The 72,089-nt window shown below is 37.8% G+C and overlaps 2 protein-coding genes across 2 annotated transcripts; both read right to left on the reverse strand.

Moving 5' to 3' along the window:
* Window positions 1–13,596: 13,596 nt before the first annotated feature.
* Window positions 13,597–17,481, reverse strand: LOC149258582 (transportin-1-like). Its single transcript, XM_089424344.1, has 8 exons — window positions 17,200–17,481; window positions 15,377–15,466; window positions 15,130–15,207; window positions 14,852–14,983; window positions 14,481–14,570; window positions 14,234–14,311; window positions 14,007–14,087; window positions 13,597–13,653 (listed from the first exon to the last, which is right to left on the reverse strand). Exons 1-8 carry the CDS (start codon window positions 17,413–17,415, stop codon window positions 13,597–13,599), a joined length of 822 nt encoding a protein of 273 aa, XP_089280470.1. The 5' UTR covers window positions 17,416–17,481.
* A 677-nt stretch (window positions 17,482–18,158) lies between these two features.
* On the reverse strand, window positions 18,159–19,901 carry LOC149258583 (endoglucanase 17-like). The gene is made up of 7 exons (XM_089424463.1): window positions 19,713–19,901; window positions 19,510–19,599; window positions 19,305–19,397; window positions 19,054–19,215; window positions 18,852–18,966; window positions 18,576–18,739; window positions 18,159–18,485 (listed from the first exon to the last, which is right to left on the reverse strand). The coding sequence occupies exons 1-7, from the start codon at window positions 19,899–19,901 to the stop codon at window positions 18,159–18,161; spliced, it is 1,140 nt and encodes a 379-aa protein (XP_089280589.1).
* Window positions 19,902–72,089: the final 52,188 nt, after the last annotated feature.

Below are 72,089 nucleotides of genomic sequence, written 5' to 3' on the forward strand. Positions count from 1 at the left end.
TGAGCTCACTATTTTTATGACAGTTTTATGTAATCTTGATATTTTTTGATAATGAAGATGGAATCCTTTTTGAGCTAGCACTGAGTTACCTCAGAGGGCTGAAGCTCTTGGGTTAGGGCCCAATCCAGGAATCCAAGCTCCTCTTCACTTGTATTTGTATGCTTTGCTTCAGTTGTAGATTAGTATTTCTTTTATGGTTAAGAATAGGTTTCTTTTGATGATTTAATAGTTTGCTTCCATTTGTGCTTGTTGTAGTAGGTTAAATATTCCAAAGGCTAGCAATAGTGCCTTGGCCTCTCTTCCTCCCTATGGTATCATGATTTGAGGCAAAGACTCCCTTGCTGCCCCAAAAACACAGGTTTTCCTCATTCATAGGGCGTCTAGTGTTTGCAGCTCTCTAGTGGGTTGATAGTCCAGTTTTGCTTTGCTTTCGATCTTCTTCATCAAGTTCATTTCCTGATTTACAATAGTCCTTTTTCATGCTTTCCTTTCTTACAACATTTCCTAGCATTTCCTTCCATGCATCATAGTTTAGGCGATTTTAATGTAAAACTCTGTTTTTCCTAGAATGCACTCCTTTCAATAGTTGCTTGATTTCCTTGGTTTCTATGTAGCAGATCTATTCTAGCAGTAGGCTAGCTTTCCAGCAATCACACCCTCCATCTGATTCATGCCCTATAGGTCTCCCAAACCTCACCTCAATTTTGCCCTAGTTTCCTTCATTTTTCATAGAACTTCTTCCTCTTTCCTTGAGAAAACCCAATCATCTTTCTCTCTCCTGGCAATTCATGGTAGACCTTAGGAGCCCTAACACCTCATTCCAACCTTCATCCACCTTTTCCACCCACTCTCACACCCTCAAAATACCAAAAATTCCTCTCGGCCTCCTCCTGTAGGCCTCCTGTAGATACCATGTTTTCCTCCTGTAGTTTTCCTGTGTCCTCCTATAGTTTTTCCTGTAGGATTTCTTTTGAAGGCTAAGTGTGGGAAAAGCCTCCAAAAGGCCACCTAAGACCTTCTATGACCCATCCACACCATCCTACATCATCCCAAGCTCTAAAACCGCCCTCTAATGCCATTTGTTCGCCACACACAATAAATCAGATGTATGTTAAATTCACATAAAAAGACATAAAAATCCAAAAATATGTTTTCTTCTTATTTACTTCTAGAAATGGTATGGTTAGATGTTGTTTACTTCCTTGAGTAGGTAATGTCATTTCTTTCATGGCTTTTATAGTTTTTTTGACAAAAGTAGAATTAGCTTGTTAATTAGGGTTTACGAGGTTTTGCTTTACATTCCAGTCTTTCTCCTTTCTATGATTAGAATAGCATCTGTAGAGTAATATTCCCTTTCTTTCATCATACATAGATCTTCTTCCAAAATCTATAGAAGCTGGCTTGATCTCCTAGTGATCTTTCGCCAGCTGACCAAAGTGACAACCTGCAGTGAGAACTAATACTTGTACATACAACACCGATGCTTCCAAGTTTGTTACTAACTACCGGGTTGATAAAAGTAAAGTTGGTAGCCCAGGAGTTGCAACATTCTTGCTGCAATATTGGTGCTCACCACAACTATTGTATCTTACCATTCATTTATTTTTAGTCATGTGTGATTATTCTCTCTCACCACTTAGTAATTATTCCCAACCACTACTCTATGTTATTCATCCCTATGGATCAACATTTTCTCTTGCTCCACTACATGATTTCCAAGTATGTGACACACATGTATCAATAGAATGCAAATTTTTAGGCATTTTTTCATCCACCATGGTTGATACTATCTCAATTGGTAAAGGTGGTGGAGTATCTATTGAAGAACAAGTCGGTGTCATGCCTAAAATTTGGTAAAGATTAGTGGGATCTAGTATATACAATTTCCAAGGATGATTTCTCAGTATTTCAAGTAATGTTTCACTCTTGATCATTGTAATGTCCTAAGTAGCATTTCCACTCTTGATCATTGTAATGTCCTTCTTCAGAACCATTTCTCTCCCATCACGATTATCAAAATCAAGTGTTTGTGGAGATGCCTACATGCAAGGTCTTTATGAAATTCTTATATGACAAGTTTTTAAAGAATAAATTGCATGTGAAGTGTTTGATGAAATGCACTACATCCAACAGTGTCTTGTGGCTACATTCATGCAATAGGATTTGATCATTTAGAAATACTTCAAATCATTGTAAGTCTCTTACAGGGCAAGCCTTAATACTATGGGAAAACAACTTCAAGCATTTGTATATATTGAGTGAAAAGTATAGGTCATCCATGGATTCTTGTGAAGATATAAATATTGTTTGAAGGTAAGAAAATTCAATATGATTATTTGTTGTCTAAATATAACATTGGCAAAAATTCAAATCTCCCTTTAGTTTTTTATTTTCATAAAAGACCTTAGAAACCTATTCATTTCAAGGAAGCAATTAGAAACAAATTCATTTTTTTTAAACCCTCCTCTATATAGTGTCTATATCATAGATGAATCTAAAGAAAACCAAAAGATAAGAGTGTATATCCAATATGTTACAAAATGAGTTTCATTTTTATAAATCCCTTTTGATAATTTACATATTCAATTGTTTGCAAGCTTATACATCAAAAATATGTCAATAGATTTATTTGACTTGGACTAAACATTATGAGGTCTAGATTTATGTTGCCCTAGTTTTGGATTTAGCTTAATACAAATCCCCCAAAATTCAATGGATTTTATTTTTTCCTTTAGAAATTTTTAATCATACCAAAGTAGTAGAATATAATTTTATATGGGTTCTCTCCTTTGTCTCCATCACCACTTGCTCTTCAAATTTCATGCTAATGAATTTGGTTCTAGAAATTTTGTAACCCATAGTTCCATATATACAAGAAGATCATCCATGTTGTGTTCTAATAGCCCAAATTTAGTTCCAATAAATCTATCCATTTCTAATTTATACCTACTCACCATTTCCTTGCAACAAGGTTTCCTTCTACAAAAGCTCCCACTTAAACTAATATTAGGTCAGAAATCATTGTCCCTAACATCTTCGATATTAGGTGGTTATTATTTGAGACTAAATGAAATTATTGAGTAAAGGTGTTGAATACACTTCCAAGAATGTGCAAAAATTAAATATAAATAGTTGTAGTAATCAACAACATGAAACCATACAACCATTAGAAAACAATTTCTTGGGAAAACCCTTCTAGGAGAAATCCCCCCCTCTAAAGTGCATGCAAAGGTGATGCAATGTAAGATTCATCAACTAAATGGTTACAATAAATTACCAAGCCTTTGTATCTCAATAAGACTATTCAACACTAGCATAAGGATTCTATGAATTTTTCAGAAGCATGACAAGAAACTGAAAGTCACACTGTATTTTACTCCAACCCTAGTGCATAATAAATAGGCATGACAAAACCATAAAATATTTGTGGTTTTCCAATTCTATAATATGGAAACCATTAAAAATTAATTATCCAACCATCATAGCATACCATGCATTTATGGCTAGTGATATTTCTTTATTCTCCACTACTTCTTAGTAGTTATTACCAACTACTACGATACATTTATTCCCTACTATAGCTCAACAATTTTTCCTTACTCCATTACATGATTTCCAAGTTAGTGACACACATTTCCCAATATAATGCAAATTTTGAGGCCTTGTTTTATCTACCATGGCTGATCCTATTGTAATTTGAAACATTGGTGGAGTATCTGCTGAAGAACAAGTCAGTTTCATACCTATAACTTGGTCAAGACTAGTATAATATGGTAAATACAATTTCCAAGGATGATTCCTCATTATTTCAAGTATTCTTGTCACTCTTAATCATTATAATTCCCTACTTGAGCACCATTTCTCTCCCATCACAAGGATGGAAATCAAGTGTTTTTGGAGATGCCTACATGCAAATTGTCTTATGAAATTTATAGACAACAAGTTTTTAAAGAATAGCTTGCATGTAAATTATTTGATGAATTTAACTACATCCAAAACTCTCTTGTGATTACCTTAATTCAGGAGGATTTGATAATTTAGCAAGATAAAAAATCATATTAATTCTCTTATAGAGTAAACCTTGATCATATAGATAAGATGATTCAAGTATGTGCTAAATATCAAGTGCAAAGTATAGCTCATCCATGGATCCATGTGAAGAAAAAAATATTGTTTAAAGGTAAACAAATTAATTACCAATATTTGTTGTCTAAATATAGCATTGGAAAATAGAAACAAATTTTCTAATTCATTTCCTTTATACCCTCATCTATCTAGTGTGTATATTATAGACTTGTTCTATAATAGACCTCTTCTGATAAAATAGGTCCCACAACTAGAAGTGTCATCATCCCCTTGTATGCATGATTACCATATCATATGGTAACTAGACTCATGACCTTGAACCACCAAATTTGAAAATACCCAATGTTGTGACAAGCTAACCTCCTTTTCTCCCTTACACAATTACTCAAACCCCTTTCCTGTATCCTCCACCTAGTTTTGTTTCACACCAATTCATGGAAACCCTCACCTTAACAAAATTTCTAATTCATTTCCTCTAAACCCTTATCTATCTAGTGTCTAAATAGGTCCCAAATATAGAAGAAGCATCATCCTCATGTATGCATGATAACCAGATCATATGGTAACCAATCTTAGGACCTTCAACCACCAAATTCGGAAACACCCAATGTTGTGACAAGTGAACCTCAATTTCTCACTTATGCGATTACTCATACCCCTTTCCTCTATCCTCCACTTGGTTCTATTTCACACCAAGTCATCAACACCCTCACCATACCAAATATGTCTCGTGTGATTCCCTTTTGGTATTTTTCACCTTAATCCATGCTAGAAATATCACAGATCACATCTACATGATTGGTTACCACAAACCCCCTTCAAGAAACCTTATCATTTGTAGTATCACTTGCATCAACACCAGACAGTGCCACCAAGAAGAGTAAGCGTAAATTCAAGAAAAATGACATTTTCTAGGTCTAATTTCCATGATACATGCTTCTTATATGAAGATGTTTTCATTTTGGGTATTTGATTTTATGTTGCAGGTTAGCGACAATTTTCAATTTTAACTGAGTCCTCTGGTGCACTAATCGAAAGTTAAGGTATCATTATTCACTAGCATTATAGATTTCTAGGGTAACTTTGCATATATAGACATAATTTCTCTAAAATTAACCATAAGGTCTGTCTAGTCAATTTAACGTCTTAAATTGCTCTACATAAATTATCAATCCGGGTATCGTAAACTGATGAAGTGTGGTGCACCATATGTGCTTAGTTAACCTTTCTCTTACTTCGTTGTTTTATAGTTTATGTTGTTTTTGGGGTTTTGTTCTTGTTGGTTTTCTAAAGTGTTTAATGCAAATGGAAATCCTATTCTAAAGTCTTAAGAATACTTTTAAAGGACAAGTATGGATAAAGATTTCAAGACAAGGCCTATGTCCCTAATGGTAATTTCCAAAACTTAGCACTTCAAAAGAACTTAAAACATGTTATTGATGGAGTTAGTATTTAAACAAAAGTGTAAATATACAACTAGTTCAATCAAAATAAAATGCAATAACCAAATAATGAGCTAATGACTATGAGACCCAGTATCCTTGCTGCTTCAGCAAAAGGAGAAGATGATTATATCACGTCATTAGTTCATTAAAAGGCTATGTGCATCACTAATCTACAATCAACTTGAAAGCAATTTATGTACAGCTAATATACATGAGAAAAATGTAAAACAACAGTAATCAAAACAACTTGTTATGTATAGCTAATATACATGAGAAAAATGTAAAACAACAGTAATCAAAAAGCTTTGTTATGTACAGCTAATATACATGGTGAAATAAAATGCAAAATTAAATGACAACTATACAAGGCAGGGGCCCTCTACCACCTATGAAATCAAAGCAAAATTAAACACAGTTGCATGAATTAAAATTGCATGAATGAAAAATCTAATCTACCTTACATTCTACAAAGCAATATTTACAAAATGAAATCTACTCTACCTTACATTCTACAAAGCAATATTTACAAAATGAAATCTACTCTACCTTACATCCTAATATGCTCCATGAGAACTACTTCACATCTCCTTCCATGTTGAGAACATCAAAGCTTTATTCAATTTCTTCAAAAGTACAAAGTACAACAAAGTTCTCCAAGGCTTTCAAAAGCCATCAAGGAAGAACTACAAACTTAAGAACTAGGGACTAAAAAGACTAAAAAGACTAACAAATGAAGGAGAGAGATCTCCTATTTATACAAAAAGATGAGATCCATCTCATTAATGAGAGTCCATGAATCTCTCCCTCTACCTCTAGAGTCCTAATCAAAATAGGAACTGATAAGACACATGTCTTCTTAGAGTTACAATACAATTAGGAGATGTGACACATATCCTCATGATCCCATGATTCTTTCCAACCAAATTCGAATTTGGCCTTAGAGTGCCGCATAAGGGTCTTCTAGAAGTCTCCTTTCAACCTACACATGTCAACAACCTCAACCCATTTGTTAGGTATAAGCATATGCACATTATTTTCTAATTTTTAACCACAAATTCACTTAAAAGACTTAGAATTAATAAAGATTGGAAAAACATAAATGTGGCCCAATGATAATGAAAGTGGGATGAATGTGGTGACATAGTAGAGAAATGGAGGTGATATAATGGACATAATAGTGAAAGTGTAATGGAAATGAATGACATTTTCAAGGCTCAACATACCCCCCAACTGAAGCTATTGCATGTCCTCATGCAATATATATTACATTAACTCTTTTGATCCTTGAGCTTTGGCTTAACTTTGCATGATATCATTTGATAACTTCATATTTCTGCAAAGTGTTTTACTTGAATTGCAACATGGTTGGTTCTTGTGTTACAACCATTTTTTTTTTCTTTGTTGTTGCCTTCTACTTTGATCTTTGAACTTTGCATAATGATATTTTGATTATTGTTGCAAAGTATATCTTTATTGGATTGCATGATGGTTGGTTCTTGTGTGACAACCATGATTTTGTTTGTATCCAATTTATCCTTTAAGCACTTTTTCAAAAGCCATTGTATGCTCATAATAGCAATGTAATAATTAATATATGTTGGAAGTATGTGGGCTCTTGAATATGATATGGACATGGCAATATATGAATATGAATGTATTCCCCCCCCCCCCCCCCCAACTGATGGTATTGGCAATTTTTATGAAATGAGAAAGAGAAATGTTTTTCCAACAATTATCATTCTAGCTTTTTATGGTCAAAAGTTAGAAAAATGACGTACCTTCAGTTACCCTTTGGAATGGATGAGTTGTATGTGTGGTGGCTGAAAACTTATGATCATTTTCTTCTTCAAGTGGCTGATCAAGAGGAGTCATGGATAGAGAGATAAGATGACTTTTTATTGCTTCTACTAAAACTTGTTGAATCTGCTCCAAAATGCTGAAAATAATAGTCTTCATGTCTTCAAAACTCATTGGCACAATTCCTACTATGTGAAAAGATGTTCTGATGTCGAACATAGTAGGAAATTGTTGGCTTAGTGGCCATTAATGGATGCCACTAGTCAACATGAGAACTCTCACCATTGATGACAATGAGAGTCAAGATGCCCAAACACATCTTGCTAGGTACGAATGAATTTGCTGAAGTCGAGTCACCTAGAAGATCTGACGAACAAGGGACATTAATATATTCCCATTGTTTGTCAGCATGAGGATTTCCATTAAGGCATGCAAGCCTCAAGGTGTTTTTACAAAGAACTTAGACTCAAAGGACTATGGACTCAATAATTTGCATTGAAGCAGGGCTTATTTGCGGAATGAAAATGACAAGGAATGGAAGATGAAAATGGAAAATGGCAATGGAGAACAGAAATGGCAATGGCAATAAGCATGTGAATGAGCCTCTTGCTTTTAGTTGTGGGTTATGAATGGACAAAAAGAGATGGAAAGTGTATGTGAATGAAAATGGAAAATATGGAGGAAAATGAGATGAGGTATGGATATGATGGAGACAATAGTATCTGAAAGTTTTTCAAGTGTTTGGATCTGATTTTGCATCAACATATTTCCTCTTTGTTGCTGATCATCCTCTTATGAAACAAATTGGTCTCTTGGAGAGACACCATTCTCTTGTAGTCATTTGTCCTTCCTCCTGAAACCTGCAAAAAAAACTAATACTTCTTCTGCAATGGAATGTAAGATTATCAAAGGAGAGAGGTGATCAATCTCTCTAGTTATGATATTTACACACAAAACTAAGAATTTGTATTAATGAAACAAGTTCTCAAAGGAAAAATCAAAAGAATTTATACCTGCTTTGGAATTGGTGCCCAAGTTGAATGTTGCTTCTTTTCAGCAATTTATTTCATTGTTTGCCATTTCAAACTCTAACGATGGATTTCTCATTGTGTAGATCTTGTTGAGATCTTTCCAATGATACTTAAATCATCAAAATCTGATTTTGTATAAGAAAGATACGCTGATTTGAACAATGAGGTTTTTCTGGCTGCGGAATCAGAGAACAACTGCGGAATTGGACTTTAGCTGCGGAATGTGCATGGTGCTGTAGCTAAAAATCTTGGATACAAAGTTAGCCATTCATCTTTCATTATCAGTCCAAAATTAATCAATACCTTCAGAAAAGTGAGAAAATAACTTATTCATTTCATTGATTCAAAATTATTATTTTTTCTTGACATGCAGTGACTCAGTGTGGCGACTTAGTGATAACACACAATTTGACTTCCCTTTGACCGGGGTCTTTTTCATCAAATTTGATCAAATGAATAGGACACCATCCATGTACCAACATTCCCCCAGCTACCCATGTGACTTGTTTTGCTTGATGACACCTGCAACCTAGAGTTTAACAAAACAGCTGCGGAAAGTTGGGCTAGCTGCGGAAAGTGGCTAAAACAGTCAACCATCAGACACATATCCCTGACTGCGCCTTTTATCTAGCCAAAGAAAGTCCAAGTCTAAGTGTGTTCAACTGATTTAGTTCTCCCAATGAGCCCCATCATTTTTTCTTTTTTCCTTTTTTAATTAATTAATTTATTTATTTATTTTTATTTTTTTTGTTGTTTGCCTGAAAAATAAAAACTTTGAAATATGAAGCAAAACAGTTTTAAAGATGGAAATAGATCAGAGTACCAACTCTTGTGCTGCTCATATTTTTTTTATTAGTATTTGTCACCAACAATTCCTATGCATGCTGTAACAGAAACACCCAAATCAATCTCAAAATAATTGGGAAGTTTAACATGCATGTGCATATTACAGGCGCGATCCAAAATTTTTAGCAGCAACGGGTGCACTCAGGGGAATGCCTCTTACAGCTCATTCTTCCAAATAAGCAAATGGTTTGAAAAGTCCACCATAGGATTCAGACCACTTCTTAAGACTAGAGTATATATGCCCTGCATTCAGAACGACTAGAATATTAATGAGAACAAGAGATGTAGCTATACCTGAACCCATTAATCCTCCACCAAATATAACAAAGTTATTTAAAAGGTAATAAATGGTTTGATTTTCCAATTCTTCCCTTTACTTTGGCCGTATATCTCATCACAATAAACACCACTGCCGTAGAATTTTTTTTGGACACGTCTTTGCTGTGAGTCGTGAAACTGAGCACAGTGACGCATTGCATGGGACTATCAGTCATTAAAGACGTGTAATTAATCTTGAATACCAGCACATAATTGATTCCTAACTAGCATTTGCACCAGATGTTGCAAAGAAAACGCCGTAAGGCATAAAGTGCGGAAATCCATTATCCATGTAGTGTGTGCATTATTCAACAAGGTGGATCTCTCTAAATTTGTTGCAAACATTTATGTTGTTGCATTGCTAATTTATTTAGAATCTACTACTACCTCCTCTTCTTGGAATATTAAATTTCTTATCACCCCATGATGACAATCCCTCTAATTATTGGCATCACAATTTTTGCACTTTAGTGGCTTTACCTTCAACCTAAAGAAACATGAATTTAAGTCACTCAATTAAAAAGAAATTGCTAAATTGCTATTTATCAGATTTTGAGTAAAAACAATTAATAACTCATATTTACAACACTTTAAATATTTACAACCTATTAAGTCTTGTATTTATAACTCATATTTATAACCCTTTAAAATGAAACTAACTATCTATATTTTTATTAATAATAAAAAGAATCTTCTTTATAAATCTAACACTCACATGCTACTCCTATATATTTATCTTATATTTAATATTGAGTGTCCATCAATTGAATGACAAGATGAAAGCTCAACTTAATTGCACATTTTTGAACTGCTTTGTGGGAATTTATGTCCCATTAATTTAATGGCAAATTGAAGTTTCAAATACAGCACACATTTTATACCAGATTCAAAGAGTTCATGAACAAACTTTCAAGGTTTGAATGGATCTAGGTCATTTGTATCTTCTCTCATATTCTGGGTCGTTTGTATTTTCTCTGATGTTGACTATACTAGCAATTGTCCCAAAAGGTACAAACCTTAATGTCCTTTTAATGATCAAGCCTTATGTGAAAACAATCATATTGATGCACTAGTGTACATTGATTTGTTACATTTGTCTTGGTCTATAATAGAGGTGTAACAAATATGCATTGCAAGGTATGTTGAGAATTTGGTTATCTAGTAAGCTTAGAGTCATTCTTGAGTCATTATCTTTACCATCTCAGGAAGAAGAAGAAGAAGAAGAAAAACATATTGAATTGAAAAAGAGCCCTAAAAAGTATTAGGATCCATGGGTCATTTTTTTGCATCATGTAGCAAGATAACATGGCTAATTGATTATGCCACATGAAGAATTAGCCTTTGCCAATATTTAGGCTTATAACTAGGTGATTTTTTCTACTAATATTCTTATACCAATTTACCATGATAATTCTATTCTAAATTAAAACATTGTTTGCAGCCTATCGCGGGAGCTGAGCGTTTGCTCCCTGAAAATATACCTTCAAGGTTCCTTAGGTGGATAGCGGAGCTACTATACTTGAAATTGGCAGTATCCAGTAGTTTTTCTAGCCCAAAATCTGCTATGTATGGCTCCATGTCAAAGCCCAGAAGGATGTTGCTTGGCTTAATATTTGCATGAACAAACTTCCTTTCATGTAAATAAGCCAGGCCTCTGGCTACTCCCTTTGCAATTTCAATCCTGGCCAACCATGGCAGATAAAAGGGAGAGTTTGATGACCATCCTGCAAGATTAGAGAGATATAGCGTTAGTCAAAGGATCTGAAAAGGATAGGCCACTAAGAACCTTAGAAGCTGAACAAGATGATTAAGATTAGCATGCAACACGAGGAGAATAACAATTCAAACCCTACATGATAATGGACTCCCTTTTGCAATGATTACAAAGAACTGGATTTGGTTATCCAGAACGCTGAAATTGAAAAGGAATCAACACTCTTTGATAAGCAATACTCTTTGATAAGCAAGGAAAGCATTATACTCGACCTCAGGGAACTCAGTGGGCAAAATTATCAATAACTAGTTATAACAAAATACAGAGAACCCAGTGAACAAAATGACAAATATCCAATTTAAATGAACCACAGGGAACATGATGATAAAAAAGATAAATATCCATCTTAAAGATAAAAGAGAAATGAAATAAACTGCAACATATCCTTGAAACAAAACAAAAGGGTTGATATATATTCTAAAGAAGAGAAAACAGGGATAGACTCTGCAAAATCCAATAATACGGTATAATGGACCTGTTCAATATATAACAGCAGAAACATTCCATAGAAACTTATATAAATGCTGCAGCCAATTGTTCTCTAGCTAAGTAAGAAGATGTTATGTAGAATAAGATACAAATACAAGCACAGGGTCACTTGTCTTATTTCATGGTCTTCCTAAGAAGGCTTATGAAGGAAGTTGTGTAGCACTCTCATGGTTTTGATAGATTATCATTTGTTGCTGAGATGAACATGTATATATAAATATTCTAACCTAAAAAAGGAGCAGTTTCTTCTTTGTATATGCAAACTATAGCTGAACCAATAAATCTAATTTTCAATATTGATTTGCATCAATTTCTTTTGGTCCAACCAGCAATTAAAATCCATCCCCTGCCACTGCAACAATAATACACCATATATCACCTTCCCACTAAAACTGAGAATGAGCTGCAAGTAAACTGTGAGAACGCGGATGCCTCATAAGCATGGAGTTAAGTTTGATCCCTGAGTTTCGCTACAATCCTCAACTGTAGAATACTGAAATTTTTAAGAAGACTCTAGAGATTTCATAAGCAGCTGAGTTGACAACAGAGTTTGTCTGACTCCCAATCATAGAGGTGTCTATGTCAGTTATGGCAATGTCTAAGTAGAGTTGTTGAATACGGAATGTGGGTGTAAGTCCTCATCTCTGTCCAACTTATGTCAAAGCAAGGATGATACATAGGAAGAAAGAATTGGTTAATTGGTTGTGGATGATGGCATTTTTTCTAGAAAATGTAATGCCTCCTTCATTGATGGTCTCTTTTGAGGGGAAGCAGAAGCACAATTCAATGCAATCCCCACAGACACTGAGATTTCTTCCCTTCCTTCAACCTCTGGTTGAAGAGTAGGATCTATGATGTGCAAAAGGCGATGCTTGTCATTAACAAAGTTTTGACCGCATGCTGTAAAATCCTTATCTGAAGGTGGCTTCCCAGTAAGAATGTCCAGAAAAATAACCCCAAAGGAATAAACATCCCACTTTTGGTTGGGTTTGAGATTTTTCAATGCCTCTGGGGCCTGGTAAGGAGATACAAAGTTCTTGGATGTGCCTGGACTGCTCAGCAAATCAGGTGTTGTTTGCAGGCTATGGCAAGAGCCAGTGGAGCGTTTTCTCCCTGAAAATATACCTTCAAGGTTCCTTAGGTGGATAGCAGAGCTACTATACTTGACATTGGCAATGTCCAGTAGCTTTTCTAGCCCAAAATATGCTATGTATGGCTCCATGTCAAAGCCTAGAAGGATGTTGCTTGGATTAATATTTGCATGAACAAACTTCCTTTCATGTAAATAAGACATGCCTCTGGCTACTCCCTTTGAAATTTTAATCCTAGCCAACCATGGCAGATAAAAGGGAGAGTTTGATGACCTTCCTACAAGATTGGAGAGATATAGTGTTAGTCAAAGGATCTGAAAAGGATAGGCCACTAAGAACCTTAGAAGCTGAACGAGATGATCAAGATTAGCATGCAACAAGAGGATAATAACAATTCAAACCCTACATGATAATGGACTCCCTTTTGCAATGATTACAGAGAACTAGATTTGGTTATCCAGAATGTTGAAATTGAAAAGGAATCAATACTCTTTGATAAGCAATACTCTTTGATAAGCAAGGAAAGCAATATACTCGACCTCAGGGAACTCAGTGGGCAAAATTATCAATAAGTAGTTAATATCGATTTGCATCAATTTCTTTTGGTCCAACCAGCAATAAAAATCCATCCCCTGCCATTGCAACAATAATACACCATATATCACCTTCCCAAGTTGCGCCTCAATGTCAGCTAAGAGTTTTTCCTAGCTTCTAAGAAGCTACTCACTTGAAATAGAACTCTGGTATTTCACTTTCTGACTGGAATAGCAGAGCTCCTGAATTGAGGATGCAACTAATAGCAGTTACAATTCTTGAAGATAAACAATCCGCAGAAATTCATCTTCAACAGCCAAGGCAATTTGCAAAGCTCAACATTTTGTCATTTATTGGGATAGTTGATGCAGCAAAAATAGCACATGGAATAACCACACAAACACCTGTCTAACCATAGTGTCTCACCATTCTCGTGTTCTCTTCTACAACCAATGTTTTCACTAGTTGATGATTGAACATGCACAAGATATTAATCCAACAATATAGATCTTTGTAATTTCTGCATGCACTAGGATGAAAGGACCAACGTTATACAAAGAGCAAAGATAATGGCAGATAAATAACGATAACTGACCAGTTTCCTCACTTCAGGAGCAGGATCCTGAGAAAGAGTAAATAGGCCCTGAAGATATTGATCCATTGATATTAACAAGGCCTGCATGCACAAAAATATAAACCTTAGAAACAATTAACTTTCTTATTGAATCTAATACATTGCATTTGTTTAACAGCATAAAGATATGTAGACAGTTAGACCCTAACTGTTATTTCACATTGCATTGTGGTTACAGAGAAACTTACTGTCGGCATAAACACAATAGATTGATTTACGGAGCTAAGTGCTAGTTTCCTGAGAGAAACATGAGGTGACTGGAAGAACTGCAAAGCAATTAAAAGGTTGTAAATACATTGGAGCTTAGTTGGAAGTTGAAACCAACATAAAGCATTCTCCTTTGATTATGAGTTATGCTAGTTTCCCATCAAATCCTGACAAAACAACTATGTAATGCTATCAACAATCTAGAACAAATTCTCCAATGGTATTTACCTGAAATAATCTGGGCAAGAATATATTGATAGCTCGCTCTGGTAAACCTGGCACATCAGCATCTAGTTCCTCTGGTACATCTTCACATATCTACGTGGGCAGCACATTGCTATGTTCATAAATAGGCTCCCTGTTGTACAAAACCTACTACAAAGTTGTAAAAATGAATCAACACTTAGAAAGCTCATCCCCATGCATTGCTGTGGTCAAATGATTTCATATCCAATTCATTCTCTTGAAAGTAGAGATATATTGCAGCTGCCATGCACATTATGGATCTCATAAACTCCCGCAAAATATTCCCATTTCAAAACCACATCCCCCCACCCCGCGATTTCCCCATCCACCTGCATGCACTAGGATGAAAGGACCAATGTTATACAAAGAGCAAAGATAATGGCAGATAAATAACGATAACTGACCAGTTTCCTCACTTCAGGAGCAGGATCCTGAGAAAGAGTAAATAGGCCCTGAAGATATTGATCCATTGATATTAACAAGGCCTGCATGCACAAAAATATAAACCTTAGAAACAATTAACTTTCTTATTGAATCTAATACATTGCATTTGTTTAACAGCATAAAGATATGTAGACAGTTAGACCCTGACTGTAATTTCACATTGCATTGTGGTTACAGAGAAACTTACTGTCGGCATAAACACAATAAATTGATTTACGGAGCTAAGTGCTAGTTTCCTGAGAGAAACATGAGGTGACTGGAAGAACTGCAAAGCAATTAAAAGGTTGTAAATACATTGGAGCTTAGTTGGAAGTTGAAACCAACATAAAGCATTATCCTTTGATAATGAGTTATGCTAGTTTCCCATCAAATCCTGACAAAACAACTATGTAATGCTATCAACAATTTAGAACAAATTCTCCAATGGTATTTACCTGAAATAATCTGGGCAAGAATATATTGATAGCTCGCTCTGGTAAACCTGGCACATCAGCATCTAGTTCCTCTGGTATATCTTCACATATCTACGTGGGCAGCACATTATTATGTTCATAAATAGGCTCCCTGTTGTACAAAACCTACTACAAAGTTGTAAAAATGAATCAACACTTAGAAAGCTCATCCCATGCATTGTTGTGGTCAAATGATTTCATATCCAATTCATTCTCTTGAAAGCAGAGATATATTGTAGCTGCCATGCACATTATGGATCTCATAAACTCCCGCAAAATATTCCCATTTCAAAACCACATTCCCCCCACCCCGCGATTTCCCCGTCCACCTCAAGCACAATCCCAATGCATTCACCATTCCTGCTGGGATAATTTCTTTCTACCCTCGCTATACATTCCCCGACCCATATTGCAAGATTGCCCTTAATTAAAGAACACCTTTTGAAAGATCACTTGGATATGCCAAGTGTGCTTGATAAAAACCTTAGAGAGAATGTATTAAAGTACATGTATCGAGACTGTTTTTGACCCACATGCTCCCCTTCAAACAAGAGGAACTTTCAAATCCATGAATATTAAATCCTTAAAGGAACGAATTATATTGCATGCAAAACATCTACTTATGAATTACATATCCCTTGCATGAGCAGAACCATTCATACAGCTTTAAAAAGCATTTACCAAAAATAGAGAAATCTTTGGCAGACAATAAAACCATTTGCCTTGTTCAAAAGTTTTTAAAATCAACAGCCAAAAACATTAAAACAATGTTTAAATCCCATAGCATCTCTTATATATTGTTTGCTGCGTCTCTTATATATTGTTTTCTGCAACCTTTTCTACTTCTGTATTGGAAATGATAGACAAATGCCCATTACTTCCACAAGAAACTTACTTTATATGACTTTTAAAACAAGGCAATCTGAGAGAAAGGCAGACAAGTCTTAATATGTTTAAAATGGCAACCTTGAAAAAAGACAGCCCAGGATCTACTTTAAAAAAAACCTAAAATCAATTCAAATGCTTACATAACAATGTACTCTTCTTTAAAATTCGCATATTCATGATCTGTTTTTGTATGAGAAATTGTGCAACCACAAACAACACAACTAGATCATTCTTGTCACCACCTGCACATGGCAATGATCCAAATCTCACAACCTTCATGCAACTTAAACAGTTACATCTTCCATGTTAACAGGATAAAAATGTCACGACCATTCAGAAATTTCCCTCACTTCTGAAGGGTGCTATAAATGACATGATATACATGAAAGATTTTATATTATTGCTACAACATCATTAATAAAATAAAATTTCATATTCTCTCCATTATCAACTGTTCATTTCTAAGTGTGCACTCCAAAATCTAACAAACATTGGAATTGGAATTGGTTACAGTAGAAGCTGTGACCAAAAGGTTGAATATAGGTTAATGAGTTTTTTCTTTTATTTTTGGAGGGGGTAAGGGGGTGTTTCCTAAATCCTTTGGGATTCTCAGAAATGCAAGTGTCAGCAAACGAAATCTGGGACATTATTACTCATCAAACAAGAAAATTCCATAACTACTCCACTCTCATGGCTTGATTAGAATTTAGATCTATTATTAAAAATGATAATTTCCAAAAAGATCCAAAAGAACAAATCCAGTTTTAAATGCAGCTCTCTGAAACATAGGCAAAAGAATTTTAAACATACAACTTTGAATTCTTATGAAATACATAAAATCTGTTGAGATAAACAAAAAATATACTCTGGGAATATATTACAACAGACGGAGAGCCAAAAGTGAGACCTTGAGTTACCTTTGATAGTGCATCAAGAGCACCTTCCATATGATTAAAGTCATTGCTGTCAAAGCATTGAACCAATGCCTGCATTAATTTTGGCCAACCCCGCACCTGTACTTGCTGAACAATAACACTGACAACAGTTCCTACCGTTGAACGGAGGTGTCTATCTGGTGCCCCCAGACAAGGTAGCAACTCTGATTTGATATATTGTTGATAAGAAGCAATCATCAGATGAAAACTTGTCCTCAGATTATTTTTCAAAAGCAGTCCTGCTGCCTATCGTACTTCAACAGATTTTCCCTGTCCATGTGACATATCACACATGTCAAGCTATTAGTAGATGCATCTAAAATAAGGCCAAGTAAAATCAGGCAATCAAGTTCTAATTAAAATCCCATAGATGCCTCACATCTCACCAAACAAAATGCAGATCAATTATTATTGATAATTATAAAACAAGGGAAGGCACCATATAATCAAAAAGCAGCAGTGACATCGCAGATATGAAAAAGAATTCTAATCCAAATCTATAAATCCCTTGCAACTTGCAATACAGCTTTTTGCTACAATATCTTGAAATAGAATAACCCAAACCATGTCCTCATTTTATAAAGGGATTTGAAAGACAGTTTTCTGCTACAAATTCTTACCCAATAATAAAAAGAACTATATGCTGCTTGATCAGATGGCATGTGTGAAAAAGTATTGTAATACTCTTTTTTCACATTTTATAAAGGAGACACAACGAGGCAAACCAGAATGTATGGATTCATTCAACCTGTTTCTAGAAACATTCGTGATTTATTTCTTGAGAATCCATAATGAAAAGTTAAATGCCACCCTCTGAGAAAATTTAAAGAAAATGAAAAGTTAAATGCCGCCCTCTGAGAAAATTTAAAGAAATGAAAAGTTAAATGCCACCCTCTGAGAAAATGTAAAGAAACGTGTCAGGATTTAGAATCTCTGGGAAATCATGATGGATGTGCGCTGAAAAATGCAAGCGCGCCAACGAGAGGAGCGTTGATGTACATCTTGGGCTCCGATTGCCAAAATTTTGTTCGATCGTCTGGAAACTGGTCGTGTTCATCTGGTCCTCCAATAACTGCTCCCATCAGAAGATTAGGATTGGAACCATTTCTATGGACGTAACGAAACCCACTTTTGCATGCAATGAATTCCGGGTGATCGACAATAGAAGGCAGAGATGAGGCTCTATGATGAATCCGTCGGGGGAAGCGGGAGCCATATCCCACCATGTATGATAAATTCAGAGGATTATCCCCTAATATATAATCAATCTGCAACTCCATAATGGCGATACACCAATGTCAAATGCATTCTTGACTTCTACCAAGAACCAGTTATAGTGAAGTAGGTGGTGCACCTACCTGTCGTTTTGCAAAGGCGCGAATCCTTGCCGGAGTTGCCTCCACGCCCCCACACCACAACACTCGAGACGCGTCGCTCAGGTACTTGGCATACGTTAATGCCAAAAACGATACTGACGTCGCAATCTTCATATTGCTTGCATTACTTTTGTATATGAGCCCACCTGTAACACAACATCTCTCCAATTAGCTTATTCATCTTCCCGTAGCAGCACGATGTACACAACAAACATACAAAATCCCAGGAAAAAAAGAAAGAGAGTCTATTAGGGGAACCTGGTGTGTATTGAACATGTGGTCGATAAGGTGTTTGAGGAAAGAGGGCACAAATGAATTTGTCAGCGTATCCCTTGTATGGTTTTAAGAACCATCCATTCCCGGACAAATACTCCTGTGTATAAAAAGATACATGAGTATAGATGGCTTTGAAATTCAATACAGTTGATATGAGCACTGTGAAGCTGCATGGAGTGATTACCTTGGTGAGCAGTACATGAATGCCAGCATGCTTATTGTTCCATCCAAATTCATGTAACTCCTCATTGTCTCCCAGTGTTTTGCCATTGCTATCAATGTACTGCAGATACGAATTGTTGGCCGATGCTTTGTGCAACCATGCAGCAGCCCACAACAATTCATCCTGAAATCCCCATTAGTATTAACTGGAAGTTAGGTTGGGTATTTTGATGGGACTTTTCCGGGTGAGAATAAATGAAACAGAAAACTTACTTGGTATCCATCAAAGCCGCAGTTAAATGAGCAAACTCCAGACTTAAGGCTGTCACAATAAGATCCCCTGTATCTGTCTGCAAAGTCGAAGAGCTATGGAGGACAAATACGCGTACGAATGGAATGAATAAGTAGCGGTCTACTTAAATTCAATATTAATGGCATTACCAATCTCACCGCCCATTAAATGACCGAACTCCAGCACGCTCCAGGCTAACAGCGTAGTACTAAAAGCCATTGGAAACGTAAATTTTACGTTGTCGCCTGCATTGTAATATCCTCCAACCAAATCAACCTGTATTCAGTTCAGTGATTAGGTCATTGAAATCATATGAAAAGGTGAACCGTGCAACCAGTTATCTGATCTGCGGATTTAAAGCAGGAATATTATGAGCAAAAATTGCATACATTCTGATCAGATCCATCTTTAAGGGCATTCAACAATCGAAAGCATTTTACATGGAGTGCTGATGATCGCTTGGCCTCTCTTTGCTGAACAGAGAATGAATGCCTTCCTTCTAGTGAAGGAGATGAAGGTGGGCATTGAAGCGTAGAAGATGAAGGTGGGCATTGAAGCGTAGAAGGGCGCAGATGCATTGGTGAAGAGAGAGGAAGTGGAAAGAGCGACGAGGGAATTAATGGAAGGAGAGGGGGAATGGAAATGAAGAAGGGGATGGAAAAATTGAGGGGAAGGCCCATCATTGAGTGACAACTGTCTTAAGGATGGAAAACATTCCAATAATCTGAACCGCCTACAACATTTTTTACCGACGATCTAATGGCTGGAGTTTATTCCATCGTCTAACAATCGATCTAAGGGCCCATAACGAGACACCGCGGCATGGAGGGGAGTTCCTTCCAGAGGAAACGCTTTACGGCGTAATTAGATTTCTCTTCTTCAGGCACACGGAATTACATTACAGCCTGTTCATTTAATTGAAATTCCAATTTTTTTTTCACGCGGCAATCAAAAATGCGCTCCAAAGAACCGTGAATTTCTCCCAAACTGCCACGAATCTCTTCAAACGGTTTCTGGGTTATCTAATTAACCCACCTGGAAAAAAACCCATGTTTTAGTTTTTTAAAATTCGTCTCCATTTGGGAAAATCGGACGTTTGAAGTTTGACGTTTTTTCTGTGTTTACGTTTTTCCTGAGTTAACTGTTCTCACTGTTCTGCCTTTTATGAATTTGCATTCGACCTGTGAAATTTTGGAACTAACGGTTGGATGCATTCTCATACATGTTGGGCAACACATAAGGCCACATTGAATTCTTTGGAAGACATGGGAGAGACAAATGAAGTCCCTGAACAGCGTGGACAAGCGGAGACAAATGAAGTCCCTGAACAGCATGGAGAGGGTGAAGGCATGGACTGTGAAGACTCTCGGGAGGTAACAGGTACAGGAGCGGGGGAAAATACTCATGTTGAAGAAGGCATTGTGAAGGTACGAGATGAGAATGAGAGGCTGAAGAAGATGGTGGTTGATCTGTTCAATAAAACTGAAATGCAGAATCAGTTGATTAATACCCTGAGCCTGAGAATTGCACGGCAGAGGCACTTAATACCCCTTTGAAGCATGACACTTATTCAGTGATCGAGTTTTTGTTGTATCTACAGATGACAGAGTTTTTTGTTCTTCCTCTGATTTTGTTTAATGTTAAGTAATAGCTCAAACAAAAAAACAACAGCCCCTTTTACAGCAATTTGTGAGCCCCGCAAACCCAAAATAATGGTGATTTCAATAGGGTGTTCCAGTGGCTAATTTTTCATCATCATGGCCCAATTCGTTCCCTCTAACAAAAAGCTTAATGTGCTTCTGTTTTTCTTTTGTCATGGGAGTGGACATGAGCAGGGTTCAGTGTATTTTTTCAGTGTGAATTATTCAATTCTACAACCTAGCCCTTGTGTGCTGCTCGTAGCTTTAGATTTTTTTCTAAAAAGTCCTTGCTTCAATCTAATTTTTTTCATATATACAGTGTAATTTTTTATTTTTTATTTTTTTTATGTTGCAGGTTTGTTTCAGGCCAAAGCTTGATCAAGGAGGCAGATTTTTTTATTGAAGCCACAATGAAAACTAGGAATGGAGATAGCCATAGATTGCTTTTCTCTTTTTTTCTTCTCTGAAATTGTAAAATTTTATAAAAAGGATTAATGATTTTCAATTTCAGGCGGCAAGTACTTCAAGAAAAACATGCTAAAAACAAGACTTTGACTGAGGTCTTAGGCTGATTTTTCATAGATCTGAGCTAGGTGACTAGGATAGGATCCATGTTGGGATAATTCTGGAGATGCCCATGTGGTCGGTTTTTTCATTGGATGCTTGTAACCTGTTAAACCTTGAAACAGCTGCGGAATTCTCAGCTAGATACGGAATCAGGGCAGTTTCCGCAGCTAAGTTGCAAAACCTTATTAAAACAGGATACAGTGTTTTGAAGACCACTACAAACCATAACCAAACAATTTTGGACAATTTGAACCTATCAAAGCAGTTGAGTTTCATTTTTTTTTTTTTTTCATTTTTTTTTTATTTTATTTATTGAATCAATTGAAATGTTTAAGTTTATTTTGTCTCCTTTTTTTTTTTTTTTTTTTTTTTTACATAACAATCATTTTTCTGATCCTCCAGATCACACAAAGTGCAGGAGGAGAGCATACTCAATAATTGTTAATTTTTTTTTTTAGATGTAAGAAATAAGGTCTCCTAATTACACTTCCCCGGCAACGGCGCCAAAATGTCTAGTCAATTTAACGTCTTAAATTGCTCTACATAAATTATCAATCCAGGTATCGTAAACTGATGAAGTGTGGTGCACCATATGTGCTTAGTTAACCTTTCTCTTACTTCGTTGTTTTATAGTTTATGTTGTTTTTGGGGTTTTGTTCTTGTTGGTTTTCTAAAGTGTTTAATGCAAATGGAAATCCTATTCTAAGGTCCTAAGAATACTTTTAAAGGACAAGTATGGATAAAGATTTCAAGACAAGGCCTATGTCCCTAATGGTAATTTCCAAAACTTAGCACTTCAAAAGAACTTAAAACATGTTATTGATGGAGTTAGTATTTAAACAAAAGTGTAAATATACAACTAGTTCAATCAAAATAAAATGCAATAACCAAATAATGAGCTAATGACTATGAGACCCAGTATCCTTGCTGCTTCAGCAAAAGGACAAGATGATTCTATCACGTCATTAGTTCATTAAAAGGCTATGTGCATCACTAATCTACAATCAACTTGAAAGCAATTTATGTACAGCTAATATACATGAGAAAAATGTAAAACAACAGTAATAAAAAAGCTTTGTTATGTACAGCTAATATACATGGTGAAATAAAATGCAAAATTAAATGACAACTATACAAGGCAGGGGCCCTCTACCACCTATGAAATCAAAGCAAAATTAAACACACTTGCATGAATTAAAATTGCATGAATGAAAAATTTAATCTACCTTACATTCTACAAAGCAATATTTACAAAATGAAATCTAATCTTCCTTACATTCTACAAAGCAATATTTACAAAATGAAATCTACTCTACCTTACATCCTAATATGCTCCATGACATCTACTTCACATCTCCTTCCATGTTGAAAACATCAAAGCTTTATTCAATTTCTTCAAAAGTAAAAAGTACAACAAAGTTCTCCAAGGCTTTCAAAAGCCATCAAGGAAGAACTACAAACTTAAGAACTAGGGACTAAAAAGACTAAAAAGACTAACAAATGAAGGAGAGAGATCTCCTATTTATACAAAAAGATGAGAGCCATCTCATTAATGAGAGTCCATGAATCTCTCCCTCTACCTCTAGAGTCCTAATCAAAATAGGAACTGATAAGACACATGTCTTCTTAGAGTTACAATACAATTAGGAGATGTGACACATATCCTCATGATCCCATGATTCTTTCCAACCAAATTCGAATTTGGCCTTAGAGTGCCACATAAGGGTCTTCTAGAAGTCTCCTTTCAACCTACACATGTCAACAAACTCAACCCATTTGTTAGGTATAAGCATATGCACATTATTTTCTAATTTTTAACCACAAATTCACTTAAAAGACTTAGAATTAATAAAGATTGGAAAAACATAAATGTGGCCCAATGATAATGAAAGTGGGATGAATGTGGTGACATAGTAGTGAAATGGAGGTGATATAATGGACATAATAGTGAAAGTGTAATGGAAATGAATGACATTTTCAAGGCTCAACAAGGTCCACCATGTCAGTGATGTTTATTGTCGCCTTCCACTCACACTCAATAAGCGCACATTGGTCAATAGAGATTCCACCCACATGGATTACCCCTTTTTGTAGTTCCCCTTGACACGTGGTATCCATGACCATTTGTTCATGCCTAGGAGCCATTTCATTTGCATGATTTGAAGACAAACCTCATTTCTCTTCTTCAATTTCCTACTTATCACCTCCTCCCGAACCACCATTACTTTTCGGATCATGATTAATTCACCACCTCATTCATCATTTGACCTACCATCCTTCCACATTTCATTAGATCATCTATGTTATTGTTTTCATTTCATTCACCTCTCACTTAGGCCTACCAATGGGTCCCATTCCTTTACAGATACCCACATCCATCATTAAGTATGCTATCATACTCTTGGGGCACCTTTTTTCATGGTTGTACATCCAAAACCACTTTTAAATTGTTTTGGAAAGTGTACAAATACTTTTTGGAAAAGGATTCTTGCCCATATTTTTTGTGTCAATTATATGAGGGTAGTCCCTAGTTTCCCTTTGTTGGAGCTTTCTTTTAATCACCTCATACCCACATCAATGATCACCATTTGTTCACTCATCCATCATGACAGTAAGAACATACATATACTTCCCCGTAGTTTCCTCTTAATCCCATGGTCCTATCCCTACAATTTTATTTTTTTACTATTGCCACTTGCATTCTAGTTCCTACCTTAGGTATTTTTCTGCATCCTTCATAGATTTTCAACCTTCATTATCATTCCTTTGATACATCATGTTACGACACCTACCTCAGCCTCATATGGATATCTCAGAATCATATTTTTGGATGGTTGGGGATTCCTTCTAGTCTAAAATGAAACTCATCTTTCAAAATCAAAGTAGTAACTTGGTTGCTCCCCACCTTTTTTGGGACAGTATTGGGTGGAACTATGGGAATCCCCATTACCAATTGATATCACTGATTCCCCTGATGTTCGACACCTACACAAGTTTTCATGTTAGGGGTGTATCATACTTTATGATTGTTTTAGTTCTCTCATTTAGTCAAATACCCATGCAATCAGATCACACCTCCTTCAACAATGCATTGTATCTGAGGCATGGGAACTCAGTTCAGTCTATTTTTCATAGAAACCCCTGAGGTAAAATGAAATTATCCTCTTTAGCTAACAACACATCAACCACTTCAACACTGATTTCATAGGATTTTCGTTTGTGTTTGTAATATTCCAGTCACAGTCATCATAACAAGCATGGGACATCCCCGCCTCATATAGATACATTTTTTTCAATATTTTGTCATAGCATGGTTTTATTTCAGTTCCTAGTTAAGGCCATTTCCCTAAATAATCTCCACAACAAATTTATCTATCTGAAGAAATCAATAAGACTCGTTGTCAAAATAATAGAAAATGATATATTTTAGCCATACATTTTCTCTAACCTAACACATAAGGGGGCAATTGTTATGATCTGAAATCACTCGTGAATGATCTCAGTTAATTAATAAAGGTATGACAGACTTATATGCTGGGGTGTGCCTATGTTATCTTATGCAATGGATTGATAAGATTGCGAAATACACAGACACTGAAGCAGTAAGAGAAACACAATAAGTGTTAAGTTATGGTATGTTCTATGCTTATAATAGTTTACTTCTTTTTCTTATTATATTCCACAGATTAGCAATCACATGTACATAAAGTAAAGTACAGATAGAACATTAAACGATCGACAGAAAACAAGCCAAGACAAGAGACACAAGATGTGGTGGCTAGCGAGGGACAAACCCCACAATGTGTGGGGAAACCCTTTGATCAAATCGTCTTTTATCTTCAATAGTTCAGCAGAGAGAAATAGTACAATAAATCTGATTTATATCAGTAGTAGCAAACCCTAGATCAGCAGCATCAGCATTAGTGGCTTCATCATCAAAACTAGGGTAGACGATCTCTCACAAACCGACCATCAGATCGGCTTAATTCCACCACCAAAAGTTGCGGCTTCCAGAGGAGGTTCAGATGAACCTACAATGCAGTTCAGATGAGGAGATATTTTGGTCCACGTAGGTCAAAATTTACTTCTGCAATTGCAGCTTCAGTTTCATCAGCTTCCTTCAAACTAGGGTAGTCGATATCTTGCAAACTGTCCATCAGATTGACTTGATTCCACCACCAAAAGTTGCAGATTTCAGAGGAGGCTCAGATGAACCTACAATGTAGTTCAGATGAGGAGATCTTCTAGTCCACGTAGGTCAAACTTTACTTCTGCAGTTGTAGCTCCAATTTTAGCAGCTTCCAACTTCACATGTGTGAGGGAGAGACCCTGCAGTAGAGAAGAGACTCTTTTCTGCGTAGAGAGAGAGAGAGAGAGAGAGAGAGAGAGATGTGATGAGATAAGTGAGTGAAAATAAGGAGAAGTCCTCTTGTATTTATACACAACTGATGATTTTGAATAGATGCGACTGTTGGGCTTTTGAGCCTACATGAGTTGTAGGTTTGCTTGATAATAATTCCATAATCAAAATAAATTCATATCTCCATGAATACTTATCGGAATCGGATGATCTTTATATCAATCCTAAACCTCTCAATGAGAGTAATCTAATAAAAATACTATCAGCCATGAATAAGATGACCCACATGAAGTTTGGCCTTAGTTGCCAATTTAACACTCCCTCTCAACTAGGGAGAACTTCATCTGCAATTTGTCTGTCGGTCGCTACTATTCATCCATAAAATGCACTACCCTGTACGACATGACCTTTTCCTTGCTCTACTCTATTCTTCCTATTCTGCTTTGTCTTGTTCTGCCCTGTGATGATCTGTATTGTTCTGCTCTGTTCTTCTCTGCTCTTGCATTGTTCTGTTCTACTCTGCTTTTGTCCTAATTTTGAAGAAGAAGAAATGATTGAGGATGTATCATACTGACTCAAAGTCAATCTTAGAGTATGTAACACTGGTCCTAGACTAGTCTCAACCAACCCAAAGTTCGCGTCATAGTGAGTACAACTCCACTTGTCCCAGACCAGTATCATCCTCCACTGACTCAAAGTCAGTCTCAGAGAGTGTACCACTGGTCCCAGACTAGTCTCAACCGACCCGAAGTCAGCTTCATAGTAGGTACCACTCCTACCACTGGTCCCAGACTAGTCTCAACTAACCTGAAGTCAGCGTCATGGTATGTACCACTCTCACTAGTCCCAAACTAGTACTGCACTGACACGAAGTTAGTCTCAGAGTATGTACCACTAGTCCTAGACCAGTCTCAACCGACTCGAAGTCAGCGTCATAGTATGGTACAACTCCTACCACTGGTCCTAGAGTAGTATCATTGATCCCAGATCAATGGAGGTCATCCTAGCATAGGGAGTATGGTAGATATAATGATGCATCCATCGGTACTACTATGGTCCCTAACTTCATTTCCCTGCTCATTGATCAGATGAGAGGTACTTCCCATGAGTCCTAGACTACATGGGTAGGATGCCTCGATAGGAGAATTTAATCAATCCCATCCTCACAGGAGAACACATCAATCCTGCTACAATCACCATGGAGAACACATCAATCCAGGCCTCACAGGAGAACACATCAATCCTGCTACAATCACCATGGGGAACACATCAATCCAGGCCTCACAGGAGAACACATTAGTCCTGCTACAATCGCCATGGAGAACACATCAATCCAGGCCTCACAAGAGAACACATCAATCCTGCTACAATCGCCATGGAGAACACATCAATCCAGGCCTCACAGGAGAACACATCAATCCTGCTACAATCGCCATGGAGAACACGTCAATCCAGGCCTCATAGGAGAACACATCAATCCTGCTACAATCGCCATGGAGAACACATCAATCCAGGCCTCACGGGAGAATTAATCATCCTGCTACACAGGAGAGCGAACAATACTATTCCACAAGAGAGTGAATCATCTTGTCCCATAGAAGAGCAAATCATCTTGTTCCAGTGTGCACCACCAGGGGAGGGTGAGTCACCCTGTGGTCGTATGTTGCTCCAGTAAGAACCACAAGCCCTCAGATCTCCCAGAGCTCAATGTATGCAACATGCAGGACCCTTGTACAAGGGTTTCTTGACGACTCCAAGTCATTTGGGAAAATCATAGATTAGATATTTCCTCGGGGCTTTGACAAGGTGTATTGACCTGTACATCATCTTAATGCAATGGAACCTCTGTGCTCATCAACTTACCATATCCCATATGATGTCTATCTGCTAGAGTAATTAATGAATACAGGATTCCTCAATAATCAAATCCCACCTCTGGTTGTTACATAGAATCACAGTGGTATGTGTTCAAACAACTCACTGAAGAGCTTGCCCAAACAGCTAGCTTCATACGAGATCATACTTGTAGATATGTATCCGGTCTCGGCGGTTCTTATGGAAACCGACTTTTTCTTCCTGCTCATCCATTATATCGAAGTAGAATCCAAAGAGAAGCAACATTAAAACATGCTCCAGTGATCCTCCACACTACCTGCCTAATTAGCATTCGAATAATCGTGTAGTTTCATATTTCTGGTAGTGTATCTGAATCCATGAGAGATTGTGTCCTGAAGACATCTCAGAAGATTCTTGGCACCAATCTAGTGAGGCTCAATCAAATATGATCTCACAATGCTAACTGCAAAACATATGTTCGAACGGAGGTTCACCATGAACATCAACACGAATGAGTTTTTGAAACTCAGAGGCATTTTCCAAATTTGGTTTGACATCACTACCATAAAACTTCTGAAAGTTAAGATCCTCGAGGTAGTCACAGGCTTGCAGTCCACCATACCAAATCTGTTTAGAATCTTCACCACATATTTTCCTTGAGATATGAAAATTTCCCTTGGCTTTTGCCACACTTCAAGTCCTTAGTTCTTCATTTCAAATTCAGAAGCCAACTCCCTCTTACATTTGTGAGTGAGAGGGTCTGCACTTGTTAGAAAGAGGTCATCCACATGCAGTACCAGTATGAGAGGCTTGTCATCTTCAACCTTAAAGTAAAGGTTAGGATCGGCTTCACTCCTAGTGAATCCCAGCTTCATCAAGTAGCTATCGATCCTCTCATACCATGCTTGGGGCACTTGCTTCAGCCCATAGAGAGCCTTATTCAACTTGCATACATTAGATTTTTGATCATAAATCTCAAATCTTTCGGGTTGCTCCACGTAGATCTCTTCTTTGATCGAACCATACAAGAACGTGGTCTTGACATCCATCTAATGTAGGTTCCATCCTTGTGAAGCTGCAAGGGCTATGATTGAGCGGATGGTCGTATATGTGGCAACAGGTGCAAATATCACATCATAGTCTATACCTTCCTTTTGGTAGAAACCACGAGTAACAAAACGAGCCTTATAATTTTCTATACTTCCATCTGCTGCATGATTTATCTTATAAAGCCATTATGAAGTAACAATTTTCTTGTCCTGGGGTCTGATAACTACTTCCCAGACATCATTCTCCATAATGGTCATAGCATCCTTCCATACTTGATGCTTGATGGCATATTAGAATGATGAAGGCTCATTTGGTATGATTGTGCTCATACTGGTCAGGCATCCCTAATACCTATTGGGTTTCTTACTTTCACGGAAGGTTCCTCGAGGTGCAGCATGTCTTTTAGCATCATCAAGTATCCCCCTAAGCCATGAAGGCCTCTTCCTAGAAGAGGAAGGCTCAGGTGGATAAATAGGATCCATCGGTTCTTCCACATCAGGCATTGTTACATCATCTACCCATAGAGACAGCTTCCACAATCGTACGGTGCCACACCATTCTGCTCTATAGTATGTGGTGTAGTAGTCTCCCTCTTAAAGCCAACGTTAGGTATGCCTGAGTGAACCAACTGTAATATATTGGAGGTCTTGCTTAGGCTTGAGGGGAATGGTCCCCTTTTGAGCTTTCCTTCGACACATCCTGGTCATACACCTTCTTTTTCTACTCAGAATTTAGGCATCCCTGTTACCATATGTTGGGTCCCTATAATACTAGTGATTACACCATTACTATTGTAGTTATACCCCTTATTTATATTGTTGTGCCCCTATTACCCCCATATTGTTATTTCTGTGCCCCATAGAATCCCTCTATTGTTATTTTTGTGGCTTTATATTATTATTGTTAGGTCGGCTGGATTATATTGTGACTCCCTAGACTCCTATATATAGAAAGGAGGTTTTGTCATTTGTATCATCCAAGAATTGTTCATTTATGTAATGTAAAGGAGGTTGCCCCCTCGAAGAGGCTGAATTCTAAGGCATTGATCTATCTTTTCTATCTTTTCTTGAGCTGGGTCCATAACATTTGGTATCAGAGCTTTGGATTCTAGGGTTTCGCTGCTCCAAACAGGTCATTGTGGCATTTTCGCTATAACCTTTTTTCTGTGATGTTTCAGAAGTCGCAAAAAAAAACCATTTGAGAAGAAATCGCGCTGAACCTTGGGTCCGAATTTCAGAGCTTTTTGCGTGATATTTCCGGAGATATGATCTGAGGAAGTTGGTCTTTTTGCAGACTCCTGAATTACATTCAAAACAGGTGACCTGGGGAAAATCGTCATAACTTTCTCTCTGGGGATCGGATTGAAATTTCGTAAGAAGGTACAGAAAGAGGACAGACTTTAGTTTCTTGTGTGTGTGTTTCATATTCAAAGGTTGAAAAAGTGACTCGTGGCACATCGTACAAGTTCGCTCTAATGAACCAGTCTAAAAACAGGTCACTGTGGGAGATTTCACATAACTCTTCCTTGGAGAATCCAATTTGGCTCAGACTTGTGGCATTGGAAAGAGGACGTAGAAGGCTACTACAGGTTACAATTTCAGAATTGGATGATTCGAAATTACAGAGATACATCAGATTCAATATCAGGCTTCTATAAAGTGAAAAAAGAAAATGCAAACACCTAGTAAGGAACCTGAAAGCTCTAGCATGACCCATGAAGAAGAGGAAGAAATGCTACATGATATATCAAAATTACAAGAACAAGTGCAACAAATGTCACGGTCACAAAAGCTAACAGAAGCTAAGATAAGTGGCGTGGAATCTACGATAAATGGCGTGGAATCTAAGATAAATGGCGTGGAATCTAAGATAAAGGGCATGGAAGCTAAGATGGATGATTCGAAGACAGATTCGAAGAGAGACATGGCAGATTTGAAGATAGATATGAAGACAGACATGGAAGAATTGAAGAAGTTGCTACAAGAAAGGGCCACTAATGGTGAAAAGGTAGTAAAGGAAACTCATGATGAGAACAAAAGAAATGTTAATCATGATTCCATAGACGCTAATGTTGGATCGAAGAATCACCATATTCCAAAAATCGATATGAGGAAGTTTGATGGCAAGGATCCCGCCACATGGATATTACAGATGGAGCAATTCTTCGATCTCAATAATGTGCAAAACGCACAAAAGGTACGTATGGCAACTGTATATTTGGAACCAAATCAGTTTGTATGGTATCAATGGCTTTGCTCTCGTAAACAATTTATCACTTGGGAAATTTTTACGGAAGAATTGATAGCACATTATGAAGATACAAAAAGCAACACTTTTTTTAGCCAATTGATAAGTCTCAAACAAAAGGGTTCAGTAATGGAGCACATTGAGGAGTTCCAAAAATTGAACATAAGGGTAAAAGATATTCCAGAGGAGCATAGGATTGATGTGTTCATAGGGTCTTTAAAGGATGATATCCAACATGATGTTCGTCTTTGGGAACCCGATTCATTAGAGAAAGCATTCAGGTTAGCAAGAAAAATGGAAAGCAAAATTATGGCAACCAGGAAGCATACCACTCACAACTATAAAGACGGAAGTGCTGTTGCCCCTAGTCTTCCACAACCTATAAGGTTGACACCACAACAATTGGAAGAAAAAAGAGCAAAAGGGCTTTGTTACAGTTGTGATAGCAAATACACTAAAGGTCATAAGTGTGCTGAGAAGAAATTATTCTACATAGATTGTGAAGAGGAAGAAGAAAAGGAGCAAGAAAGGTCAAAAGAAGAAGATATACTTCAGGAACAAAGCCTAGATGAAGAACAAATAAATCCGACCATATCTTGTAATGCATTGCGGGAATTACCACTCCTCAAACCATCAAGATAAAAGGACAAATCAAGAAGAAAAAGGTAATAGTGTTGATTGATTCAGGAAGCACCCACAATTTTATTCATTGTAGGGTAGCAAAAGAATTGAATTGCTTCCTATATCCAGCACCAGAGTGTCAAGTGATGATTGCAAATGGGGGAACAATAAATTGCTCTGGAAAGTGCCATAATATCAAGCTATCCATGGGAGAATATGTATTGACTAGCCCAATGCTTTCCATTCCAATGGGAGGTGTGGATGTTGTACTAGGAGTCCAATGGCTACAATCCTTGGGGAACTGGAAAGATAATCAGCTCTCATGGTATGACAAAGCTTCTAAAAAAGGAGCAAAGAGGTGTAATTGCACAATTATGCTCGCTAGATGTTTCCGCATTGGAATCATCTATTTCTCCAGATCTCCAAAAAGTCTTGGACAATCATTCCAAGGTATTTGAGACTCCCAAGGGTCTCCCACCTATGCGTGATCATGATCATGCTATTCATCTGATTCCAGGAAGTGTTCCTCCAAACATCAGGCCGTACAGATATCCCTATGTCCAAAAAAGTGAAATTGAACGTATGGTTGCAGAAATGCTAGAGACTGGTATAATTCAACTGAGTCAAAGTTCTTTCTCAGCTCCAGTAGTATTGGTGCACAAGAAGGATGGATCATGGCGCATGTGTCCAGATTATAGGGAGCTCAACAAGCTCACTATTAAAGATAAGTTCCCCATTCCTGTTATTGATGAATTACTCGATGAATTGCATGGATCAATTTACTTCACCAAGTTGGATCTTCGTTCGGGATATCATCAAATCAGAATGAAGGTTGAAGACATTTCGAAAACGGCATTTAGAACTCATGAGGGTCATTATGAATTTTTGGTCATTCCTTTTGGCCTTACCAATGCACCTTCAACATTTCAAGGTTTGATGAATTCAATTTTCAAACCATTCCTTAGAAAATTTGTGTTAGTATTTTTTGATGATATACTAATCTACAACAAGTCTTGGAAGGATCATGTTGAACATGTTGACAGGGTGCTACAACTATTGGAGGAGAAACAATTATATGCAAAAAGATCCAAATGTTTCTTTGGAGTCCAGGAGGTGGAATATTTGGGTCATATTGTATCTCATGAGAGTGTTAAGGTAGACCCTAGCAAAATTAAAGCCATTAAGGAATGGAAAATCCCCACATCCATAAAGCATCTGCGAGGATTTCTTGGGTTGACAGGGTATTATCTCAAGTTTGTTAAGAATTATGGGAGAATAGCAGCACCTCTAACAACATTATTGAAGAAAGATTCATTTTCATGGACTCCGGAAGCAACAAAGGCCTTTGAACACCTTAAAGAGGCAATGTGCCAAGCACCGGTCTTAGCTACACCGGACTTCACAAAAACCTTTATTGTGGAATGTGATGCTTCAGGAAATGGAATTGGTGTTGTTCTAATGCAATATGAAAGACCCATTTCTTTTGAAAGTCGTCCAATCAAGGGAAAGTTTTTAAGCAAAGCTATTTGTGAGAAGGAAATGTTGGCAATACTCCATGCACTTAAGAAATGGCGACCCTACCTAATGGGAAGACACTTCAAGGTAAAAATGGATCATGATAGCCTTAAATACTTTTTAGAACAAAGATTATCCTCTGAAGAGAAACAAAAGTGGGTCACAAAGATGTTGGGTTATGACTTTGAAATCATCTACAAAAAAGGGAAGCAAAATGTGGTGGCAGATGCACTCTCAAGAAAGGATGAGGATGTGGAAGCATTGTTGTGTGCCATTTCTATTATCCAACCAGATTGGATAAACGAAGCAAGGGAGGAATGGAAGAATGACGAAGAAGTGTGGGCACTTATTCGAAAGCTACAACAAGATTCCAGTACTTCTGATACATTTAGCTGGCAAAATGATTCGTTATGGTACAAAGATCGCTTATACCTCTGTAAGAATTCCTAGCTAAAACAAAAGATTCTTATGGAATTACACACTTCTCCCTTAGGAGGGCACTCAGGATTTTTAAAAACTTACCACAGGGTTAAGAAGGAATTTTTTTGGGATGGCCTTAAATCAGATATTCAAAAGTTTGTGGCGGAATGTTTGGTTTGCCAGCAAAATAAAGTTGAAACAATTAAGACACCAGGTCTATTACAACCTTTATCCATTCCAAGCCAACGTTGGGAGGAGGTTTCAATGGATTTTATCACAGGTTTACCCAAGTCTGAGGGAAAGAGTGTCATCATGGTGGTAGTTGACAGACTTACCAAGTATGCACACTTTTGTGCATTATCACATCCACTTAAAGCCAGTATAGTTTCTACTGCATTTATGGAAACAGTTCAAAAGCTACATGGAAACCCAAAGATTATTGTAAGTGATAGAGATCCCATTTTCACTGGAAATTTTTGGACAGAATTATTTTCTTGTCTTGGTACTCAGTTAGCTCATAGTTCATCTTATCATCCTCAATCTGATGGGCAAACTGAGATAGTAAACAAATGTTTGGAAGGATATCTTCGTTGCTTTGTATCTGATAAACAGACACAATGGGTCAAATGGTTGCCTCTGGCTGAATGGTGGTATAACACTTCCTTCCATACAGCAACAAAAATGACCCCATTTATGGAACTTTGTGGGTATCAACCACCATCCATCACATCATATTTAAGAGAAAATTCTAAGGTTCAGGCAGTGGAACATCACATCGAACATCAACAACAAGTCCTCCAACTCTTAAAGGATAACCTCGTGTTGGCACAAAATAGAATGAAACAACAGGCAGATCAACATCGCAGTGAAAGAAGTTTTGATGTAGGTGATTGGGTATTCCTACAGCTACAACCATATAAGAAAATGTCCCTAAAGCAAGCTAAGAAGGATAATAAATTATCACCAAAGTATTATGGTCCGTACAAGGTGTTGCAAAAGATTGGTACTATGGCATACAAATTGGAGCTTCCTGCAGCTTCTCGATTGCACCCAGTTTTCCATGTTTCATGTTTAAAGAAGGTTATAGGTGACAAGATTCCAATTCAAACAATATTGCTAGAACTTGACGAGGAAGGAAAAATTATATTGGAACCGGAAGCAGTCACAGAAACAAGAACTCGACAGCTACGAAATCAATCAATTTCAGAGTATCTTATCAAGTGGAAGAACTTATCCGCCGAAGATTCCACATGGGAGGATGAGAATTTTATGCAGAAGTATCCAAAACTACTCAAGCGTTGAGGACAACACTTTTTTGAAGGAGAGGGGCATGTTGGGTCCCTATAATACTAGTGATTACCCCATTACTATTGTAGTTATACCCCTTATTTATATTGTTGTACCCCTATTACCCCCATATTGTTATTTTTGTGCCCCATAGAATCCCTCTATTGTTATTTTTGTGGCTTTATATTATTATTGTTAGGTCGGCTAGATTATATTGTGACTCCCTAGACTCCTATACATAGAAAGGAGGTTTTTTCATTTGTATCATCCAAGAATTGTTCATTTATGTAATGTAAAGGAGGTTGCCCCCTCGAAGAGGCTGAATTCTAAGGTGTTGATCTATCTTTTCTATCTTTTCTTGAGCTGGGTCCATAACACCATATGTCTTACATTGGGTACATATTTGTAATGAAGGTGGGAAAACCTCCAATGCCAAAGTTCAGACTGAAGAGATGTGTCATAAGACATGACACTTCCCTGACATTCATCGACCTGATATAATGAATCAACATGAAACCCAAGATTAAAGGCATCTTTAACATTACTTTTTGATACACGTACCTTGCCATCGCTGAAGGTTACCTTGTAGCCTTTGTCTTCCATTGCCGAGATGGACACCAAGTTCTTTCGGAGGTTAGGCGCACTTAATACATCCTGGAATTTCTAGCCTTCTTGAAATGGTTGTCCTCTTCCTTGATTCCCAGCTCTCCTGTTACCTTTGCTATTGAATTTGTCAATATTTTGATCATTGTCCTGATGGGAGTCCTTTCTACTAGGGCACTCCCTTGCATAGTGACCTGCTTTATTGCAGATGTAACATCATCCTTTTCTTCCACCCTTAGGTCCAACCTTTCCTTTTGATTTAGTCCCAGAATTATTTCTTTTCTTAGCATGAGAAGAAAAAGCAGTAGGAGGACCTTTAGGCATGGGAATTTCTTGCTCTTCTACCCTTGTTTCTTCTTGGATGCATCTAGCTGTTAATTCCTCGAAACCAGGAATTACATTATTGTTCAGAAGAGTAGTCCTAAACATGTACCATTCGGATGGTAATCCTCCAAGAGTCGTGATTGCCATTTCACTATGAGTAATAGTCTCCCCAATAGATAGGAGATCGTTCCTGATCTCGATGAGTCTTAAGAAGTATGCTTGCATACTCTCATCTTTATCCTTCTTAATTTCCTTCAGCTTATTTCTAAGAAACAAAACTTGATTTTCATCATTAACTTTAAATAAACTCACCAATCTATTGTAGATTTCCTTGGAGGTGTCTAGTTCAGAGATGTAGGCCACCAAGTGCTTGTCGATAAAGTCCCCAATGATCTTATTTGTTTTGACTTCTCTGTTTTTTCATTTGTTCTTGGCAGCAGCAGATGCATTTGATGGAGGCTCAACAATATTACCTCTCACATGATCCAACACTCCTTGATCTTCTAGGGTTAGATCGATAGACATCTTCCATCCATGATAGTCAGCTTTCTCACGGAGCTTGTCTTTAGCAGGAAAGAGTGTTGAGGACCCCATAGTTCTTTTAGGATAGACTTGCCAATCTTCTCTTCAGTGATTGCTCTTGCTCTTGCTTGGGCTTTGTCTTCATCTCAGCTCTGATTCCATGTTAAGTTATGGTATGTTCTATGCTTATAATAGTTTACTTCTTTTTCTTATTATATTCCACAGATTAGCAATCACATGTACATAAAGTAAAGTGAAAATAGAACATTAAACGATTGACAGAAGACAAGCCAAGACAAGAGACACAAGATGTGGCGGCTAGCCAGGGACAAACCCCACAATGTGTGGGGAAACCCTTTGAAAAAATCGTCTTTTATCTTCAATAATTCAACAAAGATAAATCTTACAATAAATTTGATCTATATCAGCAGTAGCAAACCCTAGATCAATAGCATCAACATTAGCGACTTCATCATCAAAACTAGGGCAGACGATATCTCACAAACCGACCGTCAGGTTGGCTTGATTCCACCACCAAAAGTTGCAACTCCTAGAGGAGGTTTAGATGAACCTACAACATAGTTCAGATGAGGAGATATTTTGGTCCACGTAGGTCAAACTTTACTTCTGTAGTTGCAGCTTTAGTTTTAGTAGCTTCCTTCAAATTAGGGCAGTCGATATCTTGCAAACCGTCCGTCAGATTGACTTGATTCCACCACCAAAAGTTGCGCCTTTTAGAGGAGGCTCAGATGAACCTACAATGTAGTTCAGATGAGGAGATCTTCTAGTCCACATAGGTCAAACTTTACTTCTATAGTTGCAGCTTCCGGCTTCACATGTTTGAGGGAGAGACCCTTTTCTACACATTAGAGAAGAGACTCTTTTTTGCACAGTAGAGAGAGAGAGAGAGAGAGAGAGAGAGAGAGAGAGAGAGAGAGATGAGATGAGTGAGTGAAAATAAGGAGAAGTCCTCTTGTATTTATACACAGTTGATGATGTTTGAATAGATGTGACTATTGGGCTTCTGAGCCTACATGAGTTGTAGGTTGGCTTGATAATAATTCCATAATCAAAATAAATTCATATCTCCATGAATACTTATCAGAATCGGATGATCTTTATATGAATCCTACACCTCTCAACGAGAGGAATCTAATAAAAATATTATCGGCCATGAATAAGATGACCCACATGAAGTTTGGCCATAGTTTCCAATTTAACAACAAGAAAACACATAAACACAACAAGTTTAATGAGGAGTTCACCCAATCCTCCTGGGCTATGTCTCGTGGTCCAGCCTTTAGTGGCGGCCTTTCTATTGTGTCTTAAAAAGAATTTTTTTTTACAACAGTGATCTAAATTTGAGTCTCACTCAATAGATGATGATCAGTAGGACTGTACTTGGATTTCCCAAGTCTCTAGAGTACACAGACTCCCCTTACTGAATCTCGACCTCAGCTGGTCACAGTGGTATGAGTTCAATATGAGACTCAATACCCAACAGGTTTACTCAGAGGAGTTTTCTTGAACCTCTCAAGCCTTCTCTAGAGTTCACAGACTCTCTGACTCTCTCTGTCTCTGTCTGGCTCGATACTACCTTTGCTTTGCAGGTCAGCTCAGCTTTTCTATTCTCTGCAATTCACTTCTCTTTGGCCTCTCGGCTATCTGCTTCCTCTCCACCTGTCTTACTCTCTGTCAGTTCGTGGCTTAAAGCCAATCCACTTCCTTGTTGTTATTTCCACTTCCTGGCTGTCTGGATCTCCTACCTCTATCTGTTGGAATTCCCATGCTCTGCGTCATCATCACTGTGTAACACTTCACAGAGAGGTGGCCACCTGTTTCCTCACGAACTGAGTGTCAGTTCTCTTTGAACGATTGTTATTTCCGTTGCTCCAAGGTTGCCCACGAAACTGATTCCTCTGCCAACTCATCGGTCATGCCATATTTCAAATCTTATCTACCTCAGCCTATTTTCCCATTGAATCTAGTCCTCCATCAGATTGTTTCTCCTCCGTTGATCTGGAGCCTCTAGATCCTACAGTCTCCATCCATATCGGGCAGGTAAGTAGCATGCCTTTTACCCATCTAATGTGAGCGGTTTTCTCTCTCATCTACTAGATGCATGTCACCCGTTGTATGGCATCAGGCAGGACTCGGTCGAACATGCTTACCACTTGAAGCCCTTCCGATATCCTGCTGGTTTTAGTGCGGGGCCCGCCTTTGATGAAATTGGTGATTTACATACAGTTTTATGCTTTCCTTGGGACTGAGCGCTTGGGGGCTTTCCTTCACTGAGGGAGACACCTTGCGATACGTGATTAGTGCTAATCGTGTATCAGAAACTACTTATGTTTTGGGATTTGACCTCCCATTTGTCAATTTGCACTAGTGCGTGGTTACCATGGGCCAACAATCTGCATGCTTTGACCAAGGATCCTCGTTGCTCCGTGTTGATCATAAGTTGCCATTGTTTAGAGGTTATTCTAATAAAGTCGACATTCATAAGGCTTTGAAACTTTGACATGAGTTTTATAGAGTTCAGAAAACTTTTAAGTGTGTTTAAGGATCCGATTCAGATCATGTTATTATGAAAAAATGGTACACTAATTTGTACATAGAAAAAGATACTCAGAGTCAGTAAGAAACATGTACAAATGACACATTTGGAGCTAGAAACATTATGAAAAGAAAAAATAAAAACTTTTTCCTAAAATTGATTTAAAAAATCAACCCTCTTGGGTACTCCAAAGACATTTAATTGCACATTTGCAACTTTTTCTTTGATAGCCATGAGGTTCACAGGAAGCCTAGTTAGCACCTAGGGAGGTGCACTTACTTTGAAAATGCATGAAATCTTGACATGATGGGATTACCATTGGAGCCTTAAGCTCCAAGAAGCCTTAATAGAAGGAGGATGGTAGATCTCATCTCATTTATGATCCAAACAACCTCACTGATGAGCCAAAGGAGAAAGAGTGTGTTCAAAAATTCTATAAATGAAAGATCATGGACATCCAAAAAGAAGAAGTTGTGCATTGTTAAGCTTCCAAATTTTCATTAAATAAATCAAGCATACAAAGGCTAGGAGAATTCCACCATTTGAGATAGTTTTCCTTGTTTCTTTGATAAAGAATGAGCTTGCAAAAGGTATTGAGAAGGGTAAATCCTTGTTGAGATATTGAGCACCACTTCTCAATCAACTCTCTTCAAGTGTCTTTGAAATTCATTTGTAACTCTTCCACTACCAAAAAAAAATAACAAGGATCCTTTTCCTACTCCTTTGTTGATTTGTTTCACTTCATTATCTTGTTTCTAGCTATTTTCATTTATTTTTAATTTAGTTTTTGTTTATGCATTGTTCCACTTAATTAAATGTTTTTTATTCCACATTTAATCACTAACATAATTCATTATTTTGATATTTAATTGTAGGAAGAAACTGGCTAGAAGGAAGGTGGATTTGGGATTCATATGCTAACAAACACAACCCCTATAACGTTGATGTCACATAGATTGGGAAGCGTTGGAAGTTGCATCTAGAGCTCAACCTGAAGAACAAAAAGAAATATAATAAGAAGAAGAATATCATGGTTATTGATTCAAGAAACCAAGTTGAAAGTGGTTTGGACGAAAATGTCATTTATACGTCAGTGCAGAAGGAGGTGAATCTAAGTAAAATTCAACCAGAGGAAGAGAAAGAAACGGTTAGGTTCTTCCATATAAAGATAAAGAAGAGGTTGTGTTCTTCCATATAAAGATATAGGTTAATAAGACTAATATTGGTGCCTTGTTTGACTAAGGATTGCTAGAAAAACTCATTGCAACAAATCTGGTCAACAAATTTGAATTGGAATTTCATGATCATCCAAGCTCATATCCACTGGGTTGGGTAAATTAGAATGCAAAGGTAAAGGTAACCAAATAGTGAAAATTTTGATTTGTTATCGATGTTGATTTTATTGATGAAGTAGAACTATATGTGGTTTTCCTTGATGTATGTGGGGTACTATTTGGAAGTCCCTATATGTACATGCAAGATGCAATCTTCAAGTGGAGAGGCAACCAATACTACCTCGTCAAGGATGGAAAATCATTTTCCATCAATGTGCACAAAGGTAAGTTGAAAATTTTGCTGGTAAGTGCCAACCAATCCAAGTAAATGATTAGATATAGCAAGAACTATGTTTTATTATTTTTAGGAGAAAATTAGTCTATAAAGGAGTCGGTGAGAGAAAAAGAATCACTGGAGAGGTGTACTAAGAAACAAAAACAAAATTGGAAGAGTTTCTACCAACATACATTGATGTGTTTTGGGAGTTGAAAGGGCTACCATGAAAGAGGGAAGTGTAGCATGAGATCCATCTATTGGTAGACTCCCCATTTCCAAACATTGGGCTATAGAGGAAGTCCATTATAGAAGCGAGTGAGGTGAAGAAACAATTACAACAACTGCTATAATAGGGTGGCATCTGACCATATACATCATCTCATGGGTCACCCATCATCCTTGGGCCAAGGAAGTGTGGGATTTGGTGGATGTGTATTTATTAGAGGGTGCTAAACAAAATCACGCTGAAGAATAAGTACCCCCTAGCCAAAATAGATGATATTTTAGATCAATTTATACAACAGAAATACTTCACCAAGTTGGACTTAAAGTCTAGATATCACCAAGTTTGAGTAAAGAAGAAGATGTCTAGAAAACCACCTTCAAAACCAAGCAAGGTTTTTATGAGTGGTTATCCATGCCATTCAACCTATGTAATAGACCAACTACAGTTATGAGGTTAATGAATCATATATTGTGCCCTTCTATATATTCATTTGTTATTGTCTATTTGGATGATATAATAGTATCCAATGCTACCTAGGAGTAGCACATCTCACATTTGACATAGGTGTTGGAAACATTAATGAAGCACTAGCTACTATAAAATCTCAATTGTGAGCTTGCACAATAGTATTTGGTGTATCAGGGGTATGTGATAGGTGAAGGAGAGATGAAAACGGATCCTACCAAGATCAAGGCCATCATGAAATGGTCATTTCTTACTAATGTTTTTGAGGTCAGGTGTTTTACTGGGGAAACATAACTCCTGAGGAAAATTAATAGCCTTAATTTCAATAGTAGTAGCACCACTCCACACCATAACAACAAGTGGAAAAATTTTCTAGTGGGGAAAGGGTTAGCGGACGGCCTTGTAGTAGCTAAAGAAGAAAATTATTCAAGCACCAACTCTCACATTACTAAAATTGTAGCAACCCTTTAAAGTGGAGACAGATGTGAGTGAGTACATTATGGGAGTAGGCTTGATACAGGGAGGAAGGCCTGCATGCTACAATTTGAAAGTATTTCATTGGGAAGTTCTTAAATATCTTACCTATGATAAGGCACTCTATTCCTTGGTGCAAGTTGTGAAGGAGTGGAAGCACTATATAATAGGGAAGCAAACAATAATCCACACATATCAAGATACACTATAGTACTTGCAAGCCTAGAGTAAGTTACAAAAATCCAAGCATGGCAAGTGGATGGGGTTTCTAAAACAATTTAATTTAGTGATCAATTGTAAAAACGGAAGAAAAACCAATCTAGCTAAGAATCTTTCAAGGCTGCCCACATAAAAAATCATAGTTGTGGGAACTATAATGCACATGGATCCATTCACCATGATGCATATAGAGAGGTGTATTCAGATGATGGTGACTTCAAGGAGATGTTTCAAAATATGGAGAGCTAGAGTCATGTTTAGCATGGTGACAAAATTATTGAATACCAACTCTAGATGATTTACTCTACAATATAGATCAAATATGTGTTACTGAAGGTGACAGATTGTAGCTGATTAGAGAGGATCATAGCTCTAATGTTGTAGGACAATTTGGTGTAGGGAATATATTGGCCAACTTGAAAAGGTATGTGTAGTTGCCTAATATGCAAGAATAGGTAACTAAGTTTACAAGATGGTTCATGCTTTGCTGTAATATCAAGACTAGTAATAGGAAACATGGTCTATATCATCCCCTGCTTGTACCCCCTTGTTCTTGGGAAAGTAGTTCCATAGGCTTTGTGAGAGGTTTACCAAAAACCAAGAAGGGACATGACTACCTATTTGTAGTAGTTGAAATGTTCAATAAGAAGTTTGTTTTAATGCCTTGTAAAAAGACCGTAAGTGGGAAAGAAGTCACAAACTTGTTCTTTTGATAGGTTTGGGTGCACTTTGGGATATCAAGCAACATCATTTCAAATAGGAACACAAGGTTTATGAGTGAATTCTTTACTACCTTGTGGGAGATGATGGACACAAATTTGCAGAGGTCTACAACATTCCATCCTTAGTTAAATGGGTATATAGAAGTAGTCAATGAGACTTTGATGCAAATTTTGAGGGGTTACAGTTAGAAGCATCTGAAGATGTGTTATGGAAATCTTATATATATGCAACAATTATAACAAAGTAGAACAAACTTATACTAGTAAGTCAAAATTTGAAGCTTGTTTTGTGTATTATCCATCTTCACCTCTCCATATTGCATATGGGAAGAAAGGAAGAGTGAAGGAGGACCTTATAGGGGATGCCTCGAGGGATGAACAAATTGTCGAGAAGATAATAAATATGTATATAAATGTACAAGAGACACTCCATAAGTCATTCGAAAAATATAATTCCAAGCATGATCAACATAGAACAAAGAATTCATTCAAGGTGGGAGATAGAGTATGCTTATATTTGAACAAGCAGAGGCTATAAGGTCCTAGTAAGAAATTGAAGGCTCTACAATATGGTTGATCGAGATGGATCTTGATTTATTCTACTCATATTGGATATGTAATGTTTTGAGACCAAGATGGTCATGGATAGAAGAAGATCCTCCAAATACTCCCCATTTTACAAGTCCTAAATGCATTTGAACCTGGGATCATTGCGTAGATATCGTCATTCTGAATCTAACACAACTTGACTAAAATCTGACTTCGTACAAAGAAGTTATGAAAAGTCAAAGTTAGGTCAAGTTGTGAAACAATTCAAAGTCAACTGGTCAAAGTCAACAGTCTCAAAAGCTCATGAGACTAGTGCCAAGTCGAAGAGCTCGTTGCACCCAAATCAAAATGATTTTTTTTGTATATAAAAACCAAATCCTAGGAGGTCCGCGGGTTTGACCCCAAGACCTACTCACGGGCTATAAAAGGAATTTTCCATTACACCAGAGCATAGGAGTTGAATAGAGAGGAGCTCAAATTTGTGTTATTGGTAGTTGTAGTATGCCTTTTGAGGCATAACTTGGACAATATTATGACTTTTTTAGATCTGTAAGTTGCATTGGGAAGTTGAGATTGAGGTCTATCCTCTGACAGTAGCCATTGATGCCTACGAGCACGTTCCAGAATGGTGAAGTTGATGTAAGAGACTTTTTGATTTCTAGATATTGCTTTTTGATCTCGAGTTGAGTACAAGGACTATTGTTGCTTAGTCCTCCTTGTATTAGCGCAATCACCTCTTTGTAAAATTGAGTCAGTTCAAGGGTGAGAGTTCTCTATAGGAGGACGTTTCCTAAAGGGAAACATTTCCACTCCATCATTAACTTGACTCTACAAGATAAATATTATTGATGTACTCACTTTGCAGCGAGATCAATAAAGCGACCTAGCCTTTGAGCAAGGCCCAAAGACGTAGCCCGGGAGGGGTGAACTCCATCATCAACTAGTTTTGTCTCTTGCTTTATGTCATTTTTATGATTTGAGTATTTTTCATCTTTAATTTCATTAAAATTTGATTATTCATATGTGAATAAATTATGAACTAAAGACATAATTTTAAAATCTTGCAAAGTGTTAGAGGACGATCACAGATTTTCAGATCATTTTTCGTATCGACCAAGTTATGCCTCAAAAGGCATACTACAGGGACCAATAACACAAATTCGAGCTGCTATATGTTCCACTCTTGTGTAGTGTTGTAATGGTAAATTCTTCTTATAACCCATGGGCAGGTCACGGGGTCAAACCCACAGACCTCTTGGGATGGGGTTTGGCTATATAAAGCAATGTGTTTTGATTTTGGCACAACTACATTTCAAATATGGTATAAGGTTTATATAAAACTTAGCAATTCGAATAAATTGAATGCAACCATATTACAAATATGGTATGAAACCATATCATATAGTTTTAAAAAAGTGTTTTTTTATGGTTGAAAACCATTGGACTGGCTGATTCATATACCATATATAACTCAAAGTTTTATCATAAGACTTGGGTGGTGAATCAATGTTCAACCCTTGTCACATTTTTTATAACAAGAACCAATGGCATAATACTTTTGCATATGGTTTATGCATGCCGGTTGGTTGAGCCTCTGCGTCATGGTGTTGTGCCAACCATAGCATATCTTTGAACTGGCCATGGCATTAGACATCGGCCCGTGGCATTAGCTGTTATACATAATACTAAACATAGCCCAAATATAACATATGTGTGGAGCAACGACACATATGCTATCTTTGGAACAACATATAGCATATAGTTTCAATTGTGGTTTGGTCCCGCTCAGTTGTAGACTTTGGTTAAAACAAGATTTATAATTATTTCGGCGGTGATGTCAACTCCACACCATGTTTAGACTCCCGTGCCAACTGTGGTAATACTCGACCTGCTCCAAGTTTAGAATCGAAGATTTGATACGTCATTTGGTAGCATCAATAACATAACCAAGGGTTTGGCGGGGATGTCGAATGTGGAGGGCACCTCCAACTATACCCCCAATTACAATTCAAACAAGCTTTTAAATCATAAAACTGCACCAATGTTAATAAAACATTACCATGTGCTAATGGTAAGGTGTTGTGATGTGATGCTGGAGGTCGCGGGTTCGACCCTAACCTTTGGAATTTGACCTATTGATGAGTTTCAATTTGACCGCCACGTCTGTTATGAGACTGCCACTTGGCCCACTCTAGCCCCTTTTTTCCCTGTTGGAGAAAAACTTTAGAGTGCATTTTCACCCTCATGCCAAGGCCATTTTGCAAACCAAAAATACCATCAAATTAGCGTGACGAGCTCCTCAACTTGGCATTGGTCTCATGAGTTTCTAATATTGTTGACTTTGACTTTTTTCCCAATTTGACCTAAACTTTGAATTTGCATAACTTCTTCGTACGAGGTTGGATTTTAGTTGTTCAAGTTGCGTTAGATTCAGAACGATGATATCTATGCAATGAGCCTGGGTTCAACTGAATCCAAGAGACTTTTGGTCTACCAAAATTTTATTATGATAAGAATTTATTACATCAATCATCAGTACATAAACAATATTGACCCTATTTACAGACTCAACTAGACTTACTGATGTGATGACAAATCATAGACACACAATTGACAATTTAAACATAAGGCATGAAATCTGACCAGTTCCAAGTAAGAAAATTTTCTGGAGACTTACACTATTCCTTTCTAGTTCTCATTGCCTCTGCTTGTCCTAATTGTGTTGTTTTCAATTCATGTGATAGAATTGGACATGTGATCTGTGAATTTCCTTTTAGCTTACATTATGAACAAACTCTCTCTCCTGAGTTTGCAACGATTGTCTTCTTGCTAGATTTCTTTGAGCTCTATTTTGATGGTGACAAGTCCTTTCCTAATTGTATCGAAGTCTTTCCCATAATGTTCTTTACCTCCAGTGTTGCATCATCCTTCTACAGACTACTCCTTGTAGCATGCACATTTTTATTGTAAGATTTACGTGTCAAAATTTGGCTACACAATGGTTGTTACTTCCGCAACAAGTACATGGATAAGTCTTTTTAACAATATTCATAGTAAAACTTTTATTAAGAGACTCACCTTCTGAATCACTATTAGAATGACTCGTATGCTTACCTTTATGATCCTGTAGCTTATTTGGAATTTTATCAGGATGTAGTGATCAACACTAATCTGCTATATGACCCTTATTTCCACAATAGTCAAATGTTGATTCGTCAAATCCCAATCCTTCGAATTGGGGTCTTTCCTGAACTGATATTGGCTGGAGTCTGCCTTCGCCATGCTTGTTGAGGCCTTTACCTTGCTGATATCCCATTATGTTCATCAACTTCATGCCAATTCATTTGGTATGTTTCTCGAAAGCTTCAACCTCAGGATCACTTGAAACCTCTTCCTTCTCTATTTCTGAATAAATTTCCTGAGATGTTGGTACATAAGAATGTTCCTCAGAAGGTGAGGAAAAAGTACTAATTGCTTCTTCCACCAAACTTTATTTTTGGAGTAGCAGATGGATATGAGATTTCTTCATCCAACTCATGAAGTGGATATACTTCATTGTCTCCAATTATGGATGGACTTTGATCTGAGAGACTTCCCCTCTATTGATTTATCTGCATGGCTTCGATTCTTGCTTGGTATTTTTTTTTCTTCTTGCAATGATTTCACCGTGCATCGCAAAGCAACATTCTCCTGTCGATATTGCTGAATGAATTCTTCCAATCCTTGCATCCAAATTTTCTTTGTGATTTTACCCATACTTGTAATCTGGTCAAAACCTTCTCTAATACCGAAAATATCTGAAAATGTGTGATCATCTTCTGACACTTTACAAGATTTTAAAATTATGTCTTTAGTTCATAATTTATTCACATATGAATAATAAAATTTTAATGAACTTAAATCAAACTTAGCAATTTTGAAAACCGAAAATACCATCGAAATAAAGTATTTTCAGTTTTCAAATATGGTATAAGGTTTATATCAAACTTAGCAATTCGAATAAATCAAATGCAACCATATTACAAATATGGTATGAAACCATATCATATAGTTTTAACAAAGTGTTTCAATGGTTGAAAACGATTGGACTGGCGGATTCATATACCATATATTACCCAAAGTTTTATCATAAGACATCGACAGTGAATCAATAATCAACCCCTATTCCATTTGTTATAACAAAAAAAAAGTGGCATAAAAATTTGGCATATGGTTGATGCACATCGATTGGTGGAGCTTTCGTGCCATGGTGTTCTGCCAACTATAGCATGTTTTTGAACTGGCAGTGGCATTAAACATCGACCTGTGGCATTAGTTGTTATACATATGATTAAACATAGCATGAGTATAACATATCTTTGGAGCAGTGATAAATATGCTAACTTTGGAACAACATATATCATATAGTTTCAACGGTGGTTCGATCCCACTTAGTTGGAGACTTCGGTTAAAACAACCTTTGTAATTATTCTGGTGGTGATGCCAACTCCATGCCATGTTTGGACTCCCGTGCCAACTATGGTAATACTCGACCTGCACCAAGTTTAGAATGGAAGCTCTGATATGTGGTTTGGTAGCACTGAGAATACAACCAAGGGTTTGGCGGGGCCATCGGATGTGGCGGGCTCTGCCAACACTACCCCCAATTGTAATTCAAACAAGCTTTAAAATAATACAACTACACCAATGTTAATAAAACATAACTATGGGATAATTGTAATGTTTTGTAATGCAATGTTGGAGGTCACGGGTTTGAGCCCAACCTTTGGAGTTTGACCTGCTACTAAGTTTGAATTTGACTGCCATGTGTCCTGCTATGAGGCTACCACTTGGCCCACTCTGGCCCCTTTTTTCCCTATTGGAGTAAAACTTCTAAGTGCATTTTCTCCCTCATACGGAGGCCATTTTGAAAACCAAAAATACCATTAGAATCAACACAACGAGCTCTTCGACTTAGCACTGGTCTCATGAGCTGTTGAGACTATTGACTTTGATTAGTTGACTTTGACTTGTTTCCCAACTTGACCTAAACTTTGAATTTTCATAACTTCTTTGTACGAAGTCAGATTTCAATCATTCAAGTTGCATTAGATTCAGAAGGATGATATCTACACAATGATCCTAGGTTCAACTGCATTTAGGAATTATAAAATTGGGAGCATTTGGAGGATCTTCTGCTATCCATGACCATCCTAGTCTCAAAAAATTACATAGCCAATATGAGTAGACTCAATCAAGATCCATCTGGATCAACCATATTACAGAGCCTTCACTTTCTTACCAAGACCTTATAGCCTCTCCTCGTTCAAATATAAGCATACCCTATTTCCCACCTTGAATGAATTATTTGTTCTATGTTGATCATGCTTGGAATTATATTTTTCCAATGACTTATGGAGTGTCTCTTGTACATTTATATACATATTTCTTATCTTCTCGTCAATTTCTTCATCCCTCAAAGCATCCGCTATAATATCCTCCTTCACTATTCCTTTCTTCCGATATGCAATATGCAAAGGTGAAGGTGGAAAATACACAAAACAAGTTTCAAATGTGGACTTACTAGTAGAAGTTTGTTCTTCTTTGTTATAATTGTTGTATATATATAATATTTCATCCCAGGTATTCAGATGCTTCTAATTGTAACCCTTCAAAAGTTGCATCAAAGTCCTATTGACTTCTTCTATCTACCCATTTAAATAAGGATGGAATGTTGTAGACCTCTGCAAATTTGTGTCTACAATCTCCCACAAGGTAGTCAAGGATGCACTCATAAATGTTGTGTTCCTATTTGAAATGATTTTTCTTGATATCCTGAAATGCACCTAGACTTATCAAAAGAACAAATTTGTGACTTCTTTGCCACTTACGGTCTTTTTACAAGGCATTAAAACAAACTTCAAATATGGTATACTTGATTCCAATGTTATTTTCAGTTTTCAAAATTTCTAAGTTTGATTTAAGTTCATTAAAATTTGATAATTCATATGCGAATAAATTATGAACTAAAGACATAATTTTAAAATCTTGAAAAGTGTCAGAGGACGATCACACATTTTCAGATCATTTTTGGTATCAGAGAAAGTTCTGACCAGATTGCACGTATGTGTAAAATCATGAAGAAAATTCATGTGAAAGAATTGGAATAATTCAATTAGCAATATCGACACGAGAATGATGCTTTGCGACACATGGTGAAATCATTGCAAGAAGACAAACAAAGGCTACAAGCAATAATCAAAGTCATGCAAATAAATCAACAGAGGCGAAGTCTTTGAGATCAAAGTCCATCTATAATTTGAGACAATGAAGTATATCCACGTCATGAGTCGGATGAAGAAATCTCATATCCATCTACTACTCCAAAGACACATTCAGTGGAAGAAGCGATTGGTACTTTTAACTCACCTTCTAAGGAAATTTATTATGTACCAACATCACAGGAAATTCATTCAAAAATAGATAAGGATGAGGCTTCAAATGATCCTAAGATTGGAGCTTTTGAGGAACATACCAAAGGAATTGGTATGAATTTGATGAACATAATGGGATATCAGGAAGGTAAAGGCCTCAACAAGCATGGCGAATGCAGATTCTAGCCAATATCAGTTCAGGAAAGACCCTAATATGAAGGATTGGGATTTGACCAATCAACATGTGACTATTGTGGAAAGAAGTGTCACATAGCATATCAGTGTTGGTCATTACATCATGATAAAATTGCAAATAAGCTACAACATCATAAAGGTAAGCACACGAGTCATTCTAACAGTGATTCAAAAGGTGAGTCTATTAATCAAATTTTTACTATGAAGATTGTTAAAAAGACTTATCCATGTAATTTTTGTAGAAGTAACAACCATTGTGTAGTTGAATGCTGGAAGCATAAAGCTTACAATAAAAAGGTTCATGCTACAAGGATTAGTCTGCTGAAAAATGATGCAACACTGTAGGTAAAGAAAAATATGGGAAAGACTTGGATACAATCAGGGAAGGACTTGGCACCTTCAAAACATAGCTCAAAGAAATCGAGCAAGAAGACAATCGTTGCAGACTCATGAGAGAGAGTTTGTTCATAATGTAAGCTGAAAGGAAATTCACAGATAACATGTCCAATTTTATCACATGAACTGACAACACCACAATTAGGACAAGGGAAAGCAACGAGAATTGGCAAGGAATAATGTAAGTCTCCAGAAAAGTTGCTTACTTGGAATTGGTCAGATTTCATGCCTTATGTTTAAATTGTCAATTGTGTGTATATGATTTGTCATCACATCAGTAAGTCTAGTTGAGTCTGTAAATAGGGTCAAGATTATTTATGTGATGATTATTGATGTAATAAATTCTTTATCATAATAAACTTTTACCAGACCAAAAGTCTCTTAGTTGGGAGGTATGATCGAGATGGATCTTGATTGAGTATAGTCATATTGGCTATGTAATGTTTTGAGACTAGGATGGTCATGGATAGCAGCAGATCCTCCAAATTCTCTAAATTTTATAATTCTCATATGTAGTTGAACCCAGACTCATTGCGTAGATATCATCGTTCTAAATCTAACGCAACTTGAACAACTGAATCCAACCTCGTACGAAGAATTTATGAAAATTCAAAGTTTATGTCAAGTTGGGAAAAAAGTCAAAGCCAACAATGATCCAAGTGGATATTGGTGACCACCTACCAATTCCACTTCAACCCCCACCATTGCTTCTTTCAGTTTTTCAGTGTCTTTAATTGTAGCACAATTTACTATTTTTAGCAGTTTTTTAGGTCCTAAACTTCTAAATCCGTTTTGAGGCCCTAAATGCCATTTTTTTGGAAATTTACCACCAAAGATTCTTTGTCAAAAATCATATTTTTCATCGTATTCCTCGGAGAGATCTTTCTAACAGGTTATCATGCGCATCAAACGGAGATAATATGACCAAGTCGTGACCCCGTGAAGTTGGCTGTCCAACTCACCCCAACGGGGCCCATAAAATCTTGGTGTTACATCTCCTCGGGTTAGGGTTTTGGTTGTTTAGGGTTTTCTCTTATTGTTCAATAATAAAAAAGGCCCTTGAGACTCATTTAAGGCAGTTCAGAGGCATGTAGCCACCACATATCTTCTTAGAGATAAGCTATCATCGCCCTAGCTAGTTTATTTCCATTTCTGTTTGTAAGCATATTTTAGGATTTTACATTGATGAAATGAAGTATTATTTCTGCTGCATCTCTATGTTTATGGTTATCTCTTTAATTTTTTGTGTTCCAGTTTAAATCTGGATCAGTGGTATTAGAGCGGTCTGCTTTTTTTCTCTGTTTTTATTTGCATGTCCCCAATGAGTTCGGGATATAAAGAGTTAGGGCTTGAACTGGTCGAACCTCTGCAAGACCAGCCTTGCAAATCTCGACGGCCTCCAATGGCAGATGAAAAAAAATATGAGGGGGTAGGAGATCCTATCAAAATGTTACTCAAAGAAGCCCTCGAGTGACAAAGGAGTGCGATGATGGACAACTTTGCCCAGATCCTTCAGTGGCTACCTAGGGGCGACGCATCGGCTTACAACAACTACTCTAGAAACACCACATTGTTTAAGGTAGAAGTTAATTTTTAAATCCCCATATTTGAGGGTCAAATAGACGTAGATGCTATCAATAAATGGTTAAATCTACTAGAGGGTTATTTTTCTGTTCATGATTTTTCTAGTCAGGAAAATATTATTTTCGCTCTTCTAAAAGTAGCCCCCCACGTCAAGGACTGGTGGGAAACCTATTGCGAACAGAAGGATGAAAGTAGATGCTCACTATTTTTAGCTGCACCTACTTGGAATTCATTCTGGGATGCCATGAAGGAGAAGTACTACTGTGTCGGAAGCTATGAGGATCAATACATAAAGTGGACCACACTATGGCAGGGAATGGACCAAGACGTGCCCAAGTTTACCAATATTTTCCATACCCTTCGCACAAAGTTGGGTATCAAGGATTCAAAGTAGCATTTGGTACTCAAATATTGTGGTTTCCTGCACAAGTACATCCACGAAGAAATGGAATTCCTAAACATCTCCTCGCTCAGCATGGCATATCGATATGTTGTTAAGGCCGAGAAAAATTTTAAACAGAAGAAGAGAGACTTTGGATCTGCGAATCCGAAGTAAGGGAAAGGTGCCCCCAAACCACAGAACAAAGGACAAAGCCAAGGTGGGGTGGTCCATGACAACCTGCCAAAGCTACAAGAGAAGAACAATGCTGCGAAGCCGAAAAAGGATACGGGAAAGTGGTGTGAGTTCCATAAGAGCTCCACTGACAACACAAGTGAGTGTCGGGCCAAGTAGTCATTGGTGGCGAAGCTAAAGGTTTCAGAATTAGATGCATGTTCCAACTCTTATTCAAAACCTGACAAGGGGAATGACAAAGGGAAGCAGATTATTAATGCGGAGCCCAACGCCACCATTGCCACTATGAAGATCTAGAAGGAGGAACTCGAAGATTCAGAGGAGGAGGAACGTCTCTTCCACTCCCAGATGTGAGTAAAGGGCTACTCGCTATAGTTTATTATCGACAGCGAGAGCCAAAAGAACCTCATTTTGGTAGAGGCCGTGAAGTAGCTGGGCTTACCGACCATAATACATCCACAACCGTACACTATTGGGTGGCTTCACCAAGGACAAGATCTTCGCATGAGCCAATAATGTCGCCTTCCATACAACATCGAGCCCCTCACGGAATAGGTATTGTCTGACATTACTTCCATTGAAGTTTGTGATGTATTATTAGGACAACCATACTTGTGGAAGCGACATGTTGTGTATGAATCAAGGTCCCGTGTTGTTATTGTTACTTTGGGAAATAAGTTGTAAAGGATACCGGAGGTAGCACCGCCTATCGCCATCTATTTGGTTACTGCAAAACAATGTAGTAAGCTCATTTCCAAAACCGAGAAATTTGTTTTCTTGATGATACGCCCTCAAGGAAAGAATAAGACGGTGGCCACGACCTCCAGAAAGGGCCCCTCTGTACGACAACTACAGATGGACAAGGTCATGGAGGAGTATGAGGACATCTTCACCTCCCCTGCAGGGGTTCCTCTACACTATCAGGTCAAGCACTCCATCGGTCTAACCCCAGGTGCGCCACTGCCCAATGGACCAATCTATCGATGATTTGTTCTGGAGAACAATGAAATCAAGAGGTAGATTTAGGAGCTACTATAGAAAGGTCACATTCATCCAAGTTCATCGTCTTGTGGGAGCCCGATCGTGTTGGAACACAAGAAGCATGAGACTTAGAGACTCTATATTGACTATCGGGCGCTGAACAAGATCACTGTTCGTAATAGGTACCTTATCCCATGGATTGATGACCTCCTGGACCAACTGAAGGAGGAAAAATATTTCAGCAAGATTGATTTGAAGTCAGGATATCACTAGGTACCAATAGAACCCTCCGATGTGTGGAATACTACCTTCAAAGCCAAGGAGGGCCTTTTTGAATGGTTGGTTATGCCTTTCATATTGATGAATGCTCCTGCAACCTTCATGAGGCTAATGGATGACATCTTATGGCCATTCACCAACTCATTTGTAGTGGTATACTTGGATGACATCCTGATCTTAAGCCAGAGTTGGGAAGAGCACCTCCACCACATCCAATAGGTCCTCTGAACACTGTGACAACATAAGTTATGTGCCAATTTGGAGAAATGCACTTTTGGAATGACCCAATTTCAGTATTTGAGTTACATTATTGATGAACAGGGGGTGCATGTGGATCTAGCTAAGATCCAAGTCATTTAGGATTTTCCATCTCCAACCACTATGATAGAGCTTCGCAGCTTTCTAGGTCTTGCCAACTTATACCACAAGTTTTTGTTGGGATTTTCTCATACACTTGGCCCTTGAGTCAAGTCACTAAGGGAGGAGTGAAATAATAATTATTTTGGTCTGAATCTCAACAGAAGGCATTCACAGAGTTGAAAAATCGCCTCTGCTTGACACCTGTTCTCGCATTACCAGACTTGCAACAACCATTTGAGGTCGAGATAGATGCCTTTGACTATGCTATTGGGGCAGTCCTTACTCAACACAGGCATCCAGTGGCATGTCATAGTGAGACACTCTTAGACACAGTATAGAAGTATTCCACTTATGACAAAGATATGTATTCCATTCTGCAGACCTGTTGACAATTGAAGCATTACATTTTGGGGAAGGAAATGGTCATCCACACAGACCACCAGCCCCTGCAGTTCATACAAACCCAAGGGAAATTTCAGAATTATTTCCATCAGAAGTGGTCCACATATCTGCAACATTTCCATTTTAATATCAAGTATAAGAAGCGTAGCACCAATAATGTTGTAGATTGCCTCAGTCGACCACCCATCATGGCGTTAACCACCATGCTTAACTCTTGTGGGCACGAGACTTCTGATTGGCCTCTTCTCTACAAAAGTGACCCAGAATTTGGCCGCACATACTAGACACTCTTGGAGGGTCAGCATGTTGTAGATTTTCACCTCTAGGATGCTCTATTATGCCACCTGGGTCACCTTTGTGTTCCTTCAAGCGAGTGTGCCAAGATGATTTGGGAAGCACACTACAGTCGGGTTGTTGGGCATTTCGGGGTCGAGATGTTATGAAACCAACTCACAAAAAGATAGAAAAGATAGATCAACGCCTTAGAAATAAGCCTCTTTGAGGGGGAAACCTCCTTTACATTACAGAAATGAACAATTCTTAGATGATACAAATGACAAGACCTCCTTTCTATATATAGGATTCTAAGGGGTCATAATATAATCCGAGCCGACATAACAATAATAATGTAAGGGCACAATAGTAACAATAGTGGGCTTCTATGGGGCACAATAATAACAATATGGGTACTACATGGGCACAATAACATAATAAGGGAGTTGTACTAATAACAATAAGGGGTTACACTAGTATTATAGGGACCTAACATGCCCCTCTCCTTCAAAAAGTGTTTCCCTCAACGCTTGAGAAGTTCTTGATGCTTCTTTATAAAATTCTTGTCCTCCCATGTGGAATCTTAAGTGGGTAAGTTCTTCCACTTGATGACATACTTTGAAATTGATCGATTTCGTAGCTGTTGGGTATTTGTTTCTATGACTACTCTAGGTTCCAATATGATTTGTCTTTCCTTGTCAAGTTTTGGCAATATTGTTTGAACTAGGATCTTCTGCAACTTTTGAATGAGTTGCCACACTTATTCATCCTTCTTCCATTCATCCCTTGCTTCATTTATCCAATCTAGTTGGATAAAGAAATAGCACAAAACAATGCTTCCACATCCTCATCCTTTCTTGAGAGTGCATATGAAACAACATTTTTCTTTCGTTTTTTGTAGATGATTTCAAAGTCATAACCCAACACATTTGCGACCCATTTTTTCTATTCTTCTAAAGATAATCTTTGTTCTAAAAAGTATTTAAGACTATCATGATCCACTTTTACCTCGAATTGTCTTCCCATTAGGTAAGGTCGCCATTTCTTAAGTGCATGTAATATTGCCAACATTTCCTTCTCATAAATATCTTGCTTGAGATGTAGCTGTAAAAATACCCAATAGCCTACATCAAAACTTCTTTCACTGGATGTTGATTTGCCTGTTGTTTAATTCTATTCCGCACCAAATTTTTGTTATCCTCTAAATGTTGGAGAACTTGTTGTTGATGCTTGATGTGATCTTTCACTTCTTGAATCTTTTTCTTCTTGATATGTCCTTCTATTTTAAGAGTTTGAGGAGTTGTAATTTCTTCCAATGCATTACAAGATATGGTCGAATTCATTTCTTTATGCTCGATGTGATCTTTCACTTCTTGAACATTTTTCTTCTTGATATGTCCGTATATCTTGATAGTTTGAGGAGTGGTAATTCTGGCCAATGCATTACAAGATATGGTCGGATTCATTTCTTCTTTATCGATGTGATCTTTCACTTGAAATTTTTTCTTCTTGATCCTTTTCTTCCTCCTCTTCACAATCGATGTAAAATAATTTCTTCTCAGCACACTTATGACCTTTAATGTATTTTTTTATCACAATTGTAACAAAGTCCTTTTGCTCTTTTTTCTTCCAATTGTTGTGGTGTCACCCTTGTAGTTTGTGGAATGCTAGGAGAAACAACAATTCTATCTTTATAGTTGTGAGGGGTAGAATTTATTATTGTCATAATTTTGCTTTCCACTTTTCTTGCCGACCTTAATGCCTTCTCCAATGAATCAGGTTCCCAAAGATGAACCTCATGTTGAATGTTATGCTTTAAAGTCCCTATGGAGACATCAATCCTCTACTTCTCTAGAATATCATTTCCCCTTATATCCAATTTTTGAAAGTCCTTGTTGTGCTCTACCATTAAACACTTTTGTTTGAGATATATCAATTGGTTAAAGAAGGTGTTTCTCTTTGTATCCTCATAATGTGCTATCATTTCCTTCATCAAAATTGACCACGTAACAAGTGGTTTACGAGAACAAAGCTCTTTATATGACAAAAATTGATCTGGTTCTAAATATGAAGATGCAATACTTACCTTTTGTAACAGTGGTACACCATGTAGATCAAAATATTTCTCCACTTGTAGTATCCAATTTACCTGATCCTTGACATCAAACTTCCTCATCTCACTTTTTCTTGATTTTAGGAGCTCAATATTGAAATGACTTTAACTCTGCAATTTTGGATCTTTAAGTTCAGAAATTTCGGTCTATAATATCTCTCTAAATCCTCTTTCTAACCCCTCAAGTCTGATCACGATTGGATTCTCTAAGGCAACTTTATGCCAAATCTCCCACAGTGACCTAATTATAGACTAGTTTAGTGGAATGAAATTGTACGAAGTGCCACGTGTCATTGTTTCAACCATAGATTCTTAAAATTATACCCAAACAAAACACACTCTGTTCTCTTTCTTTAAATTCTTACGAAATTTCAATGTAATGCTCAGAGAGAGAGAGTTATGATGATTTTCCCAAGGTCACTTGTTTAGGATGTAACTTGGGAGTCTGAAAAAACCCTAATGTCCTTGGATCATATATCCAAAAATGTAGTGGGCCAAGATCTAAAATTTGGACCCGAGATTCAGAACGCGTTCGTCTCCAATGGGTTTTTTTTAATCTTATGAAACATCACACAACAATAGTTATAGTGGAAATTCCACGATGACCTATTTGGAGTAGCAAAACCCTAGAATCCAAAGCTCTGATACCAAATGTTAAGAAACCAGCTCACAAAAAGATAGAAAAGATAGATCAACACCTTATAAATAAGCCTCTTCGAGGGGGAAACCTCCTTTACATTACACAAATGAACAATTATTAGATGATACAAATGACAAGACCTCCTTTCTAGATATAGGAGTCTAAGGGGTCATAATATAATCAGAACCGACATATCAATAATAATGTAAGGGCACAATAGTAGCTATAGTGGGCTTCTATGCGGCACAATAATAAAAATATGGGACTACATGGGCACAAAAATATAAAAGGGGGTTGTACTAATAACAATAAGGGGTTACACTAGTATTATAGGGACCTAACACGAGAAAATGGTGGCAGTACTACAGAAGTATTTCTATTGGCTGAATCTTCGACAAGATGTCGGGAAGTACATCAGGTCATACACTGCCTGCACCATTTCCAAATCGACCATCAGGAAGCAAGGCATCTATACCCATCTTCCTACCCATAGTCGACCTTTGGAATCTATCTCCATGGATTACATGTCAAGCCTTCCTTCCACTAAGCATGGAAACGACTGTGTTTTTGTGGTCATTGACATGTTCTTGAGGATGGCTATTATCATGGTCTGCAAGAAGAATATTGCAGTAGAAGCCACTGTTAAACTCTTCTTTGAACGAGTGTGGGTACACTTTGGGATCCTACAGTCTATCATCTCAGATTGGGACAACAGGTTCCTTAGTACATTTTGGTCTAGTCTCTGGTCGATGTTGGACACCAAACTCACTAAGTCCACAACCTTCCATCCTCAAACTGATGGCCAGACAGAGGTTGTCAACAGGATGATCATACACATTCTGCACATGTACAACTCAAAGCATCCACACACATGGGACGAGAGCCTCCCCTATGTTTAGCACAACTACAACCAGGCCCTCCGCAACTCGACTGGACACAACCCTTTTCAGGTGAGCTTGGGATTCTAGCCATTATGTCCCATTGATGTGGCCATGCCATTTGCATCTACTCATGCAGATTCGGCTCATGTCCAGTCCGAAACAGATAAGGCAGATAGCTTCATTGAGAACATCCAAAATATTCGCCTGCAAGTCCATGACATTGTGGAGAAATCAAATGCCAAGTACAAGCAGTGACACGATCAACATCGAGTGCCACACAAGTTTCAGGTGGGTGACAAAGTCTGGTTGCATTTGCAAAAGGAACACCTTACTGGAGCTTATCAGAAACTAAAACCACTCCGATATGGTCCTTACACCATTACCAAGGCTATGGGAGACAATGCTTTTGAGCTCAACATTCCCCCATTCCTTGGCTTGCACCTAGCGTTCAATGTGGACCACCTTTGGCCATACTTTCCACCATTACTAGACAGATCCAACATTGCAGAACAACTCAAACCCATAGAGTTAAATCCAGATTGCATGGAACAAGCTACAACTGATTAGATCATGGACACGCAGATCAAGCATACTCACCCACAGAATATCCAATTGTATCAAGTTGTCAAAGCATGCCAACTCCTTCACCAAAGCAAGTGGCTCATCAGGGACCAAGTTCAGCAGAAGTTTCCTCATCTCATGGAGGAACTCAATGCAATGGGGACCATTGCTTCTTAAGGTGGGAGGAATGATCCAGGTGGATATTGGTGGCCACTCGCCAATTCCACTTGGACCCCCACCATTTCTTCTTTCAGTTTTCAGTTTCCTTAATTGCAACATAGTTTACTATTTTTATCACATTATAGAATGGTGAAGTTGATGTAAGAGACCTTTGAAGCTGACATATATCTTTTTGATCTCAAGTTGAGTACAACGGCCATTGTTTCTTAGTCCTCCTTGTATTGGCGTAATTGCTTATTTGTAAAATTGAGTCAATTTAAGGGTGGGAGTTCTCTGTAGGAGGACATTTCCTGAAGGGAAACATTGACACTCCATCATCAGCTTGACTCTACAAGACAAATATTATTGATGTTCTCACTTTGCAGCGAGGACAATAAAGTGGCCTAGCCTTTGAGGAATGCCTGGAGACATAGCTTGAGAGGGGTGAACTCCATCATCAACTGGTTGTGTCTCTTGCTTTATGTCATTTTTATGCTTTGAAATAATTTTCATCTTTAAGTTCATAAAAATTTGACTATTCATATGTGAATAAATTATGAACTAAATACATAATTTTAAAATCTTGCAAAGTGTCAGAGGACGATCAAACATTTTCAAATCAATGGTCCATTTGAGATAGTAGAAAAGGTAAGAGATAATTCTTATACACTTAATATCCCCCATACATGGACATTTACTTATCTATGAATGTAGAGAAACTAAAACTCTATGAGCCTTCAATGCTAGAGCAAAAAGAGGAATTAGTCCTACCTTCTATAGAGGATTTGGCTCTAAATGCTCAAGTGCAGTTGATAGAGGATGAAATTTTGTTAAATACATCTCTTTAAGAATGTTTCCCCTCAACTATTTTGCATAAATCAAGGGCTCAAGTAGCCCACTAGGAGTCAAATTTTGGAAATAGGAAGTTAGTTGTAGTCAAGTAGAGGCATTAGGCTAAGAATTTTGGTCCTGTAATCTATAATGTATGAGCACATTTTTTTATAAATGAGAAGCATTTTTAGTACCTAGACTATAATATTTAGATATATAAGTGTCCTTGGGTTACGTCCCACCCTAGGTGCTCAAGACCCCTCTTTGTACACTTACCTTTTCATGCATGAATTCAATCAACCATTTTCATAATCTCATTTCTAAACATAATTTTTATTACAAACCTTATTTTTTGCATCTTGTTTTAGTAAAATTTAGCAATAATAGTTTTATGAAGTTGAAATTCCTTCCCATGCATTATTTTATTTATATAGTTGTTCTTTACTTTTTCTCCATACTATTTTGTGTTTCATTATTGCATAATTTTCTATTTTGTAGAGCTACACGAAACCATAGGATTTTTATTTTGACGAATAAATTTTTCCATCATAGGTGTAAGGATTTGTATAGGAGCCCTTTAACATACTTTAGCCTTCCATTAGCTCACCTTTCCTTCAAACCACATCTCTAGTACTTTTGTTTCCCACTGGATTGTCTTGTCTAGCAAAACAGGAACTCGTGTAGTAGCCAACAATTTGCATCAAAATCTCATGTATATTTGCATCCAAAGAATAATTAACCTTCCTTTAAATGTTGCAATGTTTTTAAGACCCTAAGGATGGAATTTGGAAGCCCATACACATAATAGAATATTTCACCTAGTTGTTGTGGCAAAAATGTTTTTTTCTATAAATTAGGGTTTGGTGTTTCAATGCTTTCTTTCAGCTGCAAGTTTTCGTTTCATGCACAATAGACTGGATTTTATTTTATTTCATCAATATTGAATTGGTTTACTTAATTTTTCTGAAAATATAATGGATTTTCTTATTATTGTTTCTTTCCTGTAATCATTGAGTATTTCCTATAGCATATACAACATAATGGATTTTGTGTAACTCGGTTTCTCTTCAATTTCTTTCACTCTCATAATATCAAAAAAATAAGAAAACATTACATCTTGACACATAGTTTTGACCCCTCTTAAGTTTGTATGAACCCCAAGTTGAGAGTTAAAGTTGAGACCCTTTGGAGTTACAACATTCTTGCTATAACAATAAGGGATATCACCTAGGATGAAAATCTTATATGTATATATAATAGTCTTATAATAGAGCAGTCTACACTTCCACTAGTAGGTCCCCATTTCATATCGCCAACAAGGAGTTGTGAGGGAGGATATTACAAGGGATGCCTTGAGGGCTGAATTTTTTTTTAGAAGATGAAGTAGATCCATATGCAGGTACAAGAGGCACTATGGAAGTCATAGGAAAAATATAAGTCCAGGAAATATCAACATAGAACAAAGAAGTCGTTCAAGGAGGGAGATAGAGTATGGATATAGTTAAAAAAAGAGAGTCTATAGGGTCCTTGTAAGAAAATCAAGGGTCTACAAAATGATCCCTTTGAGATACTAGAAAAGGTGGGAGGTAATTCTTATATACTTAGTATGCCCCCATACATGTGCATTTACCTAGTTATGAATTCATAGAATATAAAACTCTATGAGTCTTCAATGCTAGATCAAGAAGAGGAACAAGTTGTACCTTCTATAGAGGATTTGGCTCTAGATGATCAAGCGGAGTTAATAGAGGATAAAATTTTGTAGAATAGGTCTTGAACTACAAGACATGGGTAACATGACCTTTGTTCTATTGAGTTGAATGGACAACTTCCAGGAAAGGCTAAATGGTACACCCGAGAGAAGGTAAAGGAAAAATTCCCTTTCCTTAATTAGTAGAAACTTTTGGAGACTAAAATCCTCCAAACATTTTGAGCTGTGATCTGGATTGGATCACTATATTTTTCATCCATCTAGATGATTTTAGTGTGAAAAAGTGGAGTAATAATGTCACAAAGCCATTTTTACCAACGTTATGTAGCTTGGAAAATTGGCGTAGAAAACACTTTGGGGAATTTTGAGGCATCAAACAATATTTTATGGGGGTATATCTTTTCCACATGATTGCAAAACATTTATTTCCTATTCTACGCATAGAAGCGTTTCCAATGACGTAAGAATCACCTCAACTAGGGTCCACATGAAAATATTATACCACTCAGAAATTAACCCTTCCTGTTTTGTCCACCATAGATTGAAAGGATGCCACGTTAGTCCCCATTACTCATGGAAAATGGCCTAGCCACATGATTGTGTTGAATAAGATTCTAGAAAATTCAATATTGTAACTCTAGTTAAGAGTTCAAGAAGTCAAACATAACCATTAGTAGCCTATCAAGTTATGTCATAACCAGGCCACTGGGAGGAAAAAGGGTTCCATTATATTTTAATGTATTTTGTTCCATAAACAAGCAGAGTATCTGAGATGGATAAGGACAAAGTACATAGAGAGTATTTATGCACTGTAATAGCCTACAGTCCATAGGCCTTACTTCTTTGCACTTGAAACCATTTTCTATTTGGAGAAAGGGAGCAGAGCATCCTCGTGTTCCAGTTGGGTTTTTACCTAAAGGGTTTCCCATGATATATTTTGTGTCTATTGTGGTTTGTGAGTTTCTTTTATTATTTTCTATTTTATGCATAGTTATAATTTTCATGCATATACAATAGACACTAATTTATAAATCCAGAAATCTGAAGAGAAATAAACCCTTATAATGTAAATTTTATATTTTTAATTATAATTTTAGCAGATTTGTTTTGAAAAACTATCCAATGGAATATCCATGGAATCTTACTGATCATCTACTTAAGAACCATTTATTTCCCATCACAAGGATCGAAATCAAGTGTTTGTGGAGAGGCCTACATGCAAAGAGTTTTATGAAATTATTATATGAGGAGATTTTAAAGAATAACTTGCATATGAAGTGTTTAATGAAATGCACTACATCCAACACTCTCTTATGCCTATGATCCAGGTGGATATTGGTGGCCACCCGCCAATTCCACTTGGACCCCCACCATTGTTTCTTTTAGTTTTTTAGCTTCCTTAATTGTAGCACAGTTTACTATTTTTAGTAGTTTTCCGAGTCCTAAACTTCCAGAGCCATTTTGAGGCCCTAAACGACATTGTTTTGGGAACATCTGGAGCAACATGGGTCCATATATTGATGTTTATCTTCCCAAAGTTGTAGTCCTTGGATAGATCTTTCTAATGAGCTATTGTGCGTGTCAAATGGAGATCGTATGCCAAAGTTATGACCCAGGGAAGTTGATGTACCAATTTACCCAAACGAGGCCCAAAGTTTGGCGTTTCATCTCCTAGGGCTAGGTTTTTGGATGTTTAGGGTTTTCCATTGTTTATAAACAATAAATAGGCCTCCGCACCTCATTGTAACACAGTTCAGAGGCATGTAGCTGCCACATCTCTTCTCATAGATAAGTTACCATCGCCCTAGCTAGTTTATTTCCATTTATGTTTGTAAGCATATTTTTGTATTTTACAGTAATGAAATGAAGTATTATTTTTGCTCCATCTCTATATGTATGGTTATATCTATAATTTGTTGTATTCCTTTTTAAATATGGATTAGTGGTATCAGAGCGGTCTGCTCTTTCTCTGTCTTTCCTTGCATGTCCCCAACGATGTCGACATATAAGGAGTTAGGGCTTGAACTGGTCGAACCTTTGCAAGACCAGCCTCGCAAATGCCAACAGCCTCCCATGGTGGATGAATAGAAAGATTAGGGGGCAGGAGATCCTATCAAAATCTTGCTCGAAGAGGCCCTCGAGTGACAAAAGAATGTGATGATGGACAACTTTGCCTAGATCCTTTAGCGACTACCCATGGAAACGCATCTACTTCCAGCAGTTACTCTGGAAACGCCACACCCTTTAAGGTAAAAGTTAACTTTGAAATCCCCATATTTGAGGGTCAGATAGATGCAGATGTCGTAGATAAATGGTTAAATTTGCTAGAAGGGTATTTTTCTGTTCATGATTTTTCTAGCGAGGAAAAGATTACTTTCACTCTTCTAAAGCAACCACCCACATCAAGGACTGGTAGGAAACCTACTACGGTAGAAGGATGAGAGTATGGCCTCACTATTTTCAATCACACCCACTTGGAATTCATTCCAGGATGCCATCAAGGAGCAATACTACCCTATCAAAATCTATGATGATAAATACATAAAGTGGACCACGCTGCGGCAAGGAAGGGACCAAGATGTGCCGGAGTTCACAAATATTTTTCATACCCTTCACACAAAGTTAGTTATCAATGGTTCTGAGCTGCATTTGGTACTCAAATACTATAATCCAGGACATGATGTAATTCCTGAACATCTCCTCACTCGGCATGGCATACCGATACGCTATCAAAATCGAACATAAGTTTAAACAAAAGAAGAGAGACTTTGAATCCGTGAATCCGAAGAACAAAGGACAAAGCCAAGGTGGGGTGACCCAAGACAACCCATCGAAGTCGCAAGAAAATAACAACACCAACAAAGTCAAAGAAGGACACATGAAAATGGTGTGAGTTCCATAAGAGCCCCACTCATATCAAAAGTGAGTGTTGGACCAAGAAGTCACTCGTGGCTGAGTTGAAGGCTTCAAAATCAGGTGCATGTTCTGACCGTAAGTCAGAACACGACAAGGGGAATGACAAAGGGAAGAAAATCATTGATGCGGATCCCAGTGCCACTGTTGCCACCGCCAAGGTATAGAAGAATGAGCCCAAAGATCCAGAGGACGGGGAGTGTCTCTTCCACTCACAAATGTGGGTGAAGGGTTCGCCATTGCAATTCATTGTTGACAGTGGCAACCAAAAGAACCTCATTTCAGTAGAGGTCATGAAGTGGCTAGGACTACCAACCATGCCACACCTACAACCGTACAACATCGAGTGGCTTCACCAAGGACGAGATCTCCGAGTTCGCTAGGAGTGTCGCCTTCCCTACAACATGAAGCCCTTCACAGATGAAGTATTGTGTGATGTTGCACCTCTTGATGTTTGTGATGTATTATTAGGCCAACCATACTTATGTGAGTGACATGTTGTGCATGACTCAAGGCCTTACGATGTTATTATTTCTTTGGGTAATTCATAATACAGGGTACCGGAGGTAGCCCCACCTACCACCACCTCTTTAATATCTGCTAAGAAAGGCACTAAGATCACCTCCCAGACAAGGAAGTTTATTTTCTATCTGGTTCACCCTCAAAGTAATGGGAAGATAATACCCACATCCATGGCCCCCATGAAGGGTTCCTCCATGCAGCAGAAGCTGGTGGATATGGTCATGAAAGAAGACAGGGACATTTTCTCCTCACCCATAGGGGTACCATTGCACTATCAGGTCAAGCATACATTCGATCTGACTCCTAGAGCACCTCTACCCAACAGGTCGATATATCGTCTCTCCATTTTAGAAAATGCCAAGTACAAGTAGTGACATGATCAGCATCAGGAACCACAGAAGTTTCAAGAGGGCGACAAAGTCTGGTTGCATCTATAGAAAGAACACCTTATAAGAGCCCATCAGAAGCTCAGACCACTCCGATATGGTCCTTACACTAGTACCAAGGTTGTGGGAAACAATGCTTTGGAACACATCATTCCCCCATTCCTTCACTTCCACAAATTTTTCAATGTGGACCTCCTTCGACCAAGCTTCCCACCATTACTGGACACATCAGAGGTTGTAGAACAGCTCATTAGGGACCAAGTTTAGTAGAAGTTTCATCATCTCATGGAGGAACTCAACGCAATGGGCACCATTGGTTCCTAAGGGGGGAGGAATGATACTAGTGGATGTTGGTGGCCACCCACCTATCCCACTTGGATCCCCACAACTATCTCTTTCATTTTTTCAGTTTCCTTAATTGTAGCATAGTTTACTATTTTTAGCAGTTTTTCGGGTCCTAAACTTCCAAAGTCGTTTTGAGGCTCTAAACGATGTTTTTTGAGAAAAATATGAGCAACATGGGACCATGGACCAATGTTGCTCTTCCCAAAGTTGTGTTCCTTGGATATATCTTTCTAACGAGGTGTTGTGGGTGTCAAACGGAGATCGTATGCCAAAGTTACGACCTTGGGAAGTTGATGTACCAATTTACCCAAAACGGGGCCCATAGTTTGGTGCTTCATCTCATAGGGTTAGGCTATTGGATGTTTATGGTTTTCCATTGTTTCTCAATAATAAATAGGCTTTTGATCCTCATTGTAAGACAGTTCAGAGGGATGTAGTCGCACATCCCTGCTCAGAGATAAGCTACCATCGCCCTAGCTAGTTTATTTCAATTTATATTTGTCAGCATATTTCAGTATTTTACATTAATGAAATGAAGTATTATTTCTATTGCATCTCTGTATTTATGGTTATTTCTGTAATTTTTTGTGTTCCTAATTAAATTCAGATCAACACATGTCACCACTCAGGAGGTGCCACATCACACTGATGACATCATCAATCCCACAAATCGACGATCGACGAAGGTAAAAGGTCTCAACTCTAAGTAAAGGTCTTTGATTGTGATTTGTGGTAAATGGGGATCCGATAAGGGGGTTGGCCTGTGATCACATGGAGGGTCAAAGGACCAAGGGCTAAGCACAAAAGGGGCCAATCCGCACATCAACGATCACACAGGTCAAAATTCCTCCTCCGCCGAAGTCCCTTTCAACTTGCGATTGCGATATGCAGGAACTGTCCCGGATGCAATATTTTATGTTATATGACTTATGGAAGTTTCGCATCTAGACTAGTGGAAATCTCTAGGAAGTATGGTGGGAAGGCCCTCTCCTGCATTTTCAATTGAGATATCCCAGGTGGGCCCAATCCCACATACTAGCGATCACAATTGTCAAGGCGAACACTCCCATCCCGTAAGGACCTTTAATGTAAAACCCTGACGCGATAGCTCTATGATGTAGTAACGCAAAGATATAAAGGCGTGGTGGGTCGGCAGTTAAGGAATTTAAGAAAGGAGGTGCAGCATTCAAAATCGGGATTGGTTGAACCATAAACGCCCACTGTGACACGACACCAGGGTCAATGAATACAGAGTAAATGAAGACATGGAAGGTCAGGGGGACTTGATGATCCAGGGTGGTGCTCCATACAGAGGGAAGACAAAGTACTTCCCAGGTGCCCTCTACGTTTGTACTATGGTATTAAACTGATAAGATGACCACACCTAGTTTTGAAGAACGAGTTTTCTTAGCAGTAATGGCAAAAGCGATGGGACCAGCTGAGTAGCTAGAGGGATGGAAGATGACAAAGACGTGGCCTGACTGGGTTTTTTCACAGGAACAATAGAGGGATATTTCCTCTCATCATCTTTCAATTTTATTTATTTCTGATTATTCTGTAATTTTTGTTTATTTCCAAGAAGGGATCAAATCCCGATTGTAATCATTTTTTGGGTAGCAGATCCTTGCATGCTAAGACAACTAGTCTGTGAGACATCTAGAACTCAGGTGAAGATATTTTTGTAAATTGCTAATTCAAAGCCCCCCCCTTCTCTGTATAAATAAGGGGGAGAAACACTTAAAATAGGTTTCGTAATTCTGCACCCACGGTGCTCTAAATTCGATGGTTCCATTTTTGGTTCTAAATGCTTGCTCATGGGGGACTTGAACGTTACTCATGTTGAATGTAATGGACTGGTTATTGGGACCCTTCAAGTATTAATGAAGCTATTCTAGTGATTCCAAGTAGATCAATGTGTAGTATGTTTCCTCTTATTTTTATCACTTCATGTATGTTTTTTGCCCTTTGAAGTAGTGTAGTCAAGCTGTCAGTTTCTCCCCTTATTCATGATTGTATATTTGTTACCAAGTAGCAACAATACCTATGCTAGTTAAATATTTACTTACATACCTATAATATGCCCATATTTCCTTGAGATTTTGGATACAAATGTACCCATTAGGTATATGGCCTAAAAACCTCCTTTTGCACTCCACTGTTTCTACCATTCCACCTCTTCAATCTTCCATATCTCTGTCAGGACATTGTTGCTTAGGATTATGTTATAGCCCTATGCATTGAATCCCCTCCTTTCTCTTCTCCTCTTCACTTTACTGCAATGTCAATATTAAGTTTCCTATTGTTGTGTGTCGGCCACCAGAACAAGGCATTTCTCTTTGGGGTTAGCCTGATTTAGCCCTTGGAAATTTGGGTCCATGTTTTGGCTTGAGTTTACCTTCATGAAGGTTGACTTAACCAAGACCCGTTTTATCCTTTTAAAATTTGTGACAATTGGAATGCAACCGAAATCCCCCATTGAAAATATTCCATGCACTCCTCTATTTAATATGTCCTAGGAACTGGTCTATAATCAACCCAGAGGCTATCTCTAGGAATCTTTCTATGTCCCATAAAGCAAACGTGCTACAAGTATTGTTAAAAGCAACATCTTTCTTTTGATTTTTTCGGGAAACAGATTAGAATATTTTTCCCTTGGTACGAATTTTTTTTACATTCCCTATGTTAGGTGAGAAAGGGAAGTGTGATTTGAATATCTCTCACCTTGGCGACTCCACTATTCAATTTTATGGTAAACATCCTGCCGAATCCACTATCCATATCTCTATATGATCATCCTAGCTTTCAAGCAGCATCATACTCACTATGATGCTAGAGCAGTCGAAAACATTCCCTACCTTTGAACCTAAAATCACTTATCTTGGAAGGTTTTCAAAATGGTCATTCTCGATTTCTTGGCCAACAAATTTTCCCCACTGGATTTTTCTTCTATTGTTGGTTATCCCAATCATGTCCCTTCGTTTCATGAATGGTATCCCTATTTTCCCACATTCAGTGGAAGCACAGATAGAAGGCCTGACCAACACCTCAAAGAATTTCATGAATGCATGGAACAAAAGGGTATTTTTCTTGAATATGTACAAATGAAATTGTTCATGTATTCTTTAGATGAGGATGCTAGATTATGGTACAAAACAATACCTCGTGGAAGAATATCTTCCTTAAAACGTTTTCATATAGCATTCAATCACTATTGCAAAATACTATATCCATCGAATGCTTTAATTGAATATTATTGTACACGTTTTAATGATGAAGACATTCCTGAGGTCGATGACCCTGTTGAAGATGTTTGTGGATATCCACTCCAAGAAAACATCTACTCGCATCAAGAAGCATCATCCAATGAGAAAGAAAGAGAAGAAGGGAACACCATCAAGCTGCAAATAAACACTCAGGGGTCTTATTCGGCTGAATTCGATGTATCTCCTTCTTATGATGTCTATGACTCTATCGAAAATTCAAGTGGTGCAGAGCCACAACACTCCCAAGCATGGGAAGCTACAGAAGAAGAGGAGGCCCACCAGGAAGTTAATAAAGAGGGTCCAATTTACAATTCACATCCTTCACCTCAAGCACATGATCAAGAACCTCTGCTGATTTATGATTCATATTATTCAGAGGAGGATGAGATGGCCATGGAGGTTAAAAGGGAGTTGTTTATCAGCAAGTGGAGAGAAGGCTCCCAACAAGCAGTTCTTCAAGAAGAGCCTGAAGCTAAAGGACCAAGCAGTGTCTATGATCACTTATTATAGAAAGGTCCTTATCGGGAATTCTTAGTAGGCCCTCCAGTCTATGACTCTTATAGTTCAGAAAATGAAGATATATTGTAGATTTACAAGAGGGTTGGTCGGTTGACAAATGGGTGGAATACGATCAGCGACAAGCTTTTCTTAAAAAATCTAAGGCTAAGGAGCTAAACAACATTTGTGACTGCCTTGAACAAGAAGATATTGGTCGGAAAATTTCCATGAAAATAAAGCAGCTGCTAATTCTTCCAGCCATCTCTATGACCCTGTAGCTGATTACATTAGCACATTCTTAATTCAGCATCAAAGGTTATTTTTGGAGTATGCATCAAGTCATTTATTTGAAGATTTTTCATGGTGCATGCTTATTTTAATTTTTAAATTTCAGTAGCAGGGAGGCATTAGGTTCGGCACCCAAATGGTAGCCTTGCTCCATTGCAGGGTTGAACTAACATAGGTGAATTGAGCCTTATACATAGATAGGAGTTTTATATAAGTAAGCTCACTAGCTGATCATTTACTTTCAAGTTGGTAGATTTTTTTTTGCATTTTAGTTTGATGAGGAAAGGACTCTCTACGAGAAAAGTTTCATGGATATTTTATGGCTATATAAGATCCATTAAATTTTTGACTCCATGCCCAATGGTGAAGGCTACTTGTCTGCAGGTTCTTAGCACCTTTCTAGCATGGCATTGTCCCAGTTGGAGGAAATGTTGTCACTCACTGCTAAATGTGTTTTCAATTGCCCGGGTTGCAAAAGAGCAGTGAAGTATGAATCCATATTCCAATGCCACAAAAGATCTCAAATCTAAATTGGACCCTTTGCATCTGGTAGTGCTCGAAGTAATCTTTTGAATGGTATGTGGAACTCCTCAAATGGACCCTGGTATCAGAAGATATGTCTAGTTGAAGTTCAGGGGCTTTGTTGCCTTGAAAGGAAAGGAAGAAGAACATATCGAAGGTTTGGAAGCATGTCACAAATCAAAATATCAGCGATTCAAGCTAGATGGGATTTAGAAATTTAGGTAGTAGAGGTCTAATATTATAAATAGCATACCAGAGCAAACTTGCGATTAACGATCACCGATATTGGCAATTTGCGATTTGAGGTCCTTAGCCCATAGTGTATCGCAGATCAGAGGTCTCAGAAGTCAATCATATCGGCGATCTATTATTGCACTTAGTAACAACATGGCATTCGACGCTTCATGTAGCAGAGCTTCAATATTGGTAAATCGGAAATTGGTGGGTCCAACAGACCATGCTTAAGGAATTACGGAGGAATACATCGATATTATTAAAGCACTAGGGGAGGGCCGATGCTGATTTACAAAGGAAATCAAGTGCAAAACTAGATTCAGGTGGGCCTTTTCTCTCTCCCCCATGGGGGCAATGTGGTGGAATACCATTGGTCCCAGTGAATACACAGGGTAGCTGATGTCAGCATTATGTGGAATTACGGAGGACACGTGACATGTATATTTGGAATTTTCATCTATCCTATGGGAGAATATCTCAGTGACACATGTCACCACTCAGGAGGTGCCATGTGGCACTGATGAAATCATCAATCTCACAGATCAGCGATCAGTGAAGGTAAAAGGTCGGAACTCCAGATAAAAGTCTCCAATTATGATTTGTAGTGAAGGGGGCTCTGATAAGGGGGTTGGCCCGTGCTCACATGGATGGTTGAAGGACCAAGGGATAAGCAAAAAAGGGGCCAATCCTACACATAGATGATTGCACAGGTCAAATTTCCTCCTCCACCGAGGTCCCTTCTGACTTGCCATTGCAATCCACAGGAACTCTCCCAGATGTGATATTTCATGAGATATGTCTTATGAAAGTTTTGCGTCTGGGAAATCGGTAAGATCTATGAAGTATGGTAGGAAAGCCCTCTCCTGCATTTGTGATTGAGATATCCCGGGTGGGCCCAATCCCACATACTGGTGATCACAATTTTCAAGGGGAGGCACTCCCATCCCATACGGACCTTTAATGTAAAACCCCGATTTGATAGCTCTCTGATGTAGTAAAGCAAAGTTTTAAAGGCATGGTGGGTCAGCAGCTAAGCCTTTTAAGCAACGAGGTGCAACATTCAAAATCGACATGGGTTGACCCAAAAAGGCCAATTGTGACACAAAACCAGGGTCAATGAATATAGAGTAAATTAAGACATGGAAGGTTAGGGAGACTTGATGATCCAACATGGTGCTCCATACAGAGGCAAGATGAAGTACTGCTAAGGTACCTATTAGCCTCGCTAACAAAAGGCCCAAAATTTGATCCATATATGCTCTTAAAGTCTCCAGCATTTGCTCAAAATCATCCAAGGGTTGAAATCAACGCAAGAGGAGAGCCCTTGGAAGGGCGGAAATACACTATTAGGAAGAAAAAATGCTTGAAAACCATGAAAAAGCCACAACCGTGGGCTTAAACAGAGGAATGAACAACAAACATTAGATCTGGCCGATCAATGGCCCAGATCTAAGTGTCTAATTGCAATCGGCCGAGCAAAAACGACAACTTAAAGTTGGACGCATGACATCACCGATAATCAGATCAGTGGGTCGCATTGGCGAGGTATCATTGATTTAAATAAAGGCCCAGGAATTTAGTGATTAGCAATTTCGATGTATTGCATCGATATATCACATCGGCACTATACCATGGGGCAAGGCCTAGGCACAGGCATGTGTGTGACCCAATGAGCCGGACCCGATGA

The sequence above is a fragment of the Pinus tabuliformis genome, chromosome 6 (genome assembly GCF_031772625.1).
Source record: "Pinus tabuliformis cultivar Carrire ecotype Pingquan chromosome 6, CPIR1, whole genome shotgun sequence".
Lineage (NCBI taxonomy): Eukaryota > Viridiplantae > Streptophyta > Pinopsida > Pinales > Pinaceae > Pinus > Pinus tabuliformis.

What these genes read in the sequence shown, in the direction of transcription:
- LOC149258582 (XM_089424344.1), bottom strand. Translation starts at nt 17,415, where the DNA reads ATGATTGCTTCTTATCAACAATATATCAAATCAGAGTTGCTACCTTGT. An exon ending in CTCTTGATGCACTATCAAAG is followed by an intron (nt 15,467 to 17,199) that starts GTAACTCAAGGT and finishes CTGCCCACGTAG; the next exon opens with ATATGTGAAGATATACCAGA. An exon ending in TCTTGCCCAGATTATTTCAG is followed by an intron (nt 14,312 to 14,480) that starts GTAAATACCATT and finishes ATTGCTTTGCAG; the next exon opens with TTCTTCCAGTCACCTCATGT.
- LOC149258583 (XM_089424463.1), bottom strand. Translation starts at nt 19,901, where the DNA reads ATGCATCTGCGCCCTTCTACGCTTCAATGCCCACCTTCATCTTCTACG. An exon ending in CTACGCTGTTAGCCTGGAGC is followed by an intron (nt 19,398 to 19,509) that starts GTGCTGGAGTTC and finishes TGTCCTCCATAG; the next exon opens with CTCTTCGACTTTGCAGACAG. An exon ending in TTCATGTACTGCTCACCAAG is followed by an intron (nt 18,967 to 19,053) that starts GTAATCACTCCA and finishes TTTTATACACAG; the next exon opens with GAGTATTTGTCCGGGAATGG.